The 72,089-nt window shown below is 43.5% G+C and overlaps 1 protein-coding gene and 1 non-coding gene across 2 annotated transcripts; both read left to right on the top strand.

Annotated features, from left to right (window-relative positions):
* The first annotated feature begins 2,078 nt into the window (after positions 1–2,078).
* On the top strand, positions 2,079–2,211 carry LOC126029379 (small nucleolar RNA SNORA51). The gene has a single exon (XR_007502990.1). It is a non-coding gene; the product is annotated as a small nucleolar RNA SNORA51 (small nucleolar RNA).
* A 40,285-nt stretch (positions 2,212–42,496) lies between these two features.
* LOC126028550 (carcinoembryonic antigen-related cell adhesion molecule 1-like) lies at positions 42,497–52,747 on the top strand. The gene is made up of 7 exons (XM_049787507.1): positions 42,497–42,578; positions 46,982–47,082; positions 48,136–48,472; positions 50,448–50,595; positions 50,640–50,722; positions 51,068–51,322; positions 52,563–52,747. Exons 1-7 carry the CDS (start codon positions 42,497–42,499, stop codon positions 52,745–52,747), a joined length of 1,191 nt encoding a protein of 396 aa, XP_049643464.1.
* The last annotated feature ends 19,342 nt before the right edge of the window (positions 52,748–72,089 follow it).

The raw sequence follows: 72,089 nt of genomic DNA, 5'->3' as shown, positions 1-72,089 counted from the left end.
TATATTACACTGAGAAGCTTCTGCACCTCAAAGGAAATAGTGCCCAGGATACAAGAGCCACCCACTGAGTGGGAGAAACTATTCACCCAATAAACATCAGATAAGGGGCTAATCTCCAAAATATACAAGGCACTGACAGAACTTTACAAGAAAAAAACATCTAATCCCATCAAAAAATGGGGAGAAGAAATGAACAGACACTTTGACAAAGAAGAAATACATATGGCCAAAAGACACATGAAAAAGTGCTCCACATCACTAATCATCAGGGAGATGCAAATCAAAACAACGATGAGATACCACCTCACACCACAGAGAATGGCACACATCACAAAGAATGAGAATAAACAGTGTTGGCGGGGATGTGGAGAGAAAGGAACTCTTATCCACTGCTGATGGGAATGCCGTCTAGTTCAACCTTTATGGAAAGCGATATGGAGATTCCTCCAAAAACTGGAAATCGAGCTCCCATATGATCCAGCTATACCACTCCTAGAATATACCCTAGGAACACAAAAATGCAATACAAAAACCCCTTCCTTACACCTATATTCATTGCAGCACTATTTACCATAGCAAGACTCTGGAAACAACCAAGATGCCCTTCAACAGACAAATGGCTAAAGAAACTGTGGTACATATACACAATGGAATATTATGCAGCTGTCAGGAGAGATGAAGTCATGAAATTTTCATATGCATGGATGTACACGGAATCTATTATGCTGAGTGAAATAAGTCAGAGAGAGAGAAAAACGCAGAATGGTCTCACTCATCTATGTGTTTTAAGAAAAATGAAAGACATTCTTGCAATAATAATTTTCAGACACAAAAGAGAAAAGAGCTGGAAGTTCCAGCTCACCTCATGAAGCTCACCACAAAGAGTGATGAGTTTAGTTAGAGAAATAACTACATTTTGAACTGTCCTAATAATGAGAATGTATGAGGGAAATGGAGAGCCTGTTTAGAGTACAGGAGGGGGTTGGGTGGGGAGGAGGGAGACTTGGGACATTGGTGATGGAAATGTTGCACTGGTGATGGGTGTTGTTCTTTACATGACTGAAACCCAAACACAATCATGTATGTAATCAAGGTATTTAAATAAAATATATAAAGACTGGTATTGTTAGAAATAGTGTTAAAAGAGCTAGAAAAAAGCCTTGAGGAATGGAATCAAGTCACTACACATAGTAAGTCCTGATACAAAAATTGGTTTTCAACTTCTCCATGGCTCACTACCCTCATCCCCACCATTATGGGACCCTTATTGGGTTTTCTCTGCCTCACGTCATTTGGGCCATGGGCATTTAGAAAATTAACAGATTTTTGTTAAACATCAAGTGGACAGTGCCACAAAAAAGCATGTAGCAGTTCATTACCAGCAATTGGCTGTCATTCCATCTGAATCTTTAGATTTTGAAGAATTTCAGACTCTTGCGGATCAGGCTTCTCCCTGGTGGGACCGGCTGTGATGTTGCCCACGACGGAATTAGCTTGGGCCCACAAGGTGGATGCAACACTTGCCCCTCTCTCAGGTGCCCCTTGTGGTAGCATCCCAGGTAGCCTAGATGCCCTTCAATAGATGAAAGGTTAAAGAAACTATGGTACATATACACAATGGAATATTATGCAGCCATCAGAAGAGATGAAGTCATGAAATTTTCCTATACCTATATGTATGTATACATATTCCATATGTATATGGAATCTATTATGCTGAGTGAAATAAGTCAGAGGGAGAGAGATAAACACAGAATGGTCTCTCTCTTCTATGGGTTTTGAGAAAAATGAAAAACACTTGTGTAATGATTCTCAGAGACAAAATAGAAGAGGACTGGAGGGTCTAGCTCCTGACATGAAGCTCATGACAGGGATAGTTTAGTGCAGTCACAGAAATAATTACACAGAACTATCATAACAAAATGTGGCTGAATGAGGGAAGTAGAAAGTCTGTCTAGAGTACAGGCCAGTGTGGGGTGGGGAGGAAGGACACTTGGGATATTGGTTATGGGAATGTTGCACTGAAGGATTTTATACATATACATACATATATTAAAAAATCAAAAAAGAAAAGTTAAGGCCTCCCAATTCTTACCACAGGCTGTGTTCTTTACACTGACTGTATAGAAAGAGGAGGTACAGTAAATGCACCCCATATACACCTCAACACAGGCCCTTTGCCTGGTCTGTATTGTGACTTGGGGGACAAAAAAAAAACCAATTAAATGAATTCATGACCTTAAAACTGGGTTTGCCCTAAACGATTAGGGAATTTTTTTCTTTTTTTTTTTTTTTTTTTTTGCGGGGGAAGCACACCCGGTCGGTGATGCTCAGGCATTACTCCTGCCTATGTGCTCAGAAATCACTCCTGGTTTGGGGGATCATATGGGATGCCGGGGGGAATCAAACCGCAGTCTATCCTAGGCTAGCGCGGGCAAGGCAGATGCCTTACAGCTTGCACCACCACTCCAGCCCCAACTTAGGGAATTTCTATAAAAGGAAAAGAAATTCTACTTGGAAACCAGGAGGCACACACACACACACACACACACACACACACACACACACACATACACACACAAACAAAACAAAACTGTACCAAAAAAAATGTGACAAAGACAATAGAATTCAGACTATTTTCAAGTTATTGTTTCTTCATTATATTAAATGGAGAAAAGTTTAATTTCAGATAGTTGTATTTTTCAGTTCCAGAAGTCACATTTGCGTTTTTTAATTTTTAGATTAAAATAAAGTATATAAAATTTTTATTTATTTTCGCAACTTTTATTTCATTGAAACCATTGTGATCTACAAAGTCCTTTATAGTTGAATTTCAAATAAACAGTGAGCCACTCATTCCCACTATTAGTGTTGACCTCCCTCCATCAATGAACCCAGAATGCATCCTATACCACCACCCTTTGCCCCTGGGCCTGCCAGTATAACAGGCCCATAGAAGTTTAGCATGTTAAAGTTTAGGTCTCTTGAGTCTATGGTTATTGACTTTGGCTTGGATATTTAGTTTTGTCCTTATTTTTCCCCCACCAATGATTCTGAGACCATTGGGCCCCTAGCCCTCAACCTTTCTTTAGTCATTTCCTCTTAGTTTTATAGAAAATGCAAATATATGTGTTAAAACAAACTAATTCGTGTCCTGAGGACCTATATAAAGGGCTGGAGTCCCTATTTAAAAGATTTTTTAAGGGCCGGGAAGGTGGCGCTAGAGGTAAGGTGTCTGCCTTACAAGCGCTAGCCAAGGAACGGACCGCGGTTCGATCCCCCGGCGTCCCATATGGTCCCCCCAAGCCAGGGGCGATTTCTGAGCACATAGCCAGGAGTAACCCCTGAGCATCAAACGGGTGTGGCCCAAAAACAAACAAACAAAAAAAAAAAGATTTTTTAAAATTTAAATTTATTTAAATATTTAAAAATATAAATAAAAAACAAAAGAAAAAATTGGGGTGTGTGTGGCAGGGTTTTTTTTTTTAATATTAGCACAGTAAAATTTGGGAAAATAGAAAGGAAAACCTTTGGCCTAAAAACAGGAGACCCTACCCGTGAAGCACCCTTCCAGAAGTCCAAGTAGAGAGTCTGGGCATACTAAATTGTCTAACCCCAAAGTCTTTCTTTGTGGTCCCAGTAAAAGTTCTTCTCAATCACAGTTGTTGCAGTCAGGTTTCTGTAATTAGAGATCCTGGTTTTTGCACAGATCCTATGTCAAAGTTGGTATCACAGAGTCTTCTGGTTTCATCTCACTGTTAAGTGGCAATGCAAAAACACTGCCCTGAAAGCAAGTTGTTGCTGTTGCCAAGTTGTCAGGATGTCATATGAACCCTCTCTGGAGCAAGTCAGTGTTGGGGAACCATTAGGGCCTTCCCCAGTCCAAGTCCAGTTCTTGGTGCTGATGTAGAAAACCATACAGTTTCCATACAAGAAGTCCAAGGTTTAGGGGTTAATGGCCATTGTCTGATCATCTGAAGCCTAAGCCAAGGTACTATGACAAATGTTCAGAGTGAAAGGCCCTGGTACAATATAAAATTTATGAGTTCCTATCCCTATGAGATAAAAACTTGTTTCCATACATAAGATTTCCCCATTTTAATATGACTATGCCAAAAGGAGCAGTGCCACATGATGCTACTGGTGCATATGAAGGTAAAAATAACAAGCTAAACAATCCCTATAATCTGGATCTAACATGAACTCAGAACTCAAGAGAAACTTGTCTACTAGAATTTCCTACCAAACAGATTCCCCCATAAAAGGAATGGGGGAAAACTACCTCTACATAAGGAAATAAAAATAAGAATTATATCTATTAAAGAAATACATCTAAAGATATATGCAAAGGAAATATACATATATACATATCCCCTTTAAGTTTTTTGGAAGTTTTTTTGAATATTATTTTTTTCGGGGGGGGGGCAGATAAAATCCAGAGCACAGCTTTAGTCTGTCATATAGTCTGTGGAGTCTGAAAAACTGCTCCCAGCAGGCACATATCCAGAAATGTTCTTGAGCTGGGGGTTTCTCAAAAACTGAAACAGATAATGAGCAACAGACCACAGCAAAGGGAGGTGGGAGAAAAGGGGTCACTGTGAGCAAATCAGCAGCAATAGTGGCAGCTTCTTCTCTGACTGAGGCAAGGCAGGCTGGGAATCTGTCTTTTTGCTTTGGGAGCTGGCTGGCAGTTGGTTAGTAGGGGGGAACGCTCCAGTTCATGAAAAGTTAAGAACTGAGGGTAAAAAGGGTTAAATAGGGAGCCATAACAGATTGGGGTGGGGTGAGAGGATGAGGGATAGAAAAGGAATTTTAAAGTGGTAAGCAGTTGAGGGGGGAGGAAGGGTTATATATAATGGAGGACAATATACAACATAGGCAGACATATGTATATTACAGATGGATATTAGACAGACATTGAGGCGGCCAACACATACACTCATGCACACACATGAATAGAGACTGAGGACAGATCTATGGATTGAAGTTGAAAATCTGACCCAGGTGAAATGAATCAGAACACTTAAAAGATAAAAAAAAACTGACAAATAAGATGGAAAGCTTTTCCATTTTCAAGGCAAATCATCATTAGTGAGGGTAAACTTTACTGAAGACTTTTGGGGTTAGATTGTGTATAGAGCATTCTTAAAACAATCATAGTTTTCAAGTCTAGAAAATTAAATGATATGGTAATGGGCATTGAAAGAGGAATCTACATCACTATTTGGTTCTTTTTAAATAGGTCTTATTTTCCTTTTTCAGTAGATTTCACATATTAGATTTATAGAGCATCTTTTGCTGTTGTTGTGTGTTGCTTTTGGGTCACACTCAGGAGTTACTACTCTTGGCTCTGCACTCAGAAATTACTCCTAGCAGGCTCAGGGGGCCATATGGGATGTCAGGCATAGAATCCAGTTCAGCAGTTTGCAAGGCAAACACCCTACCCACTGTACTGTCACTCGTGCCCCTCAGTGAACATGTTTATTCATACAAAAATTTGCTTCTTTGGGCTAGAGAGATAGCATAGTGATAGGGCATTTGTCTTGCACACAGACAGTTCAGGATAGGTGGTGGTTCGAATCCTGGCATCCCATATGGTCCCCGTGCCTGTCAGGAGTGATTTCTGAGTGCAGAGCCAGGAGTAACCCATGTGCACTGCTAGGTGTGACCCAAACACCAAAAAAAAAAAATGGTTTCTTTGTGCAACACTTTGGTGTTCTGTTGTTTTCTTTTCTTTCTTTTTTTAATGGTTTTTTGGGTCACACCCAGCAGCACTCAGGGGTTACTCCTGGCTCTCCACTCAGAAATCGCTCCTGGCAGGCTCGGGGGACCATATGGGATGCCTGGATTCGAAACACCATCCTTCTGCATGAAAGGCAAACATCTTACCTCCGTGCTATCTCTCTGGCCTTTCTTTTCTTTTTTTTTTTTTTGTTTTTTTTTTTGTTTTTTTTTGGGGGGGGGCCAACCCAGTGATACTCAGGGGTTACTCCTGGCTATGAACTCGAAATTGTTCCTGGCTTGGGAGACCATATAGGATGCCAAAATTGAACCAAGTTCTGTCTTGGGTCAGTCACGTGCAATGCCCTACTTCTGTGCTATTGCTCTGGCCCATTTGGTGTTTTTTTCTTACGACTTTTGGAAATTTTTATTGAAAGGAAGAAAGGAAGGAAGGAAGAAAACAAAGGGGGGAAAAGCGTCAAATTATAGAGTTGGAGACATTGTTTTGCTTGTCCTCATCCTAGGAAACCTGGGAAATCTGGGTAGTGAGAGGTACTGGTACTGAAAGATTCCATTTCCATCACTTCTGGGCAGTTAATTAATATTCAACCAGCAACTCCCACTGCAAGAGACCAGGATCATGTTCTAGCCCCACATTGCTGCTCAGGGCAGAGGGCTCTAGTATGGAGAGTTATGACTTGAATGAGACCCGCATCTGGCCTTTCTTCCTCATCGTTAAGCCTGTCACTGACTGGAGTCACTGGAGTGACTGACCAGTCACTAGACTGGTTCTGGTTCTTGTATTTCCTTTATCTTTATGTCTTGCTCTAGATAAAGTAGAATGAGGATATCTTTCAAATATGTGGGGTATGTTTGTGTGTTGGGGGTGGGGATAAGAGAAATTTTGCTTTCTGCAGTCTGCTAAGCGAAAATGAAAATAAAGCTGGTTTCCCTGTGTTATGCCTTCTTTCCCTCCCTAGCAGTGTCTGAACACTAAACTCCATTGAAGTTTAATGATGTCCTGTATATAGTGCCTATAGTTTTCCAGAATGATGGGCCTATGCTTGAAGGCTTTTTATTCTGGCTACCAACTCAACTGCTTTTCTTTTTATCTAAAGGATTCTACTTGGAAGACTCATAAGGCCTCTTTTTATCCACTTTATTTGAAGAATGGATAAGCTAGAGATTGTTTAGAAATAAAGCTGTCTTTTAGAGGAAGCACTGGGACAGTTGTAGAGAGTACAGAAGTGAGTTAACACCAGAGGCAGAGTAAGGAAGAGGCAGAGATAAGACAGAAGGCTGATGGAACCTAAAGAATTTCAAGAGTTGAGGTTTTAAGTTGTTGTGTATGTAAACATTTTTATGGGATTATTATGTTACTGACCCTACCCTGATCGGTGATTGTGCCCTACCCTAGGGTGTGACCTCGCATTCTGCTCCCACCCTAGGGTGATACCTGATTTTGCTCCCACCATTGGGTGGTACCTGATTCTGGGGCATAAAAGCAAGGGTTTGTGGAAGGTGAGGGGCTTTTTTCCTGGGGCCTATTCTTAGGCCTTTTGGCTTCGGCCTCTTCACAGAATAAAGAACTGGTTTTTTTGTGTTGGTTTTTTTTTTTTTTTTGGGGGGGGAAGCCTGACTGCCTGTTGGCTTTCTTCCCACCGCATTTACCTCAGAACTGTCCGCTGAACAGGGTAACAGACGCGTGGTCCGAGCTGGAGGAGAAAGGTCTCATCCTCCATCCCTCCATCAGTCAACCTCATCGGGGGCTGATTTGCAACATTAAGTCATAAAGAATAAAAGAGAAGTAAACAGGTTTTTGGAGGAACCACTGCCACTGCCTAAGTGGAGCTATTTGATCAGCAACTCTGACACACATGGCCTCAGGCTAGGTTCTGAGAAGGAAGATGATAGGATAGAATCTACTTTACATGTAAAAATGTACAGTCAGACAAAAGGAAACTAAACAAAGAAATCTGAACAGTTTGGAAATGTGTGATGATATTGGGGACTGGAAGACTTGCCGCCATGATAGTGAACATTTATTGTTTACTCATGGCCTTCTAAGCATTTCACACATGATGAACTCATGAACAACAGCCCTGTGGAGTATGTGTTGTTACAAAATTCCTTTCTAGGTAAAGAATCAGAGGCTCAGAGCCATCACAAATTGCTGGCCCATAGTCACATAGGAGGGACTGAGGAGCAGAACTCCAGGGCCAGGTCTGGCTCCAGGACATGTGCTCTTCAGTCTCCTGACCTATGCTGCCTGAGTCCTCCAGACCAGTGGAAATGCTTCACTCTGACTGCATTTGGACCATTTCTTAGCTTCTCACTTGGATCCTCCATCTAACTCTGTCTGGTCTGGGGCACTCCGTTAATAGAGCTCTGACAGGTACATTTCAGGAGAGAGAACAGACGCATGAAGTCAAGTTAAACTTTCAGCAGTGGGTAGCTGGGTTTATTTAGGTTTATGAGAATGAAGAGAAAATAAAGAGATTCAGTAGGACTAGAGAGATAGATTGTTTTCTGTACAGTGAGCAAGGCACTTGCCTAGTACTCAGCCAACCTGAGTTTGATCCCCATCATCCCATCTAGACCCCCAATCTCCTCCAGAAATAATCTGAGTACAGAGCCAGAAGAAAGCTCGAGTGCCACCACATATGTCCCTAAAACAGACAAAAAGAGAGATATATAATCTTTGATGATCTGGAAAAAAGAGAGAAACAAGTGATCTGTAGGGGAACCTAATTTACATGAGTATATTTAGCATGTATGTGGGTGTGATATATGGGGAGTGGGGAGTAGCGGGAATTCTAGGTACAGAGGATGGTGTCATCTGCAGAAAGGGAAGTGGGTATGGTCTGAGTGCTAATCCTGGCCTGGGTGTAATTCATACATGGGGGTGAAGGAGTACAAGAAGGAAATGTGTGGTCTTAGATGTGAAGATCAGCAGCAGTTGTGAAAATACCTCCGAACTTGACTAATTTCCTGGCATTTCCTTCTCGCTAGAAGGAAATGGGGAGGAGGCACCACTGCAGAGGGAAGAACTGAGTGGTGAGAAGAAAGGGAAAGACAGCACAACAATCTTAATTACTTGGAAGTGGCGGAAATGAGACCATATGCTAATACTAAGTGACATTAATAAACATAAGGATATTTAGAGTAGAAAAGATCTGATTCCCGTGAGCAGGGCAAAAGAAAGGGAATGGGAGAAGCAAGAGAGTATGTGCCAGAGAGATATTCTGTGCGACTGAATTTTGCTGCTGCATCTGGTTATTATCTGCCCCCTGTGAAGAAAAGGCTGAGAGGAGTTGGGGCAATTTGTTGTTCTGGCTGTTGTTTTTGAAAGATATTTTGTTATTAGATGAGCAAATATTTGGCACATTCTCTGATTTCTACATCAGAGACCTGTAGACTTAGAAATGACATTACACCAACCTCTAGTTAAGCAGTTTTGACCTGTAAAGAAAACATTGTCTAAAGTATTAACTGAGAGGCAGTAGGTTGTCTGATATTTAACTTTTTATTATAAACAGTGCAGAGTTTACAAAGAAATCAGAAATAGCCTTAACCGGGCAAAATTAAATACCATAATACCATGAGTGCAGGATAGTAGATAGAGTCTGTGTCCAGGCAGAACCTCCCTGCTAGAGGCACTTGGGTAGAGAACCTGTTAGCCATCTCTAGGGGAGTCTCCTAGACACAGCAGGAAATCAATCAATCCATCAACAAAACCTTTTCCTACAGACTAAAGGAGAGGAGGACTGAGTAAGAAGTTTGTTTTCTGTTTCTCTCTCCTTTCCTTGTTTATTATGATGCCAGGGAGAAAGGATGTTTAGAAGCTATCCAAAAACCTCAGCCCCGTTAGAGTTCTCCTCCTGTGCAGTTTTTACCCTCACATCTGAAGAAGATGCTTCAGCCTTGGTGCAGCTTTCTAGTTCAGAACAGTGCTACCCTAATGACCAATCATACCTTAGCAGAGACCAACATTTCCTGAGAAAGTGATTGGGTGGGGGGAGAAAAACCAAAATGTGCACAAGCTGAAATCTGGATTAGCAGGCCCTTGATGAACAGACAAGAAATAGAGTTAGTCCACTTCTAGCTATAAAGAAGAAAAACTGCTTCCAAATTTTCTATTGGGATGTCTTGAAATAAAGGTTTGAGGAGCTCCTGGCCAAGGGGATGACCTATGGCAGTCAAATTGATTTATACAGGTTGTAAGTCACAGATTCACTAAGTAAACAAAATAAAAATCCCCTTTCACAAAATAGGAAACCACAAGTGTTTTTTTTGGTTTTTTTTTTTTTTGTGTGTGTGTGTTTTTGTGTGTGTGTGTTTTGGTTTTTTTTGTTTTGTTTTGTTTTTTGTTTTTTGTTTTTGGGCCACACCCGGTAACACTCAGGGGTTACTCCTGGCTATGTGCTCAGAAGTTGCTCCTGGCTTGGGGGACCATATGGGACGTCGGGGGATTGAACCACGGTCCGTCCAAGGCTAGCGCAGGCAAGGCAGGCACCTTACCTTTAGCGCCACTGCCTGGCCCAATCATTAGTTTCTTTGGGGGGGGAGTTTGGGCCACACTTGGCATTGCTCAGGGGTTACTCCTGGCTGTCTGCTCAGAAATAGCTCCTGGCAGGCACAGGGGACCATATGGGACACCGGGATTCGAACCAACCACCTTTGGTCCTGGATCAGCTGCTTGCAAGGCAAACGCAGCTGTGCTATCTCTCCAGGCCCGAAACCACAAGTGTTTAAGCAGCAAAATGTATCAAAGAAAAGAAAAAGAACTAAAAACCCCAAATGTACATTCTTTAAACAATTAAACCAGTGGTTTTCAACTGCTGGTCCTTGAACTGGTACTATTATTGACTTTTGTTTTGGTTTTGTTATTTTGATCACACATCTGTGCTTAGGTGCTTGAAGACTCATATGTGGTACCAGGGATTTACCGAGTCAGCCACATGCAAGACAAGTGTCTTACCTCTGAGCTAGTTCTCTAGACCACTGATTTTTTTTTAATCATCCCTAAGTGCTAATTCTTGACTCCTGTTCCAAAGTATTAGCATACTGTTTCTATTAAATGCTGACTACCTCCGGAAGCTGTAACTCTTCTCTTTGTGGGTGTTTGAGTAAAGATTATATTATTCAAGTAAGTGTAATTTAGAGTTGTTATTAGGAATTGCTTATGGACCTGACAATTTCCCTGGGGCTCCTTTGTGTTCATTTAACCAGATTGATGGTGGCTTTTAGGGATCTTCTTCCACCTGCCCATGATCCCTTCTAGTGCTTTTATTCTGTATTAGTTGCTTCTAAGGTAATTTCTGTCTCCAATCTTTACCCTTTTTTTTTTTTTTTTTTTTTTTTTTTTTTGGTTTTTGGGTCACTCCTGGCTCCTGTCTCAGAGGACTATAGGAAATGCCAGGGATCAAACTCAAATCCATTCTGGGTCAGTCACTTGCAAGGCAAATGCCATACTGCTGTGTTACCACTCTGGCCCCCAATCTTTACCTTTTTGAAGGTAGATGCTTACCCCAACCCCTCAGTTTACTCAAGACTCAATAGGTCTTGGGACATTTTTACTTTTTCTTTGGTTTTCTTTCTGTTCTTTCCCTCCTTCCTTCTGCTACTAAAGTCAACAGGGCACATAGCCAGATAACTTACTTTCTCTTGCTTTTTCTTTGTTTCTTTCTTGAACTTTGGCTTCTCTCAGTAGGGGAAAGAGGCACACATTTAAATCTTCTCTCTTTAAACCATATGGGAAGGGGAATAACCAGGCCAAGACATAGTGAGGCACAGGAATCATGGGGACAGGGAAGAAGAGCACCAGCGGCAGTTCATGCTGAGAAGCAGTGGTTCAGGAAGGAGCAGATCCAGGCCCACAGGCAGAGGGACAGACTCCATTTCCGAAGCCTGGCGGCTAGAATAGAGGAAAGGGCAACTAGAGGAGAGGCCATCATACCTTCCAGTCTTTCTGACGTAAAAAAAAGTACACCAACACTGCTACCAGAGCTGCTCCAGCCAGGACTCCAACCACGATGCCAGCAATTGTTCCAGTGGAGAGGCCAGGATTAACTGTCATAGAAAGGGAAGGAAGAATGAGTGTAGGGGTCATTTTTTTTTACAGTGCATATGCACTGGAAATGCCCCTCAACTTGAAGCAATCTCTATAGTTTCTTGGAGGAATTCATTTTCTGTGAAAGTTTGTGATGAGATAACTTTTCCCTGATGTATTTTTAAATGTTTTTTTCTTTCTATTTCTCTCACTGTTTCGGTTGGTGATCAGACTTGCTTTCTGCACTTAGTTAATTTTGAAGGCTTTAGAAATGTGAAAAAAAGGCTGATAGACTAATTTTGCATTTTATATCTTCCCTTATTTTCATGGCTGCATTTTTTTTCTGGGTACCTGGTGTGGCAGCCTCTCAGTGCTCCTGTGGGAGAAGAAAGGTCTGGGCTTTGCACTCAAAATTCATCACCTCTTCTGCACAGAGATCATACTTACCACAGGTTCCTAGCTGGGATGTAAAAGCAGTTCTGAGGAAAACAGCTTTGGCTTAAGCACTTGGCCTCCTTGTCAGTCTTATTAACACTTAGAACTGTGCTGCAGTTAAATCCTCCTTCTCTTTCTCTTTCACGGTGATTATGCACCATGATCTGAGGACTCTCCCCAGATCTTTCCATTTGTGCTCCACTTACTCTCAACAGATTTCCCCCTGTATTTAATGTTTCATCTCATTTTCATTGCATTTTATGGGGTGAAAATCAACATATCTTTCATTAAATATTGCACTTAGCTTTTTCTCTCCCCCAATTCTTTCATATTTACTAAGTAGTCATGTTTCAGTGTTTTGGTTTTTGTATGTTGCCCACCAAAAATCCATTATGTGCTTCTTAATATTTGTTTCTGTTGTCTCCAGAATGATTAAGAATGTAATTACTATTATAGGGTGCTAATATGTACCAGTTTTTCATACTAAACTAATTGTATATATCTTATTTGACTGATAAAACCTTGTTAGGTAAACATTGTTACAATTTTGCATATTGAAAAAAAAGCTTTGAGGATTAAAATTTTATCGAGTCACATGGCTAGTAAGGGGTAATTTTGACATGTGACTCTCAGACCACCCAAATTCATGGAGGTTAATGATAACCATATAATGTGTTATCTGATGATCATTTTAGATAACATGTATCAAAATTTCCTCTATATACTAAGGCCAACTTTTTATTAGATTAGATTTTGGGGTCAAAATTTATTAGTTGCTCCTTGTTCTGCACTTTGAATTATTTCTGGTGGTGCTCAGGGGACTATATGGGATGCTGGAGATTGAATCTTGTCAGCTGTACCCACTGGGATATCTCTCTAATCCCCTTGTTTAGATCGTTAAAACATTAAAGCTCAAAGCATTAGAAAAGTTAATCAGACAGAGTGATAGTACAGTGGGTAATGTGGCTGCTTTGCATATGGTCAACCCAGGTCAATCCCCGGCTTCTAATATGGTTTCCCATGCTTTACCAGGAGTAATTCTTTAGTGTAGACCCAGGAAGTAACCCCTGGGCACTGCCATCGAGGACCAAAATAAATAAATAAATAAATAAATAAATACATAAATAAATAAATAAATAAATAAATAAATAAGTTCATGAAGGAGTTCAGGAATATGAGCCTTAGAGAAATTAAGAATCTTTATCTTTTATAAAGGAGGAAACAGCACTATCCAAACATGTGGAAACAGAGATAAACAGTTGGGACTATAATAAGCTGAAAAGCTTTTGCACCTCAAAGGAAATAGTGACTAGGATACATGGCAAATTTACTTGACCCCTCACCCTGTAGTGTCCTTGAGCACACAGACAGGAGTCATCTCTGAGCACTGCAGGTGTGGCTTAATCCTTCAATCCCATCAGTTCCACATCTTTGCTAATAAAAAAGAAATGAAAATTGTGTCCTGGAGATGGAGCTAGTCTTAGACCTGTAGATTTGTTTTGGGGTGTGTATGTCTGTGTGTGTGCTGGTGTGCACCACAGTATGGGTTCAAGGCAACTGCAGGTCCACGCTCAGCTCAGCTCCAATCTTGTTCTCTGTCCCCTTCTCCCCTGTGTCTGAGCCTCCCTCCTCTCCCTCTCAGTGCCCTGGGGAGATACCCTTCTCCTGCTGCTCTGAACCCCTGACTTAACTGACCTGCCCCTACTCTGTCCCTTCCTGACACTTGTCTGTCCTTGACGCACCTTCTAGATGCCTCATGGTCTGACTTCCTGTCCCAAGGACTGAGAACATGAGGACAGGCCTGGGGTGACCCAGCATTCCCTGCAGTGCTGAGACCCACTATCAGCCCAGTGATGAGTGACAGGGCTCTGGGCCTCCCTGTGTTTCTGTGTTCTGTGTCTGATAGAGAGGCAGGATTTGGGACCTGTCATGTCTTTTCCCAGCGCTAGAATGGAGCCACACTCATCTTTCTATAGGAGAGTTGAGAATTTCCTCCCCTTCCCTTGCCTCCATGAGAAGTTAAGGTCCAAGGGGAAGAGAATGGGGAGTAAATGAGCCCCACACTATCCGCAACACAGAATCAATACTGGGTAAAGGGTAAACAGAAGTCTCAACTTGTCCCAGCCTCAGTGTCCCACTGAACTGGGTTATAAAGTTCACCCCTGCACTTGTGTTCTCTTATCTTGAGTCCGAGTTTTGATCCTATTTTGTTCCTGGATAGGACTCAGGCCTCCTGAGACAGGGCAGTGCTAACCCTCCTTGTCCCCTTCAGGGTGGGGAATTACAAAGACAGTGTTGTGGCCAGAATGAGTCCGAGGGTTACACCTGGCTCAGCTCTCAGGACCTGGTGGGCTCCGGACCATATGTGATGCCAGAAATCAAACTCAGATCAGCTATGTGCAAGGCAAATGCTCTCCCACTGTACTACCTTAAATACTATTTGTGTCAGATATGACTGCCATGTATAGTGGTAGCTCATGTACTGAGTTCCAGTTTCACACAAAAACAGAGGACAGCAGGCTTCATCACAGGCCACTGTCCAGGAACAAGATGAGAGACTTTTGGTCCTCCCACCTCTAGAGATGGGCAGGAGGGTCAGAAAACAGAATTGAGAAGTCTTTAGGGAGTCCTGGCTTTAAGGGACCTGGATCTTCTGTTTGGGTGTGACAGGAATAGAGAGGAAGCAGAACAGAGTGAGGAGGGGCTCAGTCATGGCACTGCAGCTAGTGGAAAATCTCAGGAAAATCTCAATGCCCTACTATTATCCAGATTATTCTTCACTAGCCACATCTAGGGCTGAGAGAGTTGGGGCACAGGCATGCAATGAAACCTCCAGTTGCAACTCCTGGCACTGCATGGCCCTGGACAATGGCAAGTGTCAAACTAGTGGCTCCTGACCAATGCACAGTGTGACCCTTCTGCCTGCAAGCACTTACCCTAGTGAATATTGAGCACTACTGGGAGACCTGATGGTTTCAATACAAATGGCCTTGATGAGTATATATCACTGGGCCCAAGCACTGGCCAGTCAGTACAGCCATGAGCATATCACCTGGAAAGATCCCTATGCCCCCTAGTTAGTCGCTACCTGGGAGTTCCATCACTCTCCCCAAAATTATTATCCACTTAGTATTGAATTATTTTTCTTTTGAGGCCACACCAGTGATGCTCAGGGGTTACTCCTGGATCTAAGCTCAGAAATTTCTCTTGGCTTGGGGGGCCATATGGGATGCTAGGGATCAAACCCAGGTTCGTCCTGGATCAACCATGTGCAAGGCAAATACCCTATTGCTGTGCTATTGCTCTCATCCTGAGTATTGAATTTTTTAATGCAATGGCAATAATTGTAAGTTCACGAAAGCTCACACACACAAATGTATTCACAAGCACACTGCCAAGGACACTGAATACTGTCCTTATCTACCAAGCCAGAAATGGATGAAGAACCAGGTTGGGACTCAGAGACCAGGTTGGTCATTCAGCACAGGGATGACACGTGGTCTCAGCACTGCAAGGATGACAGGGTCACAACAAGGGTCCTCATAAGCTCATGTCCTTAGGGAAGAAAGGCAGAGCACAAGAAATCTAGAAGATGCTGTCAGGGATGGACAAATATCAGATAGGGACAAAGCATTATCTGTGCAGAGTAAAGTGAAAGAGGAGAGAGACATCTACCCAGGGTCCTGAGAGAGTGAGGGAGAAAGATACTGGGGATTGAGGGGGAAAAAACAAGGTCAGGACTGAAGTGAGGGTGATGACTTTTCCAATCACACACACACATCCACACACACAGAGTCAGACTAAGGACTTGTTCAGTCTCTGGGATTCATGGCTGCATCCCTATCCATGTGACAAATATTGTCCCACTTCCTCTAATTTTCTTAAGTCCTGATCCTAAATCATGCCACCACGTCCCAGTTTACTTTTGACTCTTATCGTCAAATGCTGCCAATTGCTCTTCTTCGTGTCCAAATTCTACCAGAGACTCTTCTAGGTCACAGGATGTTTTCAGTATTCAGAAAGGCCTGAAAGCTGTTCCAGGAAAACAAGACATTTACCTGGGGCCTGCAAGAACAGTTTGATAGAAAATATAGCCCCTGGATTCCACTGACTCTGGCCCCAGACCCACAAAGACTGATTTTACAATAAAGTAACCAGGAAGTTTTCTCTTTGCCATTTGTCACTACTCCCTAACCTCTGCCCACTAGTGGATGACTTCTACTTCACACACAGGAAGGGCCCAAACTGTATCTCCATCAGCCCCTGCCTCTGCCTACACACTGGGTTTAGCACACTTAGGATCACACACAGAGGAGGCAGAAGTCTTAGAAACTCGAGCTCAAATCTTCATGCACTGTTCATGGTCTTGCTTGTTCTTTTAAGACTGTGACTGGCTGAGAGTGAGATGGGACAGGCGCTCAATTCTGTTATTCTGTGAAACCGGAACTCAGAACATGAGTTACCAGTCGCTCATCACCACTAAACATAGCAGGTCATATCTGACACAATTAGTATTTGAGATAGTACAGTGGGAGTGCATTTGCTTTGCACATAGTTAATCTGAGTTTATTCCTGGCATCGCATATGGTCCAGAGCCCACTAGGTCCTGAGAGCTGAGCCAGGTGTAACCCTGAGCACTGGCAGGTGTGGCCCAAAAAACATCTGACCCACTCAGACCCACTTGGAATCATTCTGGCCACAACACCATTTTTGTAATTCCAGAAGGCCCCACCCTGAAGGGGACAAGGAGGGTTAGCAATACCCTGTTTCAGGAGGCCTGAGTCCTACCCAGGAACAAAATAGGATCAAAACTCAGACACAAGATAACACAAGGGCAGGGTGAACTTTATAACCAAGTGAGCCCCGGTTCAGTGGGACACTGAGGCTAGGACAAGTTGGGGCTTCTGTTCACTCTTTACCCAGTACTTGATTCTGTGTTGCAGATAGTGTGGGGCTCAGTTACTCTGCACCCACTCCCCCTTGGACCTCAATTACCCTCAAGGGACAAACTTCATTCTCTCCTGCCACACAGCCTCTCATCCACCTGCAATTTACCTGGTTTATGGGTGAGAAGCCCCAGCCTCACAAATAGACTCTCTCTATCCTACCTTCTCTGTGTCAGTGGCTCCTCCAGTCAGGGGTGACATAGGACAACACACATAGCCAGCCTCACAAAGTTCTCTTATTATCTGACAGACTCCTCCCCTGAGAAGTCCCTCGGGACTGCAATGGGGGTATTTGGGCATTTTCACTCCCACTTTCAGCAGAGAACATCACTATTTTCTGTGATGTCCTACGGGACCATCATTGGCATCATGACTGGAGACCTCATCAGGGTGACGGTGACACTGGGCTAGATCTGGGCAGGAGCTGGGCAGCTGGGACCCACAGTGACAAGTATCTAAGTTGTCTGACTCCAGTCAGAAGCCAACAGTCTCCCACCCAGGCACAGGGCCTGCTCCCACCTGGGCCTAGTCAGCACCAGGGCAGTGGATTCGAGCCCAAGGTCAGCTCCTGCCTCCAAGGGGTGACATCAGAGCATGCAGATCCAGCACATTGACAGGGGCCTGGGCTTTTTCTCAGGAACCTACAGACTCTCTGGCACCCCACCCCATGGCCTGCCCTTCCCACTCCTTCCAGAACCTCCAGGACACTCTCCTCCAGGATCCCTGTGCAGCCCCCATGTCCCTGCTGGCACAGCCCAAAGTGAAGGTGGGGTGATATGGGGGAGTTACAAAGGCCCCAAGATGCTCAGCGAGCACATGGACAGGCTTGAGACAAAGGAGGTGCAGTGGTTGGTTTCTCTGAAATCTTCCACCGGAGAGACAGGCACTGTGACTCACAGTCCTGTTCCTGCCCCAGGAAACACAGAAAAAGTCCTCGACAGTCTGCAGACAGAGTCTGTGGGACCCTGCAGATCGAGGGGGACCTTTCCCATCATCACCCAGCAACCTTAATGTTCATTCTGGGTCTATACCTGGCACTTGAGCCATCTTGGACCCCTGTATACTGAGAGAAACTTTCTCTATCATCACTCAGTTTCCCTGTGTTCCCCAATCCTGGTAACCAAATATTTCTGGATCCCACAATTTCTAAAATTGGGCCTCTGTGTGCTACTGGCACACGCATGTTGGACCCAGCAGAGTTCCTTAATGTTCATTCTGGGTCTATACCTGGCACTTGAGCCATCTTGGACCCCTGTATACTGAGAGAAACTTTCTCTATCATCACTCAGTTTCCCTGTGTTCCCCAATCCTGGTAACCAAATATTTCTGGATCCCACAATTTCTAAAATTGGGCCTCTGTGTGCTACTGGCACACGCATGTTGGACCCAGCAGAGTTTAAGTCAGGGGTTTCCTCTTGGGAACAGGGTCCCCTCAGCCCTGCATGGAAAGTGGGTGCCAAGGCCAAGCACAAATCCACTGATACCTGATAGATGCTAACTCTCGGGGCTCCACTCCTGGTCATCAAAACCCCATTTCTCGGGGTCTCAGAACCCCAGACACAGGACAAGGTACTTGCAAAACATTCTCTGAATGACAGTGGGTCCTATTCCTGCCTCATGAGTAGCCAGGCCACGGGATTCAATAGGATTGTATCGATTAATATCAGTCTTGGGGAGTGCTTCCCTGGAGCGAGACATCAAGCATGGGTGGACATTGTTTTTCAAAATACGAGTATGTGACACATGTCAGAATTCATACTTTGTAAGTGAGAGTCCTGGATTCAAGGCCCTGTGTTGCTTGGTATCCTAAGCACCAACCCCTTAGTGCCACCAAACGTCACCCAAATAAAAGAAAGAAAAAATAACTGAAAGGGGTCAGAGAGGTGGCTCAAACTTTAAGGCATCTGCCTTGCCCCTGCTAGCCTAGGACAGACCACGGTTCAATTCCCCAGTGTTCCATATGGTCCCCAAGCCAGGAGAGATTTCTGAGCACATAGCCAGGATTAACCCCTGAGGGTCACCAGGTGTGGCCCAAAAACAAAAAATAAAATAAAATAATGGAAAGAAGCCATTTTCCTATATCCAAGGACACAGAGTAAATCTCAAACTCTCCTCCCAGGCCTCCCTCCTACTAGAGCTCTACAATCTTCTCCCACGTTTCAGATTTCTCTTGGCTGATGTGGCTGAGATGGAAAACATGCTGAAGGACCCCCTACCAGAGGCCCTTAGAGAGAAACAGTTTACAGAGAGACTAGTGTTCAGCTGTTTTTTCTGTCTCACCAAGTACCTCTGACCCCATTTCCTGCTACCTGCTCCCTGCTTCCTGCTACACGGGAAGTAGTCAACTTTGGCCCATTCCCCAAAGGAAAGAAGGAGATCACCTCTCAGGGCCTTTGACCAGGACAGTCCACACTCTACTCAACCCACATTCTGCTCTGATGCCCTCAGAGGTATGATTGGGATCACAAGGAAGAGGATGATCCTGTGTCTATCTTGAGCCTCCAATCATGCCACCAAATGAAACTAAGCCACAGGGAGGGGGATGAAGGTTTGAGACTCCTGTGAGCAGGGTCCTGGTCTAACTATACAATATTGTGTGGTAGTAGTCCAGCTGGCAAAATGAAGAACAGACCCCCAAAGGGAGAGTTTTAGAATAATAGTTCAAGAGATAGGACACGTGCCTTACATGCAGCCAACCAGGGTTCAGTTCCCAATATTCCAGATGGTCCCCTCAGCACTGCCAGGAATGATCCCTGAGAGCCAGAAGTAAACCCTGGGTATGACTCTCAAACAGAAAGAACAGACCTGTGGTGCCAAATCCTGAGCTGGGAGGAGCAGGGCCAAAGACACAATTAAAGAGGTGGAGAAAAACAGCCGTTGAATCACTGTGATCTCTTTCCTAGAGAGTTCTTTTCTGGGAGATTAGAGACAAGATCTGGGAAATAAAAACCCTCTCCAGATTGAGATATTCCTGAGTTGGGAATAATCCAGTACCTGGGGTAGGAGTATTGGATGGGCCGTCCTACTCTCTACTAAAATATTTAACAAGAAAACCTCTTCCCTTCTTCCTATAAAGCCAATGTCTGAGATAGAGAGGGTTGACCTTTATAAAAACTCAGAAGCTGTAAGAAGGGAGCGACAGTGGGAGAATAATCCCACTGCTGAGATGCTGGACACACTCTGAAAGGAGGTTCCAGAAGCTGCTGACACAGAAATGGGGAGTACGTGCAGCTGGGGGTCATCTTGAGGTAAAGGGGGTTGTTAAAGGTAGAGAAGCTGCCTTTTCCTTAGAGGACTTCACAAAAAAAACATCCTCAGTATGGCTGGGTCCCCTCTGATGCCTCTGCAGAACACTGTGGCTGAGGGGGACTGAAGTGTCTGAGGAAGAAGAGAGTCAGGCCTCAGACCCTCTGGTCACCCTCATCTCGTTTCCCCAGAGAGCCAGTGGCCCTGCCCTTTATCTGAGCCTCCAGTACCACAATGAAAAAGGATGCTGGCCCAGTGGTCCTGACAACAGGATAACAGGACCCTCACCCTCCAGTTGCTAGGGGTGGCAATTGGGGGAGGGAGACTATCATTGTGAGATTCCAACCCCATCAATTCCTACAGAAATACCCGAGTCGGGGCCGGGCGGTGGCGCTAAAGGTAAGGTGCCTGCCTTCCCTGCGCTAGCCTTGGACGGACCGCAGTTCGATCCCCCGGTGTCCCATATGGTCCCCCAAGCCAGGAGCAACTTCTGAACGCATAGCCAGGAGTAACCCCTGAGCGTTACCGGGTGTGGCCCAAAAACCAAAAAAAAAAAAAAAAAAAAAAAAAAAAATACCCGAGTCGGGCTGCAGGTGATATGTAAGTGACCAGGAGAGATAGTGAAGAATGACATGGGGGAAATCACAGGGGCAGACTTGATCAATAGACCACTATAGTTAACAAAAGGGCAAAATGTCAAGAGTTTGGTATTCAAATCAAAATATTTAGTTTCCTATTCTGAGTCTCACATTTACTCTGTAACCTTGTAAAAGACGTAGATTTTCTCTCTGTTACCAGTTTATGTAGTAAAACTTTAGCATTTTAAATGTACAGTCCAGGTGACAATGGGTACTCATATTACTGTGCAACCATTGCCATTATCCATTTCCAGAGCTTTGTCATCCTATCATACTAAAATTATAATTTCAGAGTAACTCTCCCCATCCTACTTCAATTTCTGGTAACCACCATTCCACTTCCTGTTTCTATGAAGTTGACCATTCTGAAGATCTCATCATCTGCCCTTCTGTGTGTGACTATTTCACTTAGCATCATGCTTGCAAGGTTCACTCACATTATAGCATATATAAAAACTTCATTCTTTTTAAAAGACTGAATAAAATTTTCATACATGTTGGACTAGAGCAATAGCACAGCGGGTAGGATGTTTGCCTTGTATGCAGTTGACCTGGGTTTGATATCTGCATGGGATATATGGTCCCCCACATAGTTCCAGTGATTCCTGAATACAGAGCAATGAGTAACCAGAGTATTGCCAGGTATGGCTTGAAAACAGAAACAGAACAAAAACAAAAATTCTCTTGGTTGCACATAATGATGTGTTGCTAAGTCACAATAGACTACATGACAATGGCCCAATAGATCAACAGAGAGTCTAAGTGTGTAGTCTATGTGATCTAGGTCTGTGTTAGGGCACAATTTGTACAATCACAAATATCACTAAATAACACATTTCTCAGAATATATCCTGTCATAAGCAAAGCATGAGTAGTGTTATTTTACTTTACTTATCACTTGCTATCGATAAAGTTTGAGGCTCTTCTGTTATTGTTATGAATAATGCTTCCATAAACTTTGGTGAATATGCATCTTTGCATATATATCCCCAGGGGCTGGAGATGCGACTCAGCAGTACAAGACAGAACTCAAACAATGGGTGAGGCCCTAGGTTTAATCTTCAGCTCTGAAAAAAAAATCTGTTCAAATCCCTGCTTTCAATATTTGGGGTTATAATTATTATTACTATAATTAATAATATAATTATAATTGGTGATTCATTATTCAATATTTAGGGGCCATACCTGAAAGAGATTGAGGGACCAGTAGGGCTAAACCCAGAGAGGGTGTTCGTATGATACCAGAGATTAAACTCAAGACTGTGAATATGCTAGGTAAGTGCCCTACCACTATGCCACATTCCCAGCTTTTAGTTCAATTTTGTTTCTTATGAAGTGCAATACCATATTTCATTGTCTGTACTTCACTTTCACACCAGCAATTCAGAGATGTTCTCCATATCTCTTCTAACACTTGTTTTCTGTTTGTTTTGGTGGACTTTTGTATAATAGTCTTGTTAATGAGTATGCAGGGATTTCTCATTGTGGGTTTGATTTATGCTTCCCTCCTAGCTAGTGATGTTGATTATTATTATTTTGTAAGACCACACAATAGGGTGATGTAGGACCATAATCTTTACATGACTTTTTAAACCGATCTATGTCTTTCATCTCAAGGGATTTATATAATGAGACATTTACTCCAGGAAAAGGGGCTGAGCCCGTGTTGGCAAAATTACTCTGAATAGGGCTCTGTGGTGATTCATCCTCTGATTCAGCATCAGTATGCCTGTCAATTATATCAATGGAATCAAGGTTCACCTGTGGAGTTAGGACAGGAGATTGTTCACTAGTGGTTGGTATAGGAGTAGGGCTGTGTGTTTTTAATTCTTTGTTTTGATCCAAGTATTTGCAGGATAAAGGCCTTTATTTTTGTAGTGGGAGATGATCTATCAGTTTGCACTTGGGCCTGAGTATGCATAAGATAAGGCCTTTATTTTCTGTAGTGGGAGGAGATTCACTATCCCTTGGCTATGGTTGCTAATATGAAGGATAAAAATCCAATGTTATAAGACCTGTATTACACCACCTCTTTACCTGCTTTTCCCCAAATGTAAGGTAGTCTTTTGCATCACTTTGGTCCTTTAACTACTTCGTTTATTCTTTTTTTTTTAATGTCTGTCCTACATATACATAGATAAGCACATACATTTTTATTCCTATTTTTTTTTATCTTTTTTGGGTATGTGACCTGTTTCTGTTTTCCCCTCTGTCCACCCCCAAATGCACCGACAATATAATGTAGCACCATTTCTCCCTGCAAAGGCACACTAAAAAAAGGGGAAATCTTACATATAAAAAAGAGCTCTTATCTACTAGAGATAGGAACTCATAGTTGTTTACAATACAGGGATATCTCTTACCTTGAAAATATGTCATGTGGAATCAACTTAGACCTCAGGTGATTAGATACCATCCATCCAGCCTTGAACCCTGGATCCCAGACATAGAAACGGCACAGTTCTTCACAACAGCTGCAGGAAACAAATCCCATCCGGGACAGCCTTAGTACTGCAGGGTCACCAATAAGTGCCAGCTCTAATATGATATCCTGACAACAAGGAAAATGGGAACAACTTGACCTAAGAGCAGATTATCCTACCTTACCAGCTAATGATAAGACAAAATCAGAAGACTTGTCACCCTTTGGTACGTCCAAAAGCCAAGATCGCGATTTACAGATAACTGGCTGCTAGAACCATGACCAGACTGTATATATCTTGGGACCAATAAAAAAGCCCTAGTCTAGGGTTTGAACTACAACCTGCACAATAAACATGATCCCCAGTTCCAAAGGTCTGGCAGAGACAATTGTAACGGAATGGGGCTTCTGGAAACACAAAGAAAGATGCTATCCTAGGTGTCATCCTAGGTTCAGTGCAAAGACCAAGACCACCAACCACAGAAGATGGATTAAAATGACACTGAGGGAACAGAACTTCTAGAAACAAAAAGAATGACTTCATCACAAGTCCCACCCTGGACCTGTGCAGATACTGAGATCTCTAGATACAGAGGTCTGATTGTATCACCCAAGACAGAGCAGAAGTCTTCCAAACACCACAAAAGCACCACGGGGAGAGTAAATGATCCTGAACAGAGTCTATAGTTAATCCCATGACATTATACTCCAAGGACAGAGAAACCCCATATCTCTTAGGCCAAGTGAATTCCTTTTCAAATGACCCCAATATTTACTGTGCCAGGGCAGGAGGGAAAAAAAAAAGCACAAAACATTGTTTATTTTTTATATATATTTTCTATCTTCATTTATTATTATTATTATTGTTATTATTATTATTTACCTATCTATTTTTGGTCGATTTCTTTGTTTGGGTGTGGTTATTGAAGTTGTTGTCCCCAGTTATACTTATTTTTTTTTCTCTTCTTTTCTTTTCTTTCTTTATGTGCTATGCCATGTGTCTTATCTCAAGACCATGGCGTTTTTTGTTTTTGTTTTTGTTTTTGTGGTGCTTATCGTTATTGTTGGAGTCCTCACTGGATATTTGACACTTCTTTTTGTACTGGTGGAGTCTTTCACCTTCTTTTTCTCCTTCGTCTCTCAAATCGATGATGAGAGCCCCTAGAAGGATCCTGCCCATTTTCAGCGTATTAGACTTTTACCCCAGTTTATTACTTTTCTCTTCTTCAAACAAAACCACGTAACTTGAACTAGCTAGTCCTGCCTCCCAGTTAGAGGGGGAAAAAAGGGAGGCACCAAGACCAAACAGGTGAAAGACTACTAAGTAGTAGGCTAGGTACAGAGGGGATCAGTATTCTAGCAGTCCTGGGGGTGAGGGAAGAGGATATGGGAGGTAGGACAAAAATGGAGGTGTAGGGAGGACAAATTGGTGATGGGAATCCCCCCTGATTTTATGTAAATATGTACCTATAATATTGTCAACAATATGTAAGCCACTATGATCAAAATAAAAATTATATTTAAAAAAATCCAATGTTGAAACTTCAATTGCAAGGGCAAACTTTTAAAGGGCTTCTGGATTCCAGGGCACAGGTTATCATAATCTCTCAAAAAGACTGGCCAGAAAATTGGAAGGTTTTACCTCAGGGGATGGAATTCTCTAGCAAGGAGTCAGTTTTTTGTGGATAAGATTTTGAGCCCTGCTCATGAAAAGTGCCCTCAGGCTATCATCTGTCATTACACTGATGATATTTTATTGATGATGAACAATGAGACAGATTTACAGAATTTGTATTCTTTTGTTACTGTTTACAAGCATCAGGACTAAAAATAGCGACAGAATAAACACAGACTATGCCACCTTATCAAAACTTGATAAGACCCTTATAGTATACATCCACAAAATATTTCCATTATTAAATAAAAACCTCAGAACACTTAATGATTTCCAAAAGTGGAATTGGCAACCCTGATTTATTTACTCTCCCACATAATAGGACAATGTAATATTGTAAGTGACTCTGCTTATGTGGTGGGTCTGTGCCCTGCCTCCCTCAATGCCAGTAACCTGATAATACAAAATTTACTCAAACAATTACAACAGATTCTCCAGAAATGGACTGAGCCCATTTTCTTCACTCATAGTAGAGCCCACTCCGGATTATCAGGACTGATGGCTCAAGGGAATAAAACTGCTGACCTATTAGCAATGACTATTTTTAAAACTCCCTTAGAAGAACATTCAGTTCTTCATACAAATGCTGTCTATATGTGAATTATCAGAGTCCATGGAGGCAGGCCAGAAAAATTACAGAAGACTGCATCATCTGTGCACCATTAACAAACAAACAAACAAACAAAAAAACCTTCATATTTCAGGAGCAAACCCGAAACTCTAGGGTAAACCTAGAGTAAACCTCTGAGAGGTTTACAGATTAATGAACTTTGGCAGATGGGTGTCACTTATACAGATTTTTTTTCCAAAAAATATGTGGTGGACACATATTCCCGATTTAATGGGCAATACCTATATCATCTCAAAGGACTAAAGCAGTCTGTAGTTTCCTTCTGCAGTGCTTTTCTGTGATGACAGTACCATATTCCATAAAATCTGATAATGGCCCTGCTCACATTAGTAGAACTTTTTAATTTTTTTGTAAGGAGTGGCAAATCAAAAACATAAAAGGAATACCCCATAACTGTTGTGGACAAGCTATTGTGGAAAGAACCTTAAAAAACTCAGTTGCAAAAATAAATAGAAAAAGAGGTTTGCCACCAACCAACCTTTTGTCATTGATTCTATTCACATTAAACTACTTGAATTTATCCCCAAGATAAACCTTACACTGCAGCCAAAAGACATTTTAAAGAAGACATTCAGAAACAAGAAATAATCCACACCCCTGTCTGGATTAAGGTTGATGAAAAATGGATACCTGACTATGTCCTCCTTAGAGGGACAGGATATGCTTATGTTTCTACAGATAACCATCCTCTCAAGTCAAATGTGCTAAAGCTGTGCTATTACTCTGGCACTGTGATTTTTTGTTTGTTTGTTTTGGGGCCACACCCAGCAGCACTCAGGGGTTACTCCTGGCTCTTTGCTCAGAAATCACTTCTGCAGGCTTGGGAGACCATATGGGATGTCAGGAATTGAACCCGGTTTGTCAGGTTTGGCCATGTGCAAGACAAATGCCCTACTGTGGTGCTATCACTCCAGTCCTAAATTTTTTTTAAAAAAATAAAGAAGTGAAAGAAAAAGGAGGAAAGTAAAATAAAGTACAATAAAAAGAAAAATTGTGAATATTATTGTATCTCACAGAGTTTAAATAATTGTCAGAAGGTTTAGTAAACCCCTTTTTTTAGTTAATCATTCTGTTGCTTCTTTTGTTTCTGAACATTAGGTTGCTTCAAGTATACAATAGCTTCTAAATTGGTTGGATCTATGGGGATGGCAGTATTATATAAAAACTGAGTTGTCCAGGAACTCCAAGCATTACTGCGGATTCTGCAGCTCTTGTGGTGCATGTGTTTGATTGCCAGGGCTTCCAAAATATGAGAAGGTGGGTATAGAGTGTCTGTACTTATTCCCCCAAAATGTACTGGTGAAAAACACACACAAAAATAATTCATATCCCATGATTCTAAGATTATGACATAAAGGTTGGCAGTATTTTGCATAGGTACAGCAAAAGTTTGGAAAAACATAATAAATCTTTTGGCCTAAAAAATAGGGTATCCCTACCCAGGAAGCACCCTGCCTTAGTGCCATCTGCAGGCTCTAGGCACAGTAATTTATCTAACCCTATAGTCTTTCTTCAAGATCCTTGGAAAATTTCTCCTCAAACACAGTTTGAGCTGTAAGATGACCTTGAGTCTTTCATCCTCTGTAGGAATGTCTTGTTAGAAGAGGGTCTGTGTCAACCCTCTTCAGGGTTGGGATAGACTCCTATTTCCAGAACTTTTATAGGTATAGAGAGGAAATACCAGACTGTGGCTAGTTGGTGCCAATCCAGGTCTTGTACTGGTAGATGGTCGAATCCTAGAGAAGGGGCAGAGAATCATGCTGATCCCAAGGTTCAAGGGTAAATGACTGATGTCCAAGTCAACTCACCAAGGCAAATGTTCACAGTGGAATGCCCCTTGTCGTAGAAAATTGAGTCTTCCTCCCTAATGGATAATAACTCCTCTTAGTTTATAATATTTTCCAATTTTAATACACCTATGCAAAAGAAATAGTACCATAGGATATTATTGTGGCCTATGCGGATGGTAACAAATTAACAGATCCTATCCTGGTTTTATTAAAAGCACAAAAAGACTTCATGGGTGTGATCTCTACTCTTTTCTAAGAAATTCTACTGGAATATCAAAATGAAAAGGGAAAATGTAAAATATCATAGAGCATATACATGTTAAAGAGATAACTTAAGAAGTATACAAAGAATTTATACATATCCCCTAAGTCTTTTGAGATAGTTTACAGGAGAGGAGAGGAGATACATTCTGGATCTCAAATGCAGTCTGCAAGTGAAGTCTGGAAAATGTCTCACAGCATCACAGATAAGGAAATGTCCTAGATATGAAGTCCCTCAATAGCTGAAACCAGATGTAAGAGTAGTCTATGGTGAACTGAAGTAGTAGAAATTGACCACTGAGAACACATCAGCAACAGCACTGTGCCCACCTTCTTTGAGGATGATTTTCAGTTCAAGAACTTGAGTAATTCCAACAGCAAAAGCAGTAGCCAGAATGATTACAGAGAGCAGGAGACCTCCATGTAGAATGAACCATGAAGAGGATCATGAGCAATTCATATGCTAATGGTGCTGCCTGCATTCTGCTTTCCATGCAGTGGTTGATCTGCAGCAAGATCATCTGTGTTGATCTATATGTATCCTACAAACATACTGGATCGGTACCATAAGCAACAGCACGACCACTGTGGCATTATCTTCTTCCTGAGGTTTTGAGTATTTGTCCATTTGTCTCTGTTTGTCATGTCTACAGATAAATGTACATTACAGGAATGCCTTATCGAATTTTTCAAAGAAGAATAATTGAGAAATGACAAAAAGGTGCATTGCAACTTCTGCAACACTAAGAGAAATATTTTGAAGAAAGAACATATATGGAACCTTCCACCAGTACTGATAATACATTTGAAATGTTTTGCTTTTGATGGCAAAAAAAGTTTAAAAACTTCACACCTATGTGAATTTTCCTTTAGAAGACCTCAATTTAACAGAATTCACCCCTGAGTATAAAGACAAGATTGAGAAATACATAACTTATTATCAGTTTCAAACCATTATGGCAAAGTTTACTACAAATACTTATAGCATATTGTAAAATTGCTATTTTGATGACAAGAAGATCAAAAAAAAAAAAAAAACCCTAGCACATCAATGAAATAAATTCACAGCAGCATACATTTTTTTACACTGTTTGGAGACCTAAAATGAATGATGTGATTTTTTTTCCAGCTAATTATTTTCCTTCCTTTTTCATTTTTACTAAAGATCCATGGATTTCTCCACAGATATGATTATAGAAAGGGTTTGAAAGCATTGGGTACCCAGTTCAATGATCCTTATGGTGACTCTTGTCTTGCTTTTATTATTCTCCAAGATTGCAGCAACTTAGGTATTTTACATAATTATATTTCTTTTTTTACGCAGGGATTTTCCAAAAGAAGACTTCCGCATTTTATTAGTTTCTCCATATCATTTTGTTAGGTTATATTTCTCTAACAACTTTTTGGTTTTATATTCTAATACTACAAATAAAAATTACAACAGAGAGGGCAAGAAAGATTGTACAGGGGGTAGTGTACTTGTCTTACATATTGTTGACCCAGGTTTGATCCTTGGCATTCCCTCAGCCCCACCAAGAGTAACTAACCCCTGAGTCAGAGCCAAGAGTAGACTGTGAGTATCACTGGGTGTGTCCAAATAAAAAAAGACAAACAAAACAACATCAAAATGCAACAGAAGAGTGAGATGAGATATGAGATGTGTAAACTGGTGTGTTCATTTACATCCCAGAAAGTATTTACAGCACTTTCTGTCTCTCTAAAAGGAACATGAATAGAAGCTACCTCTGTGCACAGGGAAAGAGGGGCTTTTCAAGAAATGGGACAAGAGGAAGATGCCATGACTCTGGAGCAGGCAGCAGGGAATAGAAACTGCTGTGCAGCTCTTCTGTCCAACACTCTCATGAAAACATTGCTTCTTACATCGGTGACGATTGGAGATAGACTTGAAAGAGGTTTTTCATTTATTTTTTTTTTGCCAGTAAATGGGAAGGAAGTTAAAAGTGGCAGGAGCTGTTGAGTGGAATATAGTACTGACCACAATTGCATTGAAAGAGAAAATGGACTGCAGAGATAAAATAGTGGAGCAGGTAGGGTGAGAACCTGGTACTGGTACAATCTCAGTACTGCCAGAAGTTATCCATGAGCACAGAGCACAAAGTAAGACTGAGCAATGCTGGGGATGGTCCAAAATGCAAACAATAAAAGTAAAAAAATAAAAGACATGAGCTGTGGCAGAGGGCTGAAAAAGCAACGCCAGAACCTCATGAACATGGAGTGTCAGGGAGTCACTGCCTGGTTCCGCAGGCCCCAAGCTCCTCTCACCTGTCCTCCCACTGAAAACATCCTCCTTCTTCTCTGCCCTCCTCTGGCCCTCAGTGTCCTGAAGGGATGTGCTCCCTGTACCCCCACACTCAGGACCTTGGGGAAAGGAGGCAGCTAGAGCAGAGGCTGCTGTGCTGTCCTGAAGCAAACCAGCCTGGGGAGAAACAGGAAGATGGCAGAAAAGGGGACCAGAAGCTAAGGACCAGCACATCAGGATCAACTAGAACAGATAGAACAAACATGAGGATGTTACAAGAATCAAGCTAACTGGTAGAATCCAGTATACTTAGCAATTGAAGGAAAACCCTGCGAACTTTTCAAATTATGCGTTTGTGTTCCAATGTCTGCCAGCAGAAATGTTCCCTGAGAACAGCAAGGTGTCACCCAAATGCAAACAGTAAAAAAAGTAAATGTGTATGTGTCCTTCTTCTTCTTCTTCTTCTTCTTCTTCTTCTTCTTCTTCTTCTTCTTCTTCTTCTTCTTCTTCTTCTTCTTCTTCTGTCTTCTTGGATTTTAAAAGGTTTTTAGGTCACACCCAGCAATGCTCAAGGCTTACTCATGAATCTGTGCTCAGAGATCACTTCTGGTGGGGTTAGAGAATCATGTGGGATACCAGGGATTGAACCCAGATTGGTCCCATGCAATGTAACTCACACCTGTTTTGTTGTACCATCACTTCACCCCTCACCCATGTCCTTAAGAAGAAAAAAATTCCAGAACAAATTCACCTCAGTTAAAACCTCTATCATGATTCCATCACGGACGAGTCAGTTACAAACATGCATGTTAGTACAATCAGAAATCCTGATGCATTTGACAGGGCCCAGTGACCAGACAGGGGACTAGCACAACGAGGAAGAAAAGTTAATATCCAAGCGAGACTTTATCAAATGTGGGCAGAAAAAGAGGAAACGGGCACTAAAGAAACAGACTTCAGGAATGGAGCAACCATGTAAACCTGTAGGATACAGAAAATCTCAATACCTCTGGGGCTGTAGGAAGGAGATTGGTGAGGAAGGACCAGTGAGAACAAGACAGAGTTGTCACAGACTGAGTGATCTTGACACAAAGAAATCTTCTGGGGTTCCTTGAAAGGTGTGTACCGGTGTCAGTGAATGGGTAACAGAGGTCAAGGAGTCAAGTTGGGTTCAAGCTCTGTTCTGTTTATTCAAAGCACAGGTGGAATCTTTATACTCAATTTCTTGACAAATCATAAGGCTAATTTACCCAAAAAGACACAGGGGCAAATTGTTCAAGGCATATTTCTGATGCAGGATAGTTTCACTTTTGTGGCTGCTTCTTGCTATCAGTAGTTTCTCAGTACCTAGGACAGTTGAGAATTGTTTTGGTTTTAAGCATACTGAACTGGGGCCTGAAATGCAAACTCTTACTATGACTGCATGTAGGCTAAGAACAAAGTTAGATTTGAGGATGAGTTATTATTCTGTAAGACTAAATAAAAATACTTGAATCTACACAAATGTTCTTCATAAGGTGTGTTTATATATCTGAGTAATTTTTAAGAGAGACTCTAAGAAAAGTAATGATTATTAGATAAAGAATATTTGAATTCATATAAATAATAACTCTGAGTAATCTTATAATGTCAACTGAAGGTATGTCTCAATTAATATTTATGCTACATCCCTTTATTTTCCAAATGCTTCATGGACAGACAAAGATTTTTAAGGGTCCTAATGCCTGTGAGTAACGGTTATTTTTTTCAAGCATCTTTTCTTACAAGTGCAACTTTTTTCAAATGTCCTTTCTGTGAGTACAGACTGCTTTGAAAAAGTTCGTGTAATAGCAGACAACTTTAAAAGAAAAAAAAATAAAACAATCTCCCTTTGGCAATTAGGGCCTTTATAAACTTGGTGTCTTCCAAGGTCTCAGGATTTGTTAACACGGGGAATATAGCAGAGTTCGAGACACCAAAAATGTAAGAAGGGAAGGAAAAACTAAATCTTATCATTGCTGAAGAATTGGAATGTGGCAGCTGAAAGAACGACAGTCTGGCAGATTCAACTAAGGATATCAGCCACGATGAAATCAAAATGAATTTTGTGTTGGACTCAGAATTCAAGCCACACTCCTCTGGCCTTGAGCTGATACAAACAGAACAAATGTCTCCGTGGCTGAGAGACTGTAGAGCAGGCAGCAGGGTTGGGCTCTTACCTTGCATACAGGTTAGAAGATCACGTTAACCATACTCAATATTTTGAAAACCAACAACATGATGGGAAACTTCTGTGCATATATGAGGCCTCTCTGACCACGGGTATTGAGGGGTGACTCAAGGCAGGACTGAGCCCCTCTCACCCTCTGCATTCTATTTCCACTTTGAGGTCAATGGAAAATTGGCATAACAAGGATGGTTCACTACATATCTTACTTTGGCAGGCAAATATTTGGGTGACTTACAAGCAAGAGATACAGAAATCAGGGTCACAAGCAACTTGAGTGGCCAGTAGGTCACAAGAATTTTGTCTGGGTCTAAAAGTGCTACAGAAGTGGGCAGCAACAGTCACTCTGCTCACTCTGTGAGTACTGCTTCTGCTGACAGAATCAAGGAGAGGTAGACAGTATTAGTCGTGAAGTTCTGCCATCTGTTTAAAACTTTACAAATGCAGAGAACATGGTCACAGATCCCTCCAATAGCCCAAAGCATCAATAAAATCAGAACCAGCATTTTGGTTCGGTGTTCATGACAACAGGAGCAACCCTGCATTTCCTCAGTAGATGCCTGCCAGTGAGCAGTTGACAACACAAAGAAGAAACTGGATTCTGTAGGTCAACATGTACAGAATGATCTGGTTGTGGGGAAGAAGCCACTCTGGCCAAGAAAGGAAAATTAGGACCTATGTTGTCCCTGAGGGAATAAATTATGCTGATGATGAAAATATTTTAAGTAGGGGCCGGGCGGTGGCGCTAGAGGTAAGGTGCCTGCCTTGCCTGCGCTAGCCTTGGATGGACCGCGGTTCGATCCCCCGGTTTCCCATATGGTCCCCCAAGCCAGGAGTGACTTCTGAGCGCATAGCCAGGAGTAACCCCTGAGCGTCACCGGGTGTGGCCCAAAAACCACGTGTTGGGGCTGGCATGTCTGAAGAAGGGTAGTAGCGATGAAATAATTTACAGTCAGTTAAAGTTTAATTGGATTCGGCTTGCTTTATTCCCTCAGGGCCTTTTCTCTGACATATGCAGACTTTGCGCCATGTCTGCCTAAACTCATCTCTTTTCTCAGGAGCTCTCTTTGTTTCCCTTTTGATTGCATTCCATGCTTCCTTGCTGCCTCTTCCCTTCCTTCCAGCCAGCCCCTTTTATTCTTTATTCAAAACCGAAGACCCCTCCCAGGTGTGGGAACTTCTGACCATCCAGGTAAGGTTAACATCAACAGAAAGCATAGGGTGTTGGGGGAAGGGATGCCTTCCTTACACCTGGCCATTGCTGCGTTCTCAGTGTTGATGCAGATAATTCAGTTCTAGAGTCAGACTAGATGTAATTGTTCTTTTGTTCATACTCCCGGGGCCATAATCTCTCCCCTTGGGCTGGAAACATGAAGAAGAAGAAAGGATCTGTACCCTTGACTCCCAGAGTCCAGGAATGCCCATATCCTACCCCCCCTCTTTCATCCCAGCAGAGAGAATAATTACAATTGACAGAAAAGTTGTCAAGGCAAAAGCTGGCTCCCTGTGTGTGACACCAGGCGGGGAAAATCCGCGAAAGTACACCGGCCCAGTGGGGCTCAGCTGTGAAAGACTGTGAGTGTGACCTGTCTATGTCTGTCTACTGTCCTCTTGCGTGAAACTCTTGCGAGTGGGGCAAAAAGAGCCTCCAGAAACCTCGCTCGCCCAGACGCCATTTTCAGGGAGGGACTTCAGAGCATAAAAACCGGCTATCCTTTGCAAAAGCTGGCTCCCTGTGTGTGACACCAGGCGGGGAAAATCCGCGAAAGTACACCGGCCCAGTGGGGCTCAGCTGTGAAAGACTGTGAGTGTGACCTGTCTATGTCTGTCTACTGTCCTCTTGCGTGAAACTCTTGCGAGTGGGGCAAAAAGAGGCTCAGAGGAGCACGGCCTCTCCGCTTCGCTACGCGGCCGTGCACTCTTTCTAAGGAAAGAACTCCATTGCAACAAGAAGGAAAAATCACACTAAGAACGGCGCTATATCACAGAAGCAAACATTTCTCTCTGGACTGTCTTCTCTGTTGCATGCTCGGGCCTAAGATTTGACCCAGTGTGAGGCTTCATCCACGGAGGACTCCCCTCCCTTAGAGGCAAGTCAGCCCATCCAGAAAGGGAGGAGCCAGAGGAGTGTGCTGCCTACATCATATAGACAATGAATACCACCACAACACGTAGAAAAACCCACAATACAAGTGTGACAATGGGGAAACAACGCAGGCCAGCATCAGACATAGAGAATGAAGATGACAATTCTGAGGACCAGATAATGACTGAACAACTAATCAACCTCTCCGATAAGGACTTTAGACTAGCAATATGGAAGGTGCTCAACAGACTCCAAGAAACCATGGATCGAGTTGAACAGAACACTAATAAGAACCAAGAAAATATGAAGGCAGAAATGACAAAACTCCAAACTGAAATAACATGTCAACTAACAGGACTGAAAAAGTCAGTAAACGAAGTGAATGACAAAATGGATAAGCTCTGGGACAGGGTATCAGAAGCTGAGAATAGACTTGGTGCTGTGGAAGATGAGATACATAACAATTCCATACAGCAGGAGAGATTGGACAAAAAACTTAAAGCAAATGAGCAGACAATGGAAAAATTAGTCAAAGAATGGGAACAGACAAAAATAGAAGTCTATGATAAGATCAACAGAAACAACTTAAGAATCATTGGAGTCCCAGAGACCCAGGAAGAAAATTTCCAGGAAGAATCAATGGTCAAGAACATCATTAAAGAGAAACTTCCAGAGCTAAAGAATATATGTGATCAAATCCTGCATGCCCGAAGAGTACCAACCAAAAGAGACCCCAGAAAAACCACCCCAAGACACATCCTAGTCACAATGACAAATCCCACAGATAGAGACAGAATTCTGAAAACAGCAAGATCAAAAGGGGAAATCATGTTCAAGCAAGCTTCCCTGAGATTTACAGCAGACCTGTCACCAGAAACGCTCAATGCCAGAAAGCAGTGGTGGGATATTGTGACAAGACTGAATGAAATGAATGCTTCACCCAGAATACTATACCCAGCAAAACTCACTTTCCGGTTTGATGGAAGAATACATGGTTTCACAGACAAAAAACAGCTCAGAAACTTCACAGACACAAAACCAGTCTTAAGAGAAAAACTGAAAGACCTAATCTAAGACAAGACTACCCAAAAGACACACCAAATTTTGAAATAAAGATGGCGTTAAATCCCAGGACAATTCTTTCTCTCAACGTCAATGGACTAAATGCACCAGTTAAGAGACACAGAGTGGCTAAATGGATCAAAAAACTCAATCCAACCTTCTGCTGCCTACAAGAAACGCACCTGAATAGTCAGAACAAACATAGACTCAAAATAAAAGGCTGGAGAAAAGTTATCCAAGCAAACAACACCCATAAAAAAGCTGGAGTGGCCATACTAATATCAGATAATGCAAACTTTATACTCAGGAAGGTTGTAAGGGACAAAGACGGACATTTTATATTAATCAAGGGGTACGTAGAGCAGGAAGAATTCACTCTCCTAAACATATATGCACCGAATGAGGGGCCAGCAAAATATTTAATACAACTGTTGACAAATCTGAAAAATAATATCAACAACAACACAATAATTGTGGGGGACCTTAACACGGCTTTGTCAACACTGGACAGGTCAACCAGACTGAAACCCAACAAGAATATACTAGACCTGAGGAGAGAAATGGAAGAAAGAGGCCTAGTGGATATATATAGGACACTCCATCCCCAGAAACCTGGATACACATTCTTCTCCAATGTACATGGGACATTCTCCAGGATAGACTACATGCTGGCACATAAAACATACCTCCATAAGATCAAGAGGATAGAAATTTTGCAGACTACCTTCGCTGACCACAAGGCTCTGAAATTATTTGTGAACTCCAAAGGGACTCAGAAGAAACACTTTAACACCTGGAAGTTAAACAGCCTCATGCTCAATAACCAGTGGGTCCGAGATGAAATCAAGGAGGAAATAAAAAGGTTCCTGGAAACAAATGACAATAAAGACACAAACTCTCAGAACTTATGGGACACAGCAAAAGCAGTACTGAGAGGAAAATTTATAGCTTTGCAAGCACACATCAGGAAGGAAGAAGGAGCTTACCTGAGTAGCTTAATGACACAGCTAATGGAACTAGAAAATGCTCAACAAAAGGACCCAAGAATAGGAAGACAGAAGGAAATAACAAAGTTGAGAGCAGAAATCAACGAAGTGGAAACTCAAAAAACAATTCGAAAGATCAACGAAAGCAGAAGTTGGTTCTTTGAAAAAATAAACAAGATTGATAGACCACTGGCAAACCTAACAAAGAAAGAGAGAGAGAGAAACTTGATAACTCGTATCAGGAATGAAAAAGGAGAGATCACTACTGATATGACAGAGATTCAAAGGGTAATCAGAAACTACTTTGAAAAACTCTACGCCACTAAAAATGAGAACCTGGAAGAAATGGATAAATTCTTGGACTCTTATAATCTTCCACGGTTGAAGGAAGAGGATGTAGCATATCTAAACACCCCCATCACCATTGATGAAATTAAAACAGTAATCAAATGTCTGCCGAAAAACAAAAGCCCAGGTCCAGATGGATTCACTAATGAATTCTATCAAACTTTCCAAGAGGAACTACTGCCAATCTTGGCAAGACTCTTTCATGAAATTGAACAAACAGAAACACTTCCAAATAGCTTTTATGAAGCCAACATCACCTTGATACCTAAACCAGACAGAGACGCTACCAAAAAAGAAAATTACAGACCAATATCACTGATGAATGCAGATGCAAAGATCCTCAACAAAATCCTGGCAAATAGGATTCAATGCCTCGTTAAGAAGATCATCCACTACGATCAAGTAGGTTTCATCCCAGGAATGCAAGGATGGTTTAACATCCGTAAATCTATCAACATAATACACAACATCAATAACAAGAAAAATAAAAACCACATGATCATATCAATAGATGCAGAGAAAGCATTTGATAAGGTCCAACACCCATTCTTGATCAAAACTCTCAGCAAGATGGGAATGGAGGGAACCTTTCTCAATATAGTGAAGGCCATCTACCACAAGCCAGTGGCAAATATTATCCTCAATGGAGAAAAACTGAAAGCCTTCCCTCTAAATTCTGGCACAAGACAAGGCTGTCCTCTCTCACCACTCCTATTCAACATAGCACTGGAAGTACTTGCTATAGCGATTAGGCAAGAAAAGGATATCAAGGGAATCCAGATAGGAAATGAAGAAGTCAAGCTCTCACTGTTTGCAGATGACATGATACTCTACTTAGAAAACCCTAAAGACTCTATCAAAAAGCTTCTAGAAACAATAGAATCATATAGCAAGGTGGCAGGCTACAAAATTAACACACAAAAATCAATGGCCTTTCTATATACCAATAGTAATAAGGATGAAATGGACATTAAGAAAACAACCCCATTCACAATAGTACCACACAAACTCAAATATCTTGGAATCAACTTGACTAAATATGTGAAGGACCTATACAAAGAAAACTATAAAACTCTGCTCCAAGAAATAAGAGAGGACACACGGAAATGGAAACACATACCCTGCTCATGGATTGGCAGGATTAACATCATCAAAATGTCAATACTCCCCAAGGCATTATACAGATTTAATGCCATCCCTCTAAAGATACCCATGACATTCTTCAAAGAAGTGGATCAGACACTTTTGAAATTCATTTGGAACAATAAACACCCTCGAATAGCTAAAGCAATCATTGGGAAAAAGAATATGAGAGGAATTACTTTTCCCAACTTTAAACTGTACTACAAAGCAACAGTTATCAAAACAGCATGGTATTGGAATAAAGATAGGTCCTCAGATCAGTGGAATAGGCTTGAATACTCAGAAAATGTTCCCCAGAGATACAACCATCTAATTTTTGATAAAGGAGCAGGAAATCCTAAATGGAGCAGGGAAAGCCTCTTCAACAAGTGGTGTTGGCACAATTGAATAGCCACTTGCAAAAAATTAAACTTAGACCCCCAGCTAACATCATGTATGAAGGTAAAATCCAAATGGATTAAAGACCTCGATATCAGCCCCAAAACCATAAGATATATAGAACAGCACATAGGCAAAACACTACAGGACATTACAGGCATCTTCAAGGAGGAAACTGCACTCTCCAAGCAAGTGAAAGCAGAGATTAACAGATGGGAATATATTAAGCTGAGAAGCTTCTGCACCTCAAAGGAAATAGTGCCCAGGATACAAGAGCCACCCACTGAGTGGGAGAAACTATTCACCCAATACCCATCAGATAAGGGGCTAATCTCCAAAATATACAAGGCACTGACAGAACTTTACAAGAAAAAAACATCTAACCCCATCAAAAAATGGGGAGAAGAAATGAACAGACACTTTGACAAAGAAGAAATACGCATGGCCAAAAGACACATGAAAAAATGTTCCACATCACTAATCATCAGGGAGATGCAAATCAAAACAACGATGAGATACCACCTCACACCCCAGAGAATGGCACACATCACAAAGAATGAGAATAAACAGTGTTGGCGGGGATGTGGAGAGAAAGGAACTCTTATCCACTGCTGGTGGGAATGCTGTCTAGTTCAACCTTTATGGAAAGCGATATGGAGATTCCTCCAAAAACTGGAAATCGAGCTCCCATACGATCCAGCTATACCACTCCTAGGAATATACCCTAGGAACACAAAAATGCAATACAAAAACCCCTTCCTTACACCTATATTCATTGCAGCTCTATTTACCATAGCAAGACTCTGGAAACAACCAAGATGCCCTTCAACAGACGAATGGCTAAAGAAACTGTGGTACATATACACAATGGAATATTATGCAGCTGTCAGGAGAGATGAAGTCATGAAATTTTCCTATACATGGATGTACATGGAATCTATTATGCTGAGTGAAATAAGTCAGAGAGAGAGAGAGAAACGCAGAATGGTCTCACTCATCTATGGGTTTTAAGAAAAATGAAAGACACCCTGGTAATAATAATTTTCAGACACAAAAGAGAAAAGAGCTGGAAGTTCCAGCTCACCTCAGGAAGCTCACCACAAAGAGTGATGAGTTTAGTTAGAGAAATAACTACATTTTGAACTGTCCTAATATTGAGAATGTATGAGGGAAATGTAGAGCCTGTTTAGGGTACAGGCGGGGGTTGGGTGGGGAGGAGGGAGATTTGGGACTTGGGTGATGGGAATGTTGCACTGGTGATGGGTGGTGTTCCTTTTATGACTGAAACCCAAACCCAATCATGTATGTAATCAAGGTGTTTAAATAAAAAAAAATTATGCATTAAAAAAAAAATAAAGATATTAAAAAAAAAAAAAGAAAAGTTGTCAAGTCTCCATTTTAATAAAGGATCATTTAAATCTGTATGAATGGAATGCTGCTGAACATATGCTCATTGTTGCTTCTCAAATGTGAACTCCAAGTAAATAATTGGAACTTTCCAATTTAGTTAGTGTTCCAGTGGTTTCCTTGCTCGACCACTCTTCATGTGGGATGCTGCATGTTGATAGTCACCTACCTTCTCAGAGATCTGTTTCGAATGTTCATTTTCAGAATATGGTTCCAGAGCCTGCATTTATTTTAATAGCATTTTGTTTTTATTGTTTTTAATCTCTTCTTCGTAGAATTCCAGAAATGTTATCTTGTAGACTACTTGATATTTCTTTGCCATTTCAATTAGCAATGCTTCATACTCCTAAACATATGTACCCAATAAGGAACCAGCAAAATATTTAACACAATTGTTGACAAATCTGAAAGAAGACATCAATAGCAACACTATAAGAGTGGGAGACTTCAACACTGCCCTGTCACCCCTTGAGAGGGTAATCAGGCCAAAACCCAACAAGAATATGCTAGCTCTGAAAACAGAAATGGAAGAAAGTAGCCTCATATATATATATATATATATATATATATATATATATATATATATATATATATGGCACTCCATCCCCAGAAAACTGGACACACATTCTTCTCCAATGCACACAGGTCATTCTCCAGGATAGACCACATGCTAGCCCATAAAATATATCTCCATAAAGTCAAGAGGCTAGAAATTGTACAGACTACCTTCTCAGATTACAAGGTACTGAAAGTAGAAGTGAACTAAAAAGAAACACAAAAGAAAAACTTTAAAACCTGGAAATTAAACAGCTCAATACTGAACAACCAGTATTGTGTCAGAGATGAAATGAAAAATGAAATAAAAATATTCCTGGAAATAAATGATGCTGAAGATACAAATGATCAGAATTCATGAGGCACAGCAAAAGTGGTACTAAGAGGAAAATTTATAGCTTTGCAAGCACACATTCAGAAAGGAAGAAGGGGCCTACATAACTTAATGGCAGAGCTTACAAAATTAGAAAATGATCAACAAAAGGAGCCCAAAATAGATAGACAGAAGGAAATAACAAAGCTTAGAATAGAAATCAATGAAGTGGAAATCCATTTAAACAATTATAAAGATCAAAGAAAGCAAAAGCTGGTTCTTTAAAAAAAAATAAACAAGATTGATAAACCATAGCAAAACTCACAAAGAAAAGGAGAGAAAGAAACTTAATAAACTGTATTAGAAATGAAAAGGGGGACTGGTTCTATGACAGTGGTTTATCAGAACTTATTAACGTTAGTATCACAAAAGTTGGTATATAACCCCTCCACAATATGACTGGCTTAAAAAAATAAATGAAAGGGGGGGAAATGGGTCAGAGAGATAGCACAGCCTTAGACACAGAAGGATGGTGGTTCGAATCCCATATGGTCCCCTGAGCCTGCCAGGACCGATTTCTGAGTGTAGAGCTAGGAGTAACCCCTGAGCGCTGCTGGGTGTAACACGCCCAAAAAGAAGAAATGAAAAGGGGGAGTTCACTACAGATACTATAGAGAGTCTAAAAAACTAAGTGATATAGTAATGAGCACTGTATGTGGAGACTATTCCATGAAATTGATATTATAGCTATTACAGACAAATATTAAACAGCCATTGGTATGGCAAACATATACACTAATGAGTATATATCGACTCCATTCACACCAGAAAATGGACACCATCTACAGAAACAAGCATGGTTTCCTATACCAGGAATAAAAATTCTACCAAGGAAGGCCCTACTATGCCATGGCACTGACTTACTCCTAAGACTGTTCTTACAACACCCTGACAACCCAGCAACAGCAACAGTCTGCTTTTAGGACAGGATTCTTCGCAATGCTACCTAAAGATGAAACAAAACCAGAAGACGCTACACACCACCTGGACTTCGACAGAGGATCTGTACAGAAACCAGGATCTATAACTACAGAAATCTGACAGCAACAACTGCGATGGTGAAGAACTGTTATAAATAAGGGCTCGGGCCCAGAGAGATAGCACAGCGGTGTTTGCCTTGCAAGCAGCCGATCCAGGACCAAAGGTGGTTGGTTCGAATCCCGGTGTCCCATATGGTCCCCTGTGCCTGCCAGGAGCTATTTCTGAGCAGACAGCCAGGAGTAACCCCTGAGCAACGCTGGGTGTGGCCCAAAAACCAAAAATAAATAAATAAATAAATAAATAAATAAATAAATAAATAAATAAATAAGGGCTAAGGGGTCAAACAATCTAGTATGCCTGGAGCCTGGAGCTTGTCTTTTGCCAAAAATACTTCAGAAGTAAGGTCTCCCTGTTTTTAGGCCAAAGGTTTTTCCTTCCAATTTCTTCCATAGTTTGCTGTGCCTATGCAAGCAACAACAAATCACACACACACACACACACACACACACACACACACACACATCTATTTTTAGTATATCTCCTATCTTAAAAAAAAATAAAAGAATGCACTAAACCTTCTGCTATTGTATTAACGACTTTATTGGTGATACAATAATTTCACAAATATAACTGCCAATGAACTCTTCTTTTTCCAATTCTTTTTTCCTTTTCTTCTTTTGAGATTTTCTTTTTTTTACCATTTTAATAACTTTGCTTTCTATCATCCTGAAACAATTGTATTATGATCATTTATGTCAACTATGTAATACATTTTTAAATAAATTTAAAATTAAAAAAATAGATGAACAAACAAGCACCCTAACGTTACCTGGCCTCACATCATTCACTGACACCAGGGGGCGGTATTGTCCACTCTGGGATCCAATGGTCATGATGACCTGGGCAGACAAGCTAGAGGAAGTAAGGTTTGCATGGTTGGACCCCCTCACTCCGACTGAGCTCTTGGTACCTGGAGGTCTTTGAAGTCATTTGTACCTTCCATTCTTCACAATATTGGATATTCTGGCTCTTTATTGCTCCTCCACGTCTCTCATAGTGCCCCTGTCATTCCTGCTGACACTGTCCTGCTCTAAAAGATTCCTCCATCCTGAAGCCTCCCCAATACCCCCCTGGCACTGACTAACACCTATGACCTGCTCCCTCCTGAACAACAAAAAAGGTGACAGATGCTCAGAGGGCTGGAGCACATCCTTGCATGTCAGACCTTGAATTCAATCACTGAATACAAAGGCTCCTACGAAATACAAGGGGAGCCCTGGAAGGCCCAGTACTCTGGACACAGCATTTATCTTGCCTATACAGTAAGGCTTCTAGGGGTGGTCAACTTCCATTATATGCTTTGGAGACCCCATGAAGAAAACTCAATGAGACAAAATCATGAGAAAAATCAATGGGACAGCAGGCTCCATCACAGGCCACGATTCAGGGAAAGGATAAAAGTTTCTGGTCCTCCCACCTCAGAGGTAGGCAGAGGGTCAGAGAACAGACTAGTGGGGTCTCAGGGGAGTCCTGGCTTTGAGAAGGGGCCTGGGTCTTCTGTTTGGGTGTGACAGGAAAGGAGAGGGAACAGGATAGAGTGGGGAAGGACTCAGTCATGGCGCTGCAGCTAGGGGAAGAGCTCAGGAGATTCTCACCACCACGATAATCTCCAGATTATTCTTCACTGGCAATAGCTAGAGATGAGAAGGCTGGGGTGCAGGAGTGCAATGAAACCCCCAGTTTCAACTCCTGGCACTGGATGGCCCAGGACAATGACAAGTGTCAAAGTGGTGGCCCCTGACCACTGCAGCGTGTGAGCCTGCTCACATCAAGCATTGACCCTAGTGAATACTAAGCACCACTGGGGTGTTCTGGAAGTCCCAATACTACTGGTATTGATGAGTACATATCACTGGGCCCAAGCACTGACCAGTCAGCACAGCCATGAGCACATCACCTGGAGACATATCACCTATGTCTCCTAGTTAGTCACTGCTTGGGAGTTCCATCAACCTCCCCCAAAACTATTATCCACTGAGTATTGGATATTCTTTTAATGCAATGGCAAAAATGAAAATTTCGTGAAAGTTCACACACACACACACACACACACACACACACACACACACACAAGCACATGGCCACGGACACTAAAAATTGTCCCTACCCACTAAGCAAGAAATGGATAGAATAGAACCAGGTGGGGGACGTAGAGCCCTGTCACTCAGCATGGGGCTAGCACCTGGTCTCAGCACTTCAGGGATGACAGAGTTACAACAAGGGTCCTCATGAGCTCATCATGTCCTCAGGGAAGGAAGACAGACAAAGCATCTAGAAGATGTTATCATGGTTGGATAAATATCAGGGAAGGAACAGAGCAGGATTAGGTCAGAGTGAAGTGAGAGTTCAGAGCAGGAGGATGGAAGAATCTCCCCCAGGGCCCTGAGATGGGGGACAGATAATGGGGGACAAGGGGACACAGAACAAGGTTGGGGCTGAAGTGAGGGTGGTTCTGCTGCTGACATTTCCAGTAACTTTCTCTCTCTTTCTCTCTCTCTCTCTCTCTCTCTCTCTCTCTCTCTCTCTCTCTCTCTCTCTCTCTCTCTCTCTCTCTCTCTCTCTCACACACACACACACACACACACACGAGCGCGCGTGCCCACACATGCACACACAGCCAGTCAGTCAGACTAAGGACTTGCTCAGTCTCAAGGATTCATGGCTGCATCCCAATCCACATGTCAAATATTATCCTGCTTCCTCTAATTATCATTAGTCCTAATCCTAAATCATGCTACTATGTCCCAGTTCACTATAGAACCTGTTGTCAAATGATGCCAACTGCTCTTCTACATGTCCACAATCTACCAGAGACACTTCTAAGATACAGGAGGTCTCCAGGATTCAGAAAAGTCTGACAGCTATACTGGGAATACAAGATATTTACCGGGGGCCTGCATGAACACGTCAATAGAAAAGAAAGCCCTTGGATTTCATTGACCAGACCATAACCCCGGAACCCCGCATGTCACAAAGATGGGTTTTTAATGAAGTAATCAGGAAGCTCTCTCTTCACCTTCAGTTACACTGGATTTAATACACTTAGGACCACATACAGAGGAGACAGAAGTCTTAGGAACTTGAGATCTGATCTTGATGTTCATGGTCCTGCTTCTTCTTTTAAGACTAACTGGCTGACATGGAGAAGGGGTGGTACTTGACTATTAACATGTGAACCCATGACTCAGGACATGAGCTACTAGTGGTTCATCACCACTCAGCATGGCCAGGTCATATCTGACACACTTAGGAGTTGATAATAGTACAGTGGGAGGGCATTTGCCTTGCACACAGCTGACCCTGGTTTGATCCCTCAGCATCCCATATAGTCCCAAGCCCACCAACAGTGATTCCTGAAAGCTAAGCCAGGAGTAACCTCTGAGTACCACCAGATGCAGCCCAAAAAACATCTGGCCCACTCAGAACCACTCGGACTCAGACTGACCAGAACTCTATCCTGGTAAATCCATCAGTCCTCGCCCTAAAGGGGACTAGGAGGTTTAGCACTTATTTTTCTCAGAAGGCCTGAGTCCATAGCCAGGATCAGAACAGGATCAAAACTCGGACTAAAAATGAGAGAACATAAGGGCAGGAGTAAATATTACAACCAGGTGAGCCCCAGCTCAGATGGATACTTAGACTGGGACAATTTGGGGTTTCCATTCCCCCTTCATCCAGTACTTGATTCTGTGTGTTGCAGAAAACATCAAAGACCTCCCTAGAGGACCATCACAGGTGTACTGACTGGGGACCTCAGGGTAACACTGGCACTAGGCTGGATCTGGGCAGGAGCTGGGCAGCTGGGACCCACAGTGACAATTATCCAAGTTTTTGACCCTCCAGTCAGAAGCCAGTGGTCACCTGCCCAGCGCCCAGGGCCTACTCCCATCCTGGCCTGGTCAGTACCTGTGCAGCAGACACGGGTCAGCTCCTGGCTCCAGAGGACAACATCAGAACACAGACCCAGCACAGTGACAGGGGCCTGAGTTTTCCCTCAGAAACCTACTGATCCTCTGGTATCCCCACCCACCCCATGGCCTGCCCTTCCTACCTCCTTCCAGAATTTCCAGGACACCCTCCTCCAGGGTTCCCATACAGCTTCCATGTCCCACTGGCACAGCCCAAGGTGAAGATGGGGTGACATGAAGCATCACAGGCAGAAAACAAAGGCCCCCGGATGGTCATCGAGCACAAGGACAGGTTCTAAGGCACAGGAAATGCTCTGGTTGGTTTCTCTACAATCTTCCATAAGAGAGATAGGCACTGTGACTCTCAGTATGATTCCTGTCCCAGGACAGAAAGGAAATGTCCTCGACAGAGTCCTGCAGATCGAGGGGAGCCCTTCATCGCTCAGCCTCCCTGTGTCCCCCAAGCCCTGGTAACCAAATATTTCTGAATCACACAATTTCTGGAATTAGGCCTCTGTGTGGTACTAGCAGACCCTGGTTGAACCCAGCAGAGTCCAAGTCAGAGGTTTCCTCCTTGGATCAGGGTCTCATCAGCCCTGCACCATGACCAAGCACAGATCTGCTGAGACCTGGTGGATGCTCATTTTCAGGGCCCCACTGCTGGTGACCAGAACCCCATTTCTTTTGGGGGATTGGGTCACAGCCAGAGGCGCTCAGGGGTTACTTCTGGCTCTGTGTTCAGAAAATGCTCCTGGCAGGTTAGGGGGACCATATGGGATGCTAGGATTCAAACCAACATTGTTCCTGGGTCGGTTGCATGCAAGGCAAATGCCCTACTGCTGTGCTATCTCTCTGGCCCTCAGAACCCCATTTCTCAGGGTCTCAGAACCCCTGACACAAGGCAGAGTACCTGCAAAACATTCTCACCAGGTGGGGTCCCGGTGACATGCAGCTGTGGCAGTATTTTCAGCCTCCCCTGGGCACTGGCACCTTATAAAGTGCCAGAGAAGGGTCCTGGTCACCGAGGGGGGCTTAGCCCCAAAACAGTAACTCCTGAGAGACCTGCAGCTCCTGTTCTGGAGGGGGAAAATGAGCAATGCACCCCACCTGAAGCTCTGGGGAAGTCCTGATCCCAATTACCCCAGGACTGAGCCCCACAAACAAGGGCAAGAGTGTTTGTGGTGTGGTGTGGTGTGACGAGTAGAAGTGCTCAGTTCTTCCCAGGCAGGAGAGGAAGAACATGGAGGGGAGGAGGGGCATGACCCTGCCCAACACATGACTAACTGGCCCAGCGTCCTCCCTCATAGCAGTTCAGCTCAGCAGAAGGAAGCTCCAGGGCTAACACTTCTGTCTGTCCTTCTGTCTGTTGTCTGTCAGAGCAGTGGAGCCTAGGAGCCTTTTGTGGTTCCAGATCTCCTCTCAGTGGAGGGTTTGGACACCAGCGGCATATGGAACCCCCCTCGGCCTCTGCCCACAGAGGGGCCCTGCTCTGGTGTGGGCTCCTGCTTACAGGTGAGGGGGACATTTCTGGGGTTGTCAGGAAACACAGGTTGGGGCTTATGGGGTCACAGAGCTCTGAGTAAGGCAGAATATTCTCTGCACTTTGGGAAAAGTAGGGGAAGGTGGGAATGGGGCACTGGGGGCACAGTTCCAAGTGTTGAGCCCCACACTCTGCATGTGTTGGATCCCAAAACTGCCTGGTCCCCAACCTGTGACAGAAGGCAGCACTGAGCACCCTGGGTCAGGCCCAGACACCAAACAGGACAGTTTGGGGGTTTGGGAGCTCAGCAGGGAGATTCTCGTGGAGGGGCAGAGGAACTCTTAACTGTCCTGTAGAAGAATGAGGTGTGGCTCCATCAGGGCTCTGGGGAAGACATGACAGGGCTCAAAGCCTGATACTCTACTGCGTCAGGATATAGAAACCAGGTGGGATGGGTACCTGTAGTTGGTCTCAGCACTGCAAGGACAACAGGCCACCTAGGCCTGTCCTCATGGTCTCAAATCCTTGGGAAGGGAAGAGAGACCATGAGGCATCTATAAGGTGCTTTCAGGGACAAACAAGTGTCAGGAAGGGACAGAGCAGAGACTGGCCAATGTGAAGTGGGGGTTTCAAAGCAGGAGGAGGGAGGCATCCCCAAATGCCCTGAGAGGGAGGGAGACAGCAGACATTGGGGAGAAAGGGACAGACAACAAGGTTGAGCAGAGCTGAGGGTGGTCCTGTAGTTGTCTTGAATACATAGTGTGGCGCTCATGCATGCACACACACAGACACACACACAGACACACACACACACACACACACACACACACACACACACACACGCCAAATCAAACCAAATCTACAGGATTAAGTCTTGCTCCATCTACAGGACACAACTTTCATTTCTTTTTTATTAGCAGGGGTATGGGACTGAGGGGAGGAAGGGACAGTGCTCAGGGCTGACTCCGGGCTCTGTGCTCAAGGATACTACAGGGTGAGTATCCTCCGGGACACAATTTTCTACCCCAAATAGCTGGTGTAAAACGCAGACTTTGTCTATTCCAGCCTCACTCTTAACCTTCTAGAGCCCGTCCAGCACTGCCCAGGTCACTGTGGAGGTGGTTCCGCCCAATGTTGCTGAAGGAAAGGAAGTTGTTCTACTTGCCCTCAAACTACCAGAAAAGTTTTCACGTGTAGACTGGTTCAGAGGGTATCTCCTACCTGCCAACAACATTGTATTATTGAGACCAAACCCAGGAAATATAACTAAGGGGCCTGCACACAGTGGCAAAGAGACACTTTACTCCAATGGGTCCCTGCTGATCCAGAATCTAACCATAGGAGACACAGGGACCTACTACATACAAGTCTATACAGTGAACAGTGACATTATATATGAAGAGGGACAGCTCCACGTCTCTGGTGAGTGATCCCTCCCTGACCTTGGAAACTGGGTGAATCCCCTTCCCAAGCGGTGTGAACAGAGCTGCCCCGAACCTACAGGGGAAGGGGAAGATCCAAGTCTATCCCAAAGTTGAGCCCTGCAGGCTTCCCTCTCAGAGAGAAGGGTTGGTTGGTCTGGGGACTCACCCAGCACAGGGAGGGCAGACTGGTCCAGTTGCTGTGCCCCAAGAGCAGAAGCCTGAGAAAGTATACCATTGGTTTCAGTTTGACACAGGCCCAGGCGCACCTCAGGGGGGCTGGTGGGGGCTGGAGTGACAGTACAGAGGGTAGGGCCTTAATCTTGTATGCAGCCAATCCAGGTTTAATCTCTGGAGGACTTATGATTCCTTGAACACCACCAGGAATGATTCCTGAGTGAAGAGCCAAGAGTAGCCCCTGAATATTGACAGGTCCCACAGAAAAGGATTCCCACAGAGACTCGATCTGGTAAGGCCCAACCAGGTCCTGAGTCCATGGCCCTGAGGAGTCCACCAGAGCTGGGTGGCTCCTGCAAGACTGTCAAAAAATAAAGGTTCCTGCAGCCTGACTGTCAAGGCCCCTAGCTGGTTTCAGCAGTGGCTCAGCCAGGGCCACATGCATCAGGGACACACCTGAACTTCATCTCAGAGTCAAAACCAAGCCAGGGAGGCAGGCCCTCCAGCCATTAACCACAGGCTTGGAGGGCTCAGGAACCTCCAAAGGAACATCAGTGGTCCAAGGAGGCAGAAGAAAAGATGCTTCTGGCAACCCCACCAGGACCCGTGAGGCCTTCCAAAGAACAGCGACAGCAGAGGCCTTTCCTAGGCCACAACCTTGCTCTACCAGACTTTCACATCAATAACTGACCCAGGAAGGTTTCCTCACAGACACCACTTAGTTCCACTGAGAGAAAGTGAGGCACACAGAGCAACAGTCACTGAGTCAGTCACCCTGAAAATGACCTGGCAATCAGTCAAGACAGTCCCCTGCAGTCACCACCCAATACTACAGCCCAAGGGCCTCACAATGCCTCTGTGGCTCTGACACCAAACTAACATTATGTTCTGAAGAGTTCTGTAGGCTGGAGCATGAGCAATGTATGAGGGATCTCTGAGCTGGGTCCCAGAATCATGACCTTTCAAGTTCTGACAGAAGTGAGCCTAGTACTGAGGCCAGAGTGGTCCAGAACACCACAGGGATTGACCTCAAAACAAGCCATAAAACAAGAATAAGGTTCTTTTCCTCATAGGGATCTCTCAGATCCTGAGGAGTAAGCACAAAGAGAGAATTTTGTTTTGTTTTGTTTTGTTTTTAGGCCACACCCAGCTTAACTCTAGGGTTATTCCTGGCTCTGTGCTCAACCTGTCCCCTCACATTTCTAGATCTTTCCATGGACTTTTTTCTACCATCTCCTGGGGTGCTGTATGTCAATCATGATGACCACCTGGACAATCTACCCCCTCTTGAACCTGAAATCCAATGCTGAACAGACCCAGCCTCGCCTGATCCTGGCATCCCTGTGTCCTTTCTGTTCAGTTACCCAGTTCTAGGCTATGGCCAAGGATTCTCAGGGATGAGGGCTGTGGACTGGGCCTTACCCCCAACCTTAGAAAACTGTCAGTGGGACCCCAGGAGTAACACACAGACCCATGTAATATAGGTGTGAGCAGGTGAAAGGACCCGCACATTTCTAGGGAGCATTCCAAGGGGGATCAGGCCTCCCTGGAGAAAGAATAGGAGAGGTGATCAGTCTGATGCCCATCCAGTATCCTCCCACACTGACACTCTGGAACTTTCTTAAACTTGAGTCTGAGCTCTCTTCTGGACAGACTGGAAACCTTCTGGTCCCTGAGCTTGATCCTCACCCCTTTTTCTCTAGACCCTTCACCAGGCTAAGAGGGGGACACGTCAACTGTGATGACAGATGCCTTGGGAGCAATTGGGGCACCACAGCACCATTTTCTGTTCCCTTCAGAGCTGTCACCCAAACCCAACATCATAGCCAACAACTCTAGACCCGTAGAGCAGGAGGACTCTGTGGAGTTGACATATAAACCTGAGAGTCCAAACACAACTTACAAGTGGTTCATCAACACTCAGCTTGTCAAGCCCAGCACCAACCTGTAACTGTCCCCAGACAACAGGACTCTGTGCTCCACATCACAAGAAAAGATACAGGACCCTATGAGTGTGAGACCTCAAACCCAGTGAGTGTCCACCACAGTCATCCATTCAACCTGACTATTCTCTGTGAGTAACTTCTGTCCCTACCTGGGAGGCTGCTCCCCATCCACACGGACAAGGGCTAGGTCACAACTGACCACTCAGGTCCATACACACAGAACTATCCCCAACACCCAGACTGTTAGCAACTCTGTGTCTATATGCCAGGCAGACCCTACCATGAGCAGGACAAAGAATGCTGAGGCTACTGTGTCCTGGGAAGCCCAAGTCAATGGCTAGCGATCATAACAGGATCACAGTTTAGAATCAGGATGAGAGAACATAGAACCAGCTCAAAAAGACACTGAGGCTGGGACAGAATGGGGTTTCCCTTCCCTCCCTCATCCTGACACTTGATTCTGTGTGTTGCAGATGGCCCGGACACCCCTACCATCTCCCCTTCAAAACTCAACTACAGTCTAGGGGAAACTCTTAGCCTCTCCTGCCACACAGACTCTAACCCTCCTGCACAGTTTTCGTGGTTTCTGGGCAAGAAGAACCTGACATCCACACAGATTCTCTCCATCTCCAACCTCTCTCTTCACGACAGTGGGTCCTATTCCTGCCTCGTCAGTAACCAGGCCACGCAACTCAATAAGACAGCGGTGATCAATATCAGAGTCTCAGGTAAGTGCTTCCCTGGAGCATGATATCAAGCTTGGATGGACATTGATTTTCAAAATACAAGTCTGGGCCAGAATTTATACTTTATAAATGGGAGTCCTGGGTTTAAGGCACTGTGATGCTTGGTATCCTGGCACCAACACTGTCAAACATCAGCCAAAAAAAGAAAAAAGACTGAAAGAAGCTATTTTCCTGTATCCAAGGACACAGTAAATCTTGAATTCTCCCCCCCAGGCCTCCTTCTTACTAGAGCTCTACAATCTTCTCTACGTGTTTTAGATTTCTCTTGGCTTATGTGGCCAAGACTGAAACATGCTGAAGGTCTCCTAGCCCAGAGGCCCCTACAAGGAGCAGTTTACAATGGAGACAATATCCAGATGTTCTTTCTGTCTCAAAAAGTACCCCTGACCCCATTGCCTGATACCTGCTCTCTTTTCCACAAATAAGAGACTTTGACCCTTTCCCAAAAAGAGAGATAAGATCTCCTCTCAGGGCCCAGGGTCAGGACAGAGCCCACTCTCTGGTCTGCCCCAAACTCTGCTCTGATGCCCTTAGGAGGTGGGATCAGGCACACAGGGAAGGGGCTCAAGCTGTGCCTATCTTGAATCTCCAATAATGCTACCAACTGGCACTGGAGCTTTTCTCGGGGAAGGCTGGAGGGATGGAGATGACGGAGCTTGAGAGTCTCTGAGAAGGGTCCTGGGCTGACACCAGCCCAAGGTTCAGGAGGTAGGACACTTGTCTTGCATGCAGCCAAACAGGATTCATTTCCCAACAATCCACATGGTTCTCTGAGCACCATGAAGAGTGATACCTGAGCCCAGACCAGGAGTAAACTCTGAGCAATGCCAGGTGGGACCCAAAAAGCAGAAAGAACAAGCCTGTGGTGTCTAATCTTGAGATGAAAGGAGCAGGGCCACAGACACGGTTAAGGAGGTAAACAGTACCAGCCTCTGGTGCATTGTGATCGCTTTCCTAGAAAGTCCTTCTCTGGGAGATTAGAGATAGGGTCTGAGAAGTAAACACCCTGTCCATATTGAGAAATCCCTGAGTTGGGAATAATCCAGGGCCTGAGGTCAGGAGGACTTGAGGTAGGGGGGTCAGAGTTAGAGAAGCTGCCTTTCCCTTAGAAATCATCACAAAAACAAACACTCTCAGTGTGGTCAAGTGGGGGCAGATGTCTGAGAAAGGAGTAAGCCCAGGCCCCAGACCCTCTGGTCACCCCCACCCTGTTTCCCCACAGAGTCAGTGGCCCCTCCCTCTATTCTAGCATCCAATACCACAGTGACAGAGGGTGCCGACCCTGTGGTCCTGACCTGCCTCACGAATGACACTGGGGTCTCCACTCAGTGGTACCTCAATAATAAGGATCTGCAGCCTGCAGAGAGGAGGAAGCTATCTGCAGACAACAGGACCCTCACCCTCTAGCCAGTCTGGGGGACCCATGAGGGAGACTATCAGTGTGAGGTGTCCAACCCTGTCAGTTCCCACAGAAGTACCCACATCAGGCTGCAGGTGACATATAAGTGACCGTGTGCCTCTCCTGTATGTTCCAGGAGAGATGCTCTACAGTGGAGAGTAACACAGGGAAAGTCATAGGGGCAAACAATCAATCAACAAACCACCAGTTACCAAAAGGACAAAATGTCAAGAACTCAGTCTTCAAATCAAAATGTTTAGTGTTTTGGTTTTGTTTGTTTGTTTGTTTGTTTTGTTTTTGGGTCACACCCGTAGCACTCAGGGGTCACTCCTGGCTCCACGCTCAGAAATCACTCCTGGCAGACTTGGGGAACCATGTAGGATGCTGGGATTTGAACCACCATCCTTCTGCATGCAAGGTAAATGCCTTACCTCCATGCTATCTCTCCGGCCCCAAAAGATTTAGTTTCTTATCTTGAGTCTCACATTTATTCTGTGACCTTTTAAAAGATGTGGGTTTTCTCTTTGTTACCACATTTTGTAGTAAGAGTTTACCATTTTACCATTTTAAATGATCAGTTCAGTGGCAATGGTTATTCATTGCCACTATCCATTTCCAGGGCTTGCTTTGTCATCCTACCATACTAAAATTATGATTTCATAGTAATTTCCCACTCCCTACTTCAATCTCTGGCCACCACCATTCCACTTCCTATTTCTATTGTTGCAAGTCAGCCCCTGAAGAGGTTAACTGATTGAGGGATGGAGAATGAGGTCTTTCCCCTTCAGCTTGGAGCACGCATCTGCCACCCTGTCTAGCCGACAGTTCTGAGGTGAAACGGCGGGTAAACAGCTCGCAGACAGTGAGGCTTGTGGAAATATTAGCTTTATTCGGTGGACAAGACTGAAGTCCAAAGACTCAGCCTCAGTTCCAGCAAAAAACCTCCCGCCTTCCACAGAGCTTTGTTTTTATCCCCTAGAATCAGGTACCACCCAATGGTGGGATCAGATACCAACCAATGGTGGAAGCAGAATCAGGTACTACCCTAGGGTGGGGGCAGAATGCCAGGTCACACCCTAGGGTAGGGCACAATCACCAATCAAGTTAAGGTGAGTAACATAGTAATCCCCTAAAATATTTACATACACAACAATTCCCCCGTTTGTTTTTAGTAAACAAACAATATTGTCTACAATTATTAAAGGAAAAACTAGTCAATAATAAAAGAGCGGCTGTTTGCATAAGCACATCACAGGAAAATGTAAAGAAAAACTTCTAACCTAAACACAGGGTGTCTAAAACCAGAAACATGTATCAAGGAATCAACTACAAGCTCCTGAGAAGATAAATCTAAGACGTACATAGATCCTTCGAAGAGATGCCAGAAAGGTTGTGTAGCAGGCAAGAAGAAGCACCTTTTCTTTATTTGTTGTTGTTGGTGGTGGTGGTGGTTTTTGGGTCACACCTGGCAGTGCTCAGGAGTTACTCCTGGCTCCACGCTCAGAAATCGCTCCTGGCAGATACCAGCATTCGAACCAATGACCTTCTGCATGAAAGGCAAACGCCTTACCTCCATGCTATCTCTCCGGCCCCATTTTCATTCAAGTCCAGGTAGACCAGAAAGCCCATCTTTGAGGGCATTGAACTAGGCCTTTATTTCGGAAGAAGAGGCACATGCACCCTCTGCACAGTGGGGAGCCACTGCAATGATGATCAATAGGTATCTGAACTTAATCCAAGTTCTTAATCCAGGCTGAAGTCCATATGATGTCTGAAATTGATGTTGATTATTTATAGATGGGAGCTTAAGTCACAAACCAAAACAAAATGTTTAAGGCAGAGACCCTCCCTGTGTAAATAAACAACTTGAGGGCCCATCCAAAATGGATGGAACCTCCTATAAACCTAGTATTTTGCCTATGATGCGCCCACACAAAAAACTCTGAGAACAGACAAAAATATCATTTAGGAAATTATAGACAACAATATCTAACTCACAAACCTAAAGTCAAGAAAGCAAAACCTTAATGTAATACAACATCAATTCCTAAGATTAAAAACTAAAATAGAAAAACATTAATTACAATAGTCAAAAGAAGTGTAGTACCAAATATAACTTCAAAGGATTACAATTATAAGAAAATTACAAAAGGTGAAATTTCTGCAGAGTCCAATACCAATCTGTAAAGATAAGGGGTCTGGAACTCCGAAAAGACTGGCAAAAAGACACTTGATGGGTCTGGAAAAGTGGGTTGAAGCCTTGTACAGGAGATAACATCAAGCTGAATGAAGAAGGAAGGCCAGTACAGTCATCCATGTGTTTGGGCATTCCCAAGCGTTACATCATTACCATCATGAGTTGGTTGGGCTTCTGCATTTCCTTTGGGATCGGTACAACCTTGGGGTAGCCATTGTAGAAATGGTTTCTTTACATTTTCCTGTGATGCGCTTATGCAAACAGCCGCTCTTTTATTATTGACTAGTTTTTCCTTTAATAATTGTAGACAATATTGTTTGTTTACTAAAAACAAACGGGGGAATTGTTGTGTATGTAAGTATTTTAGGGGTTATTATGTTACTGCCCTAACCTGATTGTGCCCTACCCTAGGGTGTGACCTGGCATTCTCCCCCCACCCTAGGGTGGTACCTGATTCTGCTTCCACCATTGGATGGTATCTGATCCCACCATTGGGTGGTACCTGATTCTGGAGGATTAAAAACAACGGTCTGTGGAAGGCGAGAGGCTTTTTGGCAGGAACGGATGCTGAGGCTTTGGACTTCAGTCTTGTCCACCGAATAAAGCTAATATTTCCACAAGCCTCACTGTCTGCGAGCTGTTTACCCGCTGTTTCACCTCAGAACCGTCGGGTAGACAGAGTGGTAGACGCGTTCTCCGAGCTGGAAGAGAAAGGCCTCATCCTCCATCCCTCCATCAGTCAACCTCTTCAGGGGCTGACTTGCAACACTGTTGATTTTCACATCTATAACCACACATTTCCTTCTTGTACTCCTTCACCCCCATGCATGAATTACACCCAGACCAGGATTAGCATTCAAACCATACCCACTTCCCTTTCTGCAGATGTACCTCTGTACCTAGAGTTCCCGCTACTCCCCATACTCCCCACTCCCCACATATCACATCCACATACATGCTGAATATACTCATTTAAATTGAGTTCCCCTATAGATCACTTGTTTCTCTCTGTTTCCAGAGTATCAAAGACTATATCTCTCTCTTTTTTGTTTGTTTGTTTGTTTTAGGTCATATGTGGTAGAACTCAGGGCTTTCTTCTGGCTCTGCACTCAGAGATTATTTTTGGAGAAGATTGGGAAACTATATTGGATGATGGGGATCAAACCCAGGTTCACTGAGTACTAGGTAAACAATCTCTCTCTATAGCCCTACTGAATTTCTTTATTTTCTCTTCATTCTCATAAGCCTAAATAAACCCAGACACCCACTGCTGGAAGTTTAACTTGACTTCATGTGTCTGTTCTCTCCCTTGAAATCGTCCTGTCAGAGACCTATCAAACAGAGTGCCCCACACCAGACAAAGTTAGATGGAGGATCCAAGTGAGACGCTAAGAAAAGGTCCAAATTCAGGCAGAAGTGAAGCGTTTCCACTGGTCTGAAGGACTTGAGCAGCACAGGTCAGGAGACTGAAGAGCACATGTCCTGGAGACAGACCTGGCCCTGGAGTTCTGCTCCTCAGTCCCTCCTATGTGACTATGGGCCAGTAATTTGTGATGGCTCTGAGCCTCTGATTCTTTACCTAGAAAGGAATTTTATAACAACACATACTCCACAGGGCTGTTGTTCATGAGTACATCATGTGTGAAATGCTTAGAAGGCCATGAGTAAACAATAAATGTTCACTATGATGGCGGCAAGTCTCCCAGTCCCCAATATCATCACACATTTCCAAACTGTTCAGATTTCTTTGTTTAGTTTCCTTTTGTCTGGCTGTACACTTTTACTTGTAAAGTAAGTCCTATCCTATCATCTTCCCTCTCAGAACCTAGCCTGAGACCACATGTCTCAGAGGTGCTGGTCAAATAACTCCACTCAGGCAGTGGCAGAGGTTCCTCCAAAAACCTGTTTACCTCCCTTTTATTCTTTATGACTTAAAACCTCAATTCTTGAAATTCTTTGGGTTTCATCAGCCTCCTGTCTTATCTCTGCCTCTTCCTTATTCTGCCTCTGGTGTTCACTCACTTCCGTACAGTGAAGCAATCCCAGTGCTTCCTCTAAAAGACAGCTTTATTTCTAAACAATCTCTAGCTTATCTATTCTGCAAATAAAATGGGTAAAAAAGAGGCCTTATGCCTATGCCCAGTAGAATCCATTAGAAAAAAAATGAATAGCAATTGAGTTGATAGCCAGAATAGAAAGCCTTCAAACATAGGCCCATCTTTCTGGAATTCTGTTGATATCAATGTACAGAGCATCACTAAAACTTCAATGGAGGTTTAGTATTCAGACACTGCTAGGGAGAGAAAGGAGGCATAACACAGGAAGACCAGATTTATTTTCGTTTTTGCTTAGAAAACTGCAGAAAGCAGAATTTCTCTTATCTCCATGCCCAAAACACTCAAACACAAACACACCCTACATATTTGGAAGATATCCTCATTCCACTCTATCTAGAGCAAGACATAAAGAGAAAGAGAATACAAGATCCAGAACCAAATAACTAGTCTCCAGTAGATGACAGGCTTAATGATGAGGAAGAAAGGTCAGATGCAGGTCTCATTCAAGTCATAACTCTCTGTTGCAGCAATGTGTGGCTAGATATGATCTAGAACATGGTCTCTCACAGTGGGAGTTGCTGGTTGAATATTAACTGCCCAGAAGTGATGGAAGTAGAATTTTACAGTTCTCTCCCTACCCAGACTTCCAAGGGTTCCTTGAGATGAGGACAATCAAAGCAATGTCTCCCAACTCTATAATTTGACGTTTTTTGTATTATAAAGGTGGTAGAAAGAATGGACAGTGGACAAAAAGTGACACTTCAAAGACCACACCACAAACAGAAACTCAAAAAAATTTTAAAGATCAAAGTTTTTGCAACATGTCTATATACCTTTACAGTCTGAACTCTAAGGCAATGCAGATTGCCCCATACTTACGACTGTATCTAACCCCAGAAAACCTTTTAAAATTAAAAATAAATTGTTAAACTTGTGAGAGTTAAGATTAGAAAAATCAGGATGGGGTAAGGCCTGAGCAATGGCACAGTGGGTAGGGCATTTCCTTACATGCAGCCATCCTAGGACGAGCCCAGGTATGATTCCTGGCACCCCATATGGTTCCCCAAGCCTGCCAGGAGAAATTTTTAAGCTCAGAGCCAGGAGTAACCCTGGAGCACCATCGTGTGTGACAAAGGAAGGAAGGAAGGAAGGAAGGAAGGAAGGAAGGAAGGAAGGAAGGAAGGAAGGAAGGAAGGAAGGAAGGAAGGAAGGAAGGAAGGAAGGAAGGAAGGAAGGAAGGAAGGAAGGAAGGAAGGAAGGAAGGAAGGAAGGAAGGAAGGAAGGAAGGAAGGAAGGAGAGAGAGAGAAAGAAAGAAAGAAAGAAAGAAAGAAAGAAAGAAAGAAAGAAAGAAAGAAAGAAAGAAAGAAAGAAAGAAAGAAAGAAAGAAAGAAAGAAAGAAAGAAAGAAAGAAAGAAAGAAAGAAAGAAAGAAAGAGAGAGAGAGAGAGAGAGAAAGAAAGAAAGAAAGAGAGAGAGAGAGAAAGAGAGAAAGAGAAAAAGAGAGAGGGAGAGGGAGAGAGAGGGAGAGAGAGGGAGAGGGAGAGAGAGGGGGAGGGAGAGAGAGAGGGAGGAAAGGGAGGGAGGGAGGGAGGGAAGGAAGGAAGGAAGGAAGGAAGGAAGGAAGGAAGGAAGGAAGGAAGGAAGGAAGGAAGGAAGGAAGGAAGGAAGGAAGGAAGGAAGGAAGGAAGGAAGGAAGGAAGGAAGGAAGGAAGGAAGGAAGGAAGGAAGGAAGGAAGGAAGGAAGGAAGGAAGGAAGGAAAAGGAAGAAAAAGGGACACAGAAGAAAAACTTTAGCACCTGGAAATCAAAAAACCTACTACTGAACAATCAGTGGTTCAGAAATGAAATTTATAGCTTTGCAAATACACGTTAGTAAGGAAGAAGGGCATACCTGAATAGCTTAATGACACAGCTTATAAAATTAGAAAAAGAGAAGATGTTACTGGACTTTCCACATTCTAGATTCTGGCCTGGGGAACAGCCACAATTAGAAAAAAAAAAGTGGCTGACAGTCTAATTGAAAATTTGGTATCTTCCTGAGTTCTGAGAATCAGAAACATTTGAGACAAGAGCAACTCAATTTTTTGTGAGTTTTGGGCCACTACCAGTAATGTTCAGGCTTAGTCCTGGCTTTGCACTCAGGAATCACTCCTGATGGTACTCAGGGGATCATATGGGATGCCAAGGATCGAGTCTAGTACCTACTATACTACTGCTTTGGCCCCACAACTCAATTTTTAAGGTCGTATTTCTGTAATTAGAGTAAGAAAGGATGAGTTATACAAAGGTTATAGCAAATTCTGTTTATAAATAATGCCCAAATATCTTATTGATCCCTAAATCCCATGAGCACAGGTCAGAGTAAAGCATTCTAATGAGAAGTAAAAGAACTGAGCATGAATATGAGCTACTACACCAGACACAGACTTCAAAGGAGTTCAATTTATTTAAATCTATTTTTATTTTATAAATGTATTTAAATTATTATTCATTTATTTCAATTAATAAAATAATTAAACAAGAATAAACATTTTTCAGAGAAGTAAGACGTAATCCAGACTCAGAATAGATTATATAAAATACCTAGGACATGATTCAAAATTATTCAAAAAAGAATAATTAGGTCAAACTGATCCTTCATCAAAATAAAAGATCAACCTTGATTTGAGCAAAATATTGAATGAGAAAATGTCAAACACCAATTATTTAATGGTGGAATGGAAAATATGCTAATAAGAAATGTTTATATATGAAACCCCAACATAAATGGGGGTATCCCCTCCCCCAGCTTATTTATCCCACCTGAATGATCAGAACTGCCCACACCTGAAATGGGCGGGTAAAGGAGGCTGTCTTGGGGGGTGAGAGGGATTAGAAGGGGAGTTAGAGGCAGAAGCAGGATAGGCAGAAGTCAGAATCAACAGCAAGATTCAACAGAGAGATTCAGTATCAGCAATTCAGCAACAGATTCAGAAGCAGTAGCATCGGCAAAGGAAGTTGGTCAGCCCGGAAGCCAGTTAGGAAGCATGGAAAAAGCAGCTGAAAGAGAGACAGAGGCAGAGAGAGCCAGAGGAATAGGGAAGTATTCTGCTGGGAAAAGGCTTAGTAGGGAGGCCATGTGGGGAGGTATACATGGTGGTAGGAACTGTGAAATAAAGTTGGCTGGCTCCTGGAACTTCATCTAACTGCCTTGTGGATCTCTCCGCCCTCAACCTGCAACCTTCAGACCAGCCAGGCCATAGGGGCTGTGGGAGCCGGGTCAAACTCAGAAAGGTCTCACTGTCCCCCTACCAACTCCAGGACTCATTAATATATTCAAGACAACACATAGCATAAGATCTATTTAATTAGAAATTAACATACATTTTATAACGGACACATTTACAAATAGATCAAACAATTCTGAAATATAAAATTATACATAACAAATAGTGATAACAAGGAAAGAATGACTAAACATGAGCATAAATAATATGAATTATTTACTTTCCTTTTATCTCACTGTTATAGATATTTTGCTATTTCTAAGTAGGATTTCTTTCCCTTTTATAGATGTCCCTTAAATATTTATGGGGAGGTCTGGTTTCCTGGAAAAGAATTCTTTTAGCTGTTAATTGTCTGAAAAGCCCTTTTTTCCTTCTTCAAATCTGAAAGATGAGGCCAGGGATGCTAATCAATGGTAAAGTCCATGTCTTGTATACATAAAGATTCCGGAGGATGGGAGTCAGAGAGATAGCATTCGGGAGGTAGTGCATTTGCCTTGCATGCAGAAGGATGGTGGTTTGAATCCCAGCATCCCATATGATCCCCCGAGCCTGCCAGGAGTGATTTCTGAGCGTAGAACAAGGAGTAACCCCTGAGCGCTACCAGGTGTGACCCAAAAAACAAAAAACAAAAAAAAAAGATTCCGGAGGACATGGAGATAGAATGAATAGCTGGAGGACATACATTATATATTTGGGACCCTGAGATTGTTTGTTGGCATAACATGGCTCTCTGAGAACTGCTAGGTGAAATCCCAGTCGTTCCGAGCACATCACCAGATCTGAACATCTAATAGTGGAGCACACACTACTGATCTAAGTATCACCAGAAGATACCCTAAGACCTCTGAGCACTGTTCATGAGGTCATTCTCTTAGCCCTCCAAAAACAAATTCTTTTTTAATAATATCTTTATTTAAGCACCATAATTACAAACACGTTTGTAATTGGGTTTCAGTCATAAAAAGAACAACCTGCTTCTCCAGTGCAAAATTCACACTACCAATGTCCCCTAGCTCCCTCCTCCCCCTCCCCTGCCTGTATTGGAGACAGGCTTTATATTTCTCTCACTCACTGCTATTGTCATAATAGTTGTTAGTGTAGTTATTTCTCTAACTGCACTCACCTTTTGTTTTAAATTTTATTGATTGATTGATTGGTTGGTTGGTTGGTTGTTGAGCCACACCCAGCTGTGCTTAGGGATTGCTCCTAGCTCTACACTCAGAAATCACCCCTGGCAGGCTGGGGGCCATATGGGATGCCAGGAATTGAACTGGATCCCTTTCCAATAAGCCACATTCTGGGCAAACTCCCTACCACTGTGCTATCTCTCCACCCCCATTTTTTCCCAAAGGATACACTATGGATCCCAATCATCAAAATGTCTATTGGAATCTACTTAGGTAAATATCCCAAATCCTGTGCAACTTATCAAGAGACCTATCAAGAGTCCCCAGTGAGCCCTGATGTGCAGAGTACCTGAGACACAGGGCAGAAGACCATGTTAACCACACTCAATTTGAAAAATAACAACAAAATGGAAACCTTCTGTGCATCTGTGAGTCCTCTCTGACTTCATGTGTTCAGGGGTGACTTAATAGGTGGGACTGAGCCCATTTTTCTTCTGCATTCTATTTCCACTTTGGGATCAATGGAAAATTGGCAGGCAAAGATCATTCACCACATATCTTCCTTGAGAAGGCAAATATTTGGGTGACTTAAACACAAGAGATACAGAAACCAGGGTCACAAGGAAACTGAGTGTCCAGTAGATCACAAGAATTTTGTCTGGGTCTGCTCATGCTCCAGAAGTGGTCAGCAACACTTGCTCTGTTCACTCTGTGAGCACTGGTTCCACTGACAGAATCAAGGAGAGTTGGACAGTATTAGTTCATGAAGTTCTACCATCTGTTTAAGTCATCAAAATGGAAAACTGTGCAAATGCAAAGGGTCATGGACACAGATCCCAGAAAAAGTCCAAAGCATCAAAAAATTCAGAACCAGTCTTGCTTCATTGTTCAGGCCTACATGAGCAATCCTGCATTACCACTATATAAACCCACCTGTGAGCAGGCAGCCAGCCACACCAAGAAGAAAAAAAATTGGATTCTGAAGTCCAATGTGTACAGGATGATTTGATTTGGGGAAGAAGCCACCCTGGCCAAGAAAGGAAAATTAGAACCTATGTTGTCCCAGAGGGAAAATGTGCTAATGATGAAATGATTTCAAGAAAAAGAATTATAAAACCTAGACTGATAATTTTTCAGAAGAGAAATATACTAGAGATGGAATTCAATAAAAGAGAAAGAGGGGGCCGGGTGGTGGCGCTGGAGGTAAGGTGCCTGCCTTGCCTGCGCTAGCCTAGGACGGACCTCGGTTCGATCCCCTGGCGTCCCATATGGTCCCCCAAGAAGCCAGGAGCAACTTCTGAGCGCATAGCCAGGAGTAACCCCTGAGCGTCACAGGGTGTGGCCCCCAAAAAAAAAAAGAGAGAAAGAGAATTTGAGGCTATTCCTAAAAAGCAGAACCTCAAAAAATAGGTCATAATTCAGCAGTTGTTATCATGACAATAAAATGCCAAAAATGGGTTTGGCAAAGTGCAATGAAAGACAGACTTTTTTTTCAATCAGAGAAACTATAATACTTGGGTTAAAAAGTGCCCTCACTGGGGAATTTCTAGAAAATGTGCAACAGAATAACAACAACAACAACAACAACAACATGGTATCAATATTTGGAACTGGGATGTGGTACAGGTGGGTATTTGATCAAGTGTAAAAGGGAAGAATTCGAAGCTAGCTTGTCCTGATTCTACTGATGTTTCCATAAATCAGTGTCAACAAAGGTCTGAGGAAATGAAAACTTATTGTCATAATAATGGATATATGTTAAGGACAGAATTCATAACTGATAGTTCAAAGAAACTTTTTTGGTTGGTTTTGGGCCACAGCATGGCGGTGCTCAGGGATTAATCCTGGATCTGTGCTCAGAAATCACTCCTGGTAAAGCATGGGAGGCCATGTGGGATGGCCAGGACTAAACCCAGATGGGCCACAACCAAGGTAAGTGCCTTACCCACTATACTATTTCACCAGTCCTCAAGGAAACTTTTGATGAACAACTTTTGTGACCCAAAATGTCCTTTGACATCTGAAGTTGTCAGTTTGCCTTTCATTACTCACATGGATCATGCGAAGAGACTGACTAGAAACTTAGAAATACTTGTAAAAGACTTAAACCTGCAGGCTATTTTATTGGCTCTACTCCCAATATCTTTGAACTGCCAATGCATTTTGAAGTTTCAGATAGTCTTTTGGAATTGAAATATATACTTGCCCGTTCAGAAGGGGATTAGCCTTTATTTAGCTGTGAATGTGACTCCCACATACATGATCCCAAGAAGTCAGAAAAAATGTAAAATTAATCTAGTGTTTGACTCTAGAAATAAATTATGTGCATCAACACTGAGAGTAAGCACACCAATAGCCAGGGCTGATGCAGGGAAGAAAGGAGAAGTTCAGTCTCTTCTGAGATGAAAATTCGGTGCAAAGTCCTCTGAGACAAATGTCCCCTGACTTCTTATGCTCTTGGGCCCCTGGTTTCATGCTCTGATCTCTGGCCCAACAGTGCTTCTAGGAGCTGTGAATCATGATCAGAGGTTCCCAAACTAATTTAACCTACCTCCCACATTTCAGGAAAAAAAATCATATAGTTTTCCAAGGAGGTCCCCTGGGACTCTACCTTCTTTAATTGAACAAACAAGCACCCTAAAGCTACCTGGCCTCACATCAAGTGGGCTGTATTGTCCACTCTGGGAGCCAATGGTCATGTTGATCTGAGCTGACTGGCCAGAAGGTAGGAAGGTAGGGGTTGCATGGCCTGGTCCCCCTCACTCTGGCTGGGCTCAAGATACCTGGAAAACTCTGAAGTCATTTGTACCTTCTACTCTTCCACTCAGGACCCTACGCACACTCAATCTGCCGGTGAGCAAGGGTTTTAACCCCTAAGTTTTGCAGAGTTTCAACAGCTGACTGAGCAACGTCGCTCACTCTGCTCCAGGTTGTGGAGGTGCCTACGACGGGGATAGCCTAATGCCAGTGTCTAGGGGCAAACGTGACTTCAAAATTGTTTTCAGGCCTAAATAATTTGGATACTCAGTCATGTCCAGAACTGGAAGCCCATTAGAGCAACCTAAAACAGGCCCTTCACCCAAACTTTTCATTTTATTATACAGAGAAGGGGGGGGATGTGGGAGACTGTTCTAGCCTGCACAAAATGGATGCTATCAACCTTAGCCTCTATCTCTGTGGAAAGTTCCACTGAGTTGCATACGTGACTATCGGCAGGTTCCTAGCCCATGAGCAAATAGGAAATCTTGCAACAACATAGCCCCTTGTACTAACCACAGGGCCATGAGGCCAGAGACAAGATAATATTTCCTTATATGTCTCTGATTCCGGTCGAGCTAAAGATTGCTAGGATCAGTCATTGAGTCATGCCTCCCCCTTTTTCCTTTCCCACCTCCTTTGGGCTGTGCTTAACAAGACACACTCTATCCTTTTTCCCTTTTAGGCCAAATACCTGTAGTAAGCATATAATTGGTGAAAAGCTTGTTTTAATTGACCAATGCTTATATGCCCCATAAGTTTAATGTTTAGTACCTTTATTCATTTTTGGTTATGTGCCTATGCTTGGAATATAATTGGATGGTTTTGAAATGACCAATAGTTTTTGAGACATACTTCCCCTTGTGTAAAAAAATATATATATAAGCGCTTGCCTGCTTAATAAATTGCCTTTGATCAGATAAAAGACTTAGGCCTTCTTTCTAACCTCTACAGATTTTTCCACAGATATTTCGGATCGGGTTGGCTTCAGTGAACCCACGAATAAGTTGCGGCATTCATCCCCTTCACCCTGCTGGCCGGGGTCCCCAGAAAGCCGCACTTTTTGGCTCTTTCTGCTCCTGCAAGTCCTTCATAGTCCCCCATCATTCCTGCTGACACTGTCTTGCTCCACCCTAAAGCTTCCCTGATACCCACTGGCACTGACTGCCTTGTTTCTGTCCTACTAACACCTGTGACTTGAACCCTCCTGGACAAAATAATACTCAGAGGGCTGGAACACATTATTACATGTGAGAACTTGATTTCAATCCCTGGGATTACACAACACACAGAAAGGCCTAAAAGCCCCAGTACTCTGGGCAGAACATTTATTTATCTTACCTATACAGTAAAGCTTCCATGAATGGTCAACCCCATAATATGCTTTGGAGACATCCTCCAAGAAGAGAATGAACTAAAATCAATGGGACAGCAGGCTTCATCACAGGCCACTGACCAGGGACAAGACAAGAAACTTTTGATCCTCCCACCTCTGGAGAAGTGCAAGAAGGTCAGAAAACAGAGTCGGGAAGTCTTTAGAGAGTCCTGGCTTGAGAAGGGACCTGGAACTTCTGTTTGAGTGTGACAGAAAAGGAGAGGAAGCAGGGCAGAGTGAGGAGGGGCTCAATCATGGCACTGCAGCTAGTGGAAAAGCTCAGGAAAATCTCAATGCCCTACTATTATCCAGATTATTCTTCACTGGCCACAGCTAGAGCAGAGAGGGCTGAGGCACAGGCATTCAATGACACCCCCAGTTGCAAGTCCTGGCACTGCATGGCCCTGGACAATGACAAGGGTCAAACTAGTGGCACTGACCACTGCACAGTGTGAGCCTTCTGCCTCCAAGCATTGACCCTAGTGAATATTGAGCACTACTAGGGTGACCTGGGGTTTCAATCAAATGGCCTTGATGAGTATATATCACTGGGCCCAAGCACTGGCCAGTCAGTACAGCCATGAGCATATCACCTGGAAAGATCCCTATGCCCCTAGTTAGTCACTACCTGGGAGTTCCATCACTCTCCCCAAAATTATTATCCACTTAGTATTGATTTTTTTTTATTTGCTTTTTGGCCACACCCTGTGATGCTCAGGGATTACTCCTGACTCTGAGCTCAGAAAATACTCTTGGCTTGGGGGACCATATGGGATGCTAGGGATCAAACCCAGGTTTGTTCCTAGGTCAACTGCATGCAAGGCAAACACCCTAGTACTGTGCTGTTGCATTAACCCCTTAGGATGGACTTGGATGGTAGATGGAGGCCTTTGTTCTTAGGCCCTGGCCACGTGGCTCCATCCCCCCTTAACTTGCGGGTCTGGAGCGGCAGGTAGAAATCTCACTCACAGGCAGGCTTCATGAGAGATAGCATCTTTATTGCCCTAGCCAATAGATGTGGCTGCTAACCATTTACGCATTCAGCCATTCTTAGCTTGCCCTGTGTCTTAACTCCTTTCAGCCATCTTCCTTCTCACCTCTGTGCTGGCAAAGAACCAAAGACCTTAATCCCCCCCTGGTCAAACCTTTATCTAACCTTTCCAAGACCCCTCCCATAAATGGGTGGGGTCTTGCAGGTAAGATCAAGTTGCACAGGAAGAATGGGAGGATGGGTCCACATGTGCCCATTTTTTTTTTTACATAAAAACAAAAGGCATAAGTTATGTGACTTCCGCCTATAGCCAAAGGTGGGTCATATTTCCATTGCAACAATGTAATAAAGTGAAAATTAACATATCAGCCCTTTTCAAAAACATGACATTTCTGCAAAATATACTATACCCCTGTAATTTAAAATTCTCTTAATGCTTTTTGACCAAGCACTGTCCTGGAACTTCTTTTTGTTCCTATACCTTTAAACTATCTGGGGGGAACGTTCTGTTCCTATTAACCTTCCCTACACACAAGTACTACAGCATAAATGCATAACATACATTTTAAAAACAGGCTCAATACATAAAAATACACAGTAAAACATTGTACCAATGGAAACATTAACTATGGAAAACAATAAAGCACATTTAAATAGGCAAGACCATGACAGATTAAAGTTAGATGAAGGCGGTTAGAAATTACATCTTTTAGTTGGGCTAAGCTGTTATAACTCCCCTTTTTTTAAATTTTTTATACTACTACCTAATTTTTTCCCATTACCAACATCAATTGTATTATCCCTTCACCTAAAACCAATTGTCCAGACGCTGAATCTCCCACGCTGATCTCACCACATGGCTTCACTGCCATGGAGTTTGAGCCCCTGCAGGCAACTCCGCACCGTTTCTTGCTGAGCATGTGGTCCCAGGTCCTGCAGCATGTCCACTTGCGCTGTTTCACCTTTCTGATTTGGAGGGCGCTTTGGGCCGTATTAGGTGTTTTTCACTGCTTCTCTGCCACAGGGCCGAAGTTTTTGACTGATCGCAGCTGCCTTTTCTCCCCTCCGGGCGGCACTTTGCAAGCAGGTCCCGCTGCCACAGCCACTGCAGCTACTCGGCCACAGCATATTTTGTTCAGAGTTCTAAGTGATTCAAACTAAAAGTCCAGTCCAAAATTTTCAAAGTCAAAGTCCAAATTCAAGCAGAAGGTCATTTTCAGGAGTCAGTCCATTTAGGGAAGCTTTTTTTTTTTTTTTTTTTTTTTTTCTGAACCTTTTCCAATTAAGGTCCTCCATCAGTTTCTGAGGAGGCCGAAGTTTTTGGAAAAAAGATTTTCGGCAACAAAGTTTCAGTTCTGAGCCTCAGATGGGAGTGATAGAGTTTTCACCTCCCCTGTTTTTGTGATATTATTGGCTCCAGATGGGGTCGCAGCCATCTTTGAACATGGCTTCACCTGGCCCAGGGTTTTGGGCTCAGTGCATCCAAAAAGAGCCAAAATCAAACTGAAAAGCAGAAATCTCACCATAATCGCTGTTTAGTTGGTTCCAGGATTTAGATCCACGTTCAGGGCGCCAGGATGTTGCAGTAAGCCCTTAAGGTGGGCTTGCATGGTGGATGGAGGCCTTTGTTCTTAGGCCCTGGCCACGTGGCTTCATTCCCCATTAACCGGTGGGTCTAGGTCCAGGAAAGCGATGGGTATTGAACTCACTCACAGGCAGGCTTCATGAGAGATAACATCTTTATTGCCCTGGCCGACAGATGTGGCTGATAACCATTTACGCAGTCCCCAGAATGAGAAATTACTTCCCATTCCCTTGTCCCCTTTCGGGGGGAGACCTTGGTAATATTTATCCGCAGCAAATAATAATCCACACAGACAAGAAGGTTAGGGTGTAAAAGATTGGGCAAAGAGAGAGAGAGTCCTCTTCCACTGTGCTATCGTTCCCATCGTCAGTATTGAATTTTTGAATGCAGTGGCAATAATGATAAGTTCATAAAATCTCACACACACAAATGTATCCACAAGCACACTGCCAAGGACACTTAATACTGTCCTTATCCACCAAGCTAGAAATGGATGGAGAAACAGGTTGGGACTCAGAGATCAGGATGGTCACTCAGCACAGGGCTGGCACCTGTTTTCAGCACTGCAAGGATGACAGGGTAACAACAAGGGTTCTCACAAGCTCATGTCCTTGGTGAAGGAAGGCAGAGCACAAGAAATCTAGAAGATGCTGTCAGAGATGGACAAGTGTCAGATAGGGACAAAACAGTATCTGTGCAGAGTAAAGGGAGAGTTCAGTGAACAGGAGGGAGACATCTACTCAGGGTCCTGAGGAAGTGGGGGAGAAAGATACTAGGGAACAAGGGGGAAAATAAACAAGGTCAGGACTGAAGTGAGGGTGACTTTTCCAATCACACACACACAAACACACAGACAGATTATGGACTTGTTCAGTCTCTAGGATTCATGACTGCATCCCTATCCATGTGACAAATATTGTCCCATTTCCTCTAATTTTACTGAGTCCTAAACCTAAATCATGCCACCACATCCCAGTTTACTTTTGACTATTGTCAAATGCTGTCAACTGCTCTTCTACATGTCCACAATCTACCAGAGACTCTGTTAGGATACAGGAGATCTCCAGGATTCAGAAAAGTCAGACAGCTGTTCTAGGAAAACAAGGCATTTACCTGGGGCCTGCAAGAACAATCTGATAGAAAATATAGCCCCTGGATCCCACTGACCCAGGCCCCAAACCCACAAAGACTGATTTTACAATAAAGTAACCAGGAAGTTTTCTCTTTGCCATTTGTCACTACTCCCTAACCTCTGACCACTAGAGAATGACTTCTACTCCACATACAGAAAGAGACCAAACTGTATCTCCATCACCCCCTGCCTCTGCCCACACACTGGGTTTAGCACACTTAGGATCACACACAGAAGAGACAGAAGTCTTAGAAACTCGAGCTCAAATCTTCATGCACTGTTCATGGTCTTGCTTTTTCTTTTTTTTTTTTTTTTTTTTGGTTTTTTTGGGCCACACCCTGTGACGCTCAGGGGTTACTCCTGGCTATGAGCTCAGAAGTTGCTCCTGGCTTCTTGGGGGACCATATGGGACACCGGGGGATCGAACCGAGGTCCATCCTAGGCTAGCGCAGGCAAGGCAGGCACCTTACCTCCAGCGCCACCGCCCGGCCCCTTGCTTTTTCTTTTAAGACTGTGACTGGCAGAGAGTGAGATGGGGCAGATGCTCAATTCTGTTATTCTGTGAAACCGGAACTCAGAACATGAGCTACCAGTCGCTCATCACCACTAAACATGGCAGGTCATATCTAACACAATTAGTATTTGAGATAGTACAGTGGGAGAGCATTTGCCTTGCACATAGTTGATCTGAGTTTGATTCCTGGCATCACATATGGTCCAGAGCCCACTAGATCCTTAGCAGTGAGCCCACTGTAACCTCTGAGCACCAGCAGGTGTGGCCCAAAAATCATCTGACCCACTCAGACCCACTTGGACTCACTCTGACCACAATACCATCTTTGTAATTCCAGAAGACCCCACCCTGAAGGGGACAAGGAGGGTTAGCACAACCCTGTTTCAGGAGGCCTGAGTCCTAACCAAGAACAAAATAGGATCAAAACTCAGACTCAAGAGAACACAAGGGTGGGTTAAACTTTATAACCAAGTGAGCCCCGGTTCAGTGGGACACTAAGGCTAGGACAAGTTGGGGATTCTGTTCACCCTTTACCCGGTACTTGATTCTGTGTTGCAGATAGTGTGGGGCTCAGTTACTCTCCACCCTCTCCTCCTTGGACCTTAACCAACCTCAAGGGACAAACCTCATTCTTCCTGACACACAGCCTCTCTTGCCCACCTGAAGTTTATCTTGTTTATGGGTGAGAAGCCCCAGCCTTGCAAATAGACTCTCTCTATCCTACCTTCTCTGTGTGTGTCAGTGGCTCCTCCAGCAAGGGGTGACATAGGACAACACACATAGCCAGCCTCACAAAGTTCTCTTATTACCTGACAGACTCCTCCCCTGAGAAGTCCCTCAGGACTGCAATGGGAGTATTTGGGCATTTTCACTCCCACTTTCAGCAGAGAGCATCACTATTTTCTGTGATGTCCTACGGGACCATCATTGACATCATGACTAGAGACCTCATCAGGGTGACGGTGGCACTGGGCTAGATCTGGGCAGGAGCTGGGCAGCTGGGACCCACAGTGACAAGTATCTAAGTTGTCTGACTCCAGTCAGAAGCCAACAGTCTCCCACTCAGGCACAGGGCCTGCTCCCACCTGGGCCTAGTCAGCACCAGGGCAGTGGATTCGAGCACAAGGTCAGCTCCTGCCTCCAGAGGGCAAAATCGGAACATGCAGATCCAGCACATTGACAGGGGCCTGGGCTTTTCCTCAGGAACCTACAAACCCTCTCACACCCTACCCCATCCTATGGCTTGCACTACCCACTCCCTCCAGGACACCCTCCTCCTCAGGATCCCTGTGCATCATCCATGCTGGCACAGCCCAAAGTGAAGATGGGGTGACATGGGGAACTTACAAAGGCCCTAGGATGGTCAAAGAGCACAAACATAGGCTTGAGTCACAGGAGGTACAGTGGTTGGTTTCTCTGGAATCTTCCACTGGAGAGACAGGCACTGTAACTCACAGTCCTGTTCCTGCCCCAGGACACACAGAAAAAGTCCTCAACAGTCTGCAGACAGAGTCTGTGGAACCCTGCAGATCGAGAGGGACCTTCCCCATCATCACTCAGCAACCCTAATGTTCATCTTGGGTCTATTCCTGGCACTTGAGCCATCTTGGACCCCTGCACATTGAGGGAAACTTTCTCCATCATCACTCAGCTTCCCTGTGTCCCTCAATCCTGGTAACCAAATATTTCTGGATCCCACAATTTCTGAAATTGGGCCTCTGTGTGCTACTGGCACACCCAGGTTGAACCCAGAAGAGTTCAAGTCGGGGGTTTCCTCTTGGAAACAGGGTCCCCTCAGCCCTGCATAGAAAGTGGGTGCAAGGCCAAGCACAGATCCACTGATACCTGCTAACTCTCAGGGCTCCACTCCTGGTGGTCAAAATCCCATTTCTCAGGGTCTCAGAACTCCAGACACAGGACAAGGTACTTGCAAAATATTCTTACCAGCTTCAGCTGTGGCAGTATTTTCAGCCTCCCCTAAGCACCGGCACTTATAAAGTGCAGGAGGAGGCTGCTGGACACCTAGGGGGCTTAGCTCCAGGACAGTAACTCCTGAGGTAACCATAGTTTCTGCTCTGGAGGGGGAAGAAATCAGCAAGGGAGGAACCAATGCACCCCATCTGAAGCTCTGGGAAAGTGCTGATCACAATCCCCCAGGACTGAGCTTCACAAATAAGGGCAAGATTGTGTGTGCATGTGTGTATGCAGCGTATGTGTGAGTGTGTGTGGGGGGGTGTATTCAATTCCAAGTGAAGAATAGAATGTTCAGCCCATCTCAGGATGCAAAGTGAGGACAGGACAGGAGGAGGAGGATAGGAAGGAGAGGTGGGGCATGGCCACCCAGCCTTC

This window comes from Suncus etruscus, chromosome 14 (assembly GCF_024139225.1).
Source record: "Suncus etruscus isolate mSunEtr1 chromosome 14, mSunEtr1.pri.cur, whole genome shotgun sequence".
Lineage (NCBI taxonomy): Eukaryota > Metazoa > Chordata > Mammalia > Eulipotyphla > Soricidae > Suncus > Suncus etruscus.
Note: the sequence above shows the minus strand (reverse complement) of the source record. Positions and strands in the feature narration are given on the sequence as shown.

Coding starts and splice junctions, on each gene's coding strand:
- LOC126028550 (XM_049787507.1), top strand. CDS start 42,497: ATGACCTGGGCAGACAAGCTAGAGGAAGTAAGGTTTGCATGGTTGGAC. Junction 42,579..46,981: donor TGAGCTCTTGGTACCTGGAG/GTCTTTGAAGTC, acceptor TTGTGGTTCCAG/ATCTCCTCTCAGTGGAGGGT. Junction 47,083..48,135: donor GTGTGGGCTCCTGCTTACAG/GTGAGGGGGACA, acceptor TTAACCTTCTAG/AGCCCGTCCAGCACTGCCCA.